Source organism: Arachis ipaensis, chromosome B4 (assembly GCF_059453495.1).
Source record: "Arachis ipaensis isolate K30076 ecotype BB chromosome B4, ASM5945349v1, whole genome shotgun sequence".
Taxonomy (NCBI): Eukaryota; Viridiplantae; Streptophyta; class Magnoliopsida; order Fabales; family Fabaceae; genus Arachis; species Arachis ipaensis.
Window position 1 is genome coordinate 116,224,846 of NC_142439.1, and position 59,257 is coordinate 116,284,102.

The 59,257-nt window shown below is 36.2% G+C and overlaps 1 protein-coding gene across 1 annotated transcript; it reads left to right on the forward strand.

Moving 5' to 3' along the window:
• Nucleotides 1-32,101: 32,101 nt before the first annotated feature.
• On the forward strand, nt 32,102-35,754 carry LOC107636938 (receptor-like protein 7). The gene has a single exon (XM_016340408.2). It carries the CDS (start codon nt 32,157-32,159, stop codon nt 35,496-35,498), a length of 3,342 nt encoding a protein of 1,113 aa, XP_016195894.1. The 5' UTR covers nt 32,102-32,156; the 3' UTR covers nt 35,499-35,754.
• The last annotated feature ends 23,503 nt before the right edge of the window (nt 35,755-59,257 follow it).

Here is a 59,257-nt window from a genome sequence, read left to right on the forward strand (position 1 = left end):
GCCTCTCAGGTATTTGCTTCCTCAACTGGCCTACCTGTACCTCCAAGTTTCTGAGGGAAGCTCTAGTTTCCTGCATAAAATAATTCATTACTGCTTCCATATCAGTGTTTTCCTGGGACTGAGAATTTGCCTACTGAGGTGGTGGTTGATGATGAGACTGAAACTAGCAGTTATTATGATTATTCTGCTGAAAACTGCCCTGAGAATTATTGTTAAAATTCTGTGATCCCTGAGGTTGCTCTCTCCACCCAAAATTTGGGTGATTTCTCCACCACTGATTATAGGTCTTAGAGTATGGGTCATTATTGGGGTTTTTAGGAGCATTCCCCATGTAATTGACCTGTTCAGAAGAAAATTGAGTATAATCATAATTCTCATTTTGCACAAAATTACCTGTCATGTCATAAGGGATCTCTTGAGGTGCATTCTGAGTGTTGACAGCTGAAACATGCATCCTACTCAATTATTGAGAAATTAAACTCATTTGCTGACTCAAAATTTTATTCTGAGCAAGGATAGCATCAAGAGCTGCTACTTCCATAACGCCTTTCTTTTTAGGGGTCTCAGAGTTCACAGGATTCCTGTTAGATGAATATAAATATTGGTTGCTAGCAACCAATTCAATAAGCTCAATAGTCTCCTCCGGTGTCTTTTTCTTGTGCAATGAATCACCTGCAGAATTATCTAAGCACATCTTGGACATTTCACCCAAGCCTTCATAAAATATATCTAGTTGGGTCCATTTGGAGAACATGTCCGGAGGGTATTGCCTAGTCAGTAGCTTGTATCTCTCCCAAGCTTCATAAAGAGTTTCACCATCCTTATGCCTGAAAGTTTGAACCTCCACCCTAAGCTTAGTCAGCTTCTTTGGTGGGAAAAATTTAGTAAGAAACTCAGTAACAACCTTGTCCCAAGTATCCAAACTCTCCTTGGATTGGGAATCTAGCCATAGCTTTGCTCTATCCCTCAGAGAAAACGGAAAGAGCATGAGTTTGTACACCTCAGGGTTCACTCCATTTGTCTTCACAGTATCACAAATCTGAAGAAAATTAGAAATAAATTGATTTGGGTCTTCTTGGGGAAGACCATGATACTGGCAGTTTTGTTGCACCAGGGTGACCAATTGTGGCTTCAACTCAAAGTTGTTTGCAGCTATAGGAGGTACCACAATGCTTTTTCCATAAAGATCTGCAGCGGGAGTAGAGTAAGAGCCAAGCACTCTTCTAGGTTGCTCATTCCCATTCGGATTTGCCATGTTGGCATCAACAGCATTATTATGATCCATAGCAGATTCTGCAGCCTTGTAAAGTCTTGCTTGTTGCAAACGCCGCCTGAAAGTCTTTTCAGGTTCAGGATCAAAGTCTAAAAGAGGTTCCTTGTCTCTGTTCATGCGCATAAATAGACATAAGATAAGAAAAGATGGAACTCTCTACGTCAGAGTACAGAGAATTCCCAGTGAAGTAACCTGTGTAAAGAGATAAAAATACTGAATAAAACAAATACTAAAATTCAAAAATTACTATTAAAATAAAGACTAAAAATTTCGAAATTATTAGGCAAATTAAATAAGAAAAATTAAAATAAGACTAACTAGGGAACACCAAACTTAATTTCAGAAATTAAGAAAAATATTAGTATTAAATTATTATTATTATTATTTTTTTGTTTACGAAAACCAAATAATAAAAGAAAAGAGAAATAAAATGAAACTGCAGGGGAGGGGGTACGAATGAAAGAAAGAAAGATAGAAGAAAAGAAAAAAATTACGGGAATAAAAATAAACAAAAAAAATAAAAATTAATAATACTAAAATAAAACTAATTAAAAGAAAAATTATCTAATCTAAGAAATCAAACAACGAGTAGTTGTCAATCACAATCAATCATCGGCAACGGCGCCAAAAATTTGGTGCGAAATTTATAACCCACAAATTAACCGGCAAGTGCACCGGGTCGTACCAAGTAATATCTTAGGTGAGTGAGGGTCAATCCTACGAGGATTGATGGATTAAGCAACAATGCTTAAGTGATTTGCTTAGTTAGACAAACAGTAAATAATATTTGAGAGTTCAAAAGCATTAAACAGTAAATCAGAAAATCAGAATAGCAAGCAGTAAATTGGTTGTGAAATATTATATGGAGAAACAGTTAAGGCTTCAGAGTTATCTATTTTCCAGATTGACTTTTCTTACTAACTATTTTAATCATGCAAGATTCAATTCATGGCAAACTATATGTGACTAAACCCTAATTCCTTAGATCTTTTTAGTCTCCTCTAACTCTCATCAACCGCCAATTCCTTGGTCAATTAATTCCAATTAGAGGGTGAAGTTTAATTCTAGTTATTATGTCACAAAAATCCTAATTATCCAAATATAAGAGGATTATATGCCACGTATCCCGTTAAGTCCAGATAATTAGAATTTAGGAGAAATTGTTTTCAAGCTGTTGTTCAAGTAAAGAGCTTTTCCAAGTTATATAAGAACTCAATTAGAAAGAGGGTCATACTTCCGCTCCACTCAAATTCATAAGATAACGAACGAAAACAATCGTTGAATTATAAATCAGTACATTAATTAAAATAGAAAAACAATAGAATCAATCCATACAATAGACAGAACTCCTAACCTTAACAGTGGAGGTTTAGTTGCTCATGGTTCAGAGTGAAAACTAAGATTTTCTTAGACTGTAAATTGGAATGAGGTGGAATAATCCCAAAAGAGAAGTTTCTTTTTTCCTTTTATATCTAATCCTAATTAATTTAAATTATAATTTTTAAAAACTAAATAATATCTTTTCCTATTTTTTAAAATAAAAATTAAAATTTAAATTAGAATTAATTAAATCTTCGAACAGCCTCAACTTGGACGCTGGGACCACTTGAATTGGAAGATCATGCGCCTAACTTGAGTTATCATGCGCCTTACTTGATCATGGCCGCATGGATTGGAGTTTGAGTGAGTGAGGTTGCGCCTAACTCAAGGGTTCCTGCGCCTTACTTGGAGTCTTGCTAATTGATGCGTGTTGTTGAGGTGTCTTGCGCCTAACTTGATAAATCTCAAGTTAGGCGCAGCCTTGGCCGAATTGGTGGGAGAGAAGTGTAGACTATTATATATCATTGGAAAGCTCTAGAAGTTAGCTTTCCAACGCCACTAGAATCACGTCCATTGGACTTCTATAGCTCGAGTTATTTAGGTTTGAGTGCAAAGAGGTCAGGGTTGACAGCATCATTCGCCTTCTTCTCTTTTTCTGCGGAAACTCCATCAAATTCGGCCAAATGCTACCTAAAATAAACAAAATTGTACACGACTCAAAGTAACATCCATAGTGGCTAAAATATAATTAATTCTTGATTAAACTCAACAAATTAAATGCAAATTCACTAAAAAAAGATAAAAAAGATGCTCACGCATCAAATGTATATGTTTTCAGCTCAATAGTTGTTGTGTTCTCTTCCTCACTAGGGTTACATAATTGGCTTAAAATTGTATTAGTTTTCTTAACCTGTTCTAACCCTGAGACAGTTCCATCCTTATTATCTCTTCCACCAACACCTTGATCATCATCAAACAACTCCGTGTAATATATATATATTTAAAGAACAGATGGACTATGCTCATAATATATATGAATGACATTGTTGTTTTTGTGACACATCTTGATCAAGTCCCTTAGATCCTGGTCCTCTTTCAACTTTCTAAAACCAAACTCCAATCCTTCTTTGGGGTACAAAAACCAGCATGCACCAACTTTATCATGGCCCAAATTTTGTAATAACCAGTGACATAAAAAAATATCAAGATAATTTTCATTAAATCTAAGTCATTCATTGATGAGATTGGATGTGTATACAACATTTTCATTAAGAGGTTGTGTTTCAAATCTTCTTCCATGGTAAAAAATGAATCTCAGTAAATACTCATCCTAAAAGGCACAACAAAACAAACTAGCATTTATCACTACAAAAACAAAACAGATTACAAAAAACCCTAAACAATCACTTGATAAAATAATGCATATCCACAACCATAAAAATACAGGGTAAACTTAACTAACACATGCATTTATCTTATCAAAACATATTTTCACCACAATAATGATCATAATTATCAGAGGGCTCAAAATGGAAACCTTAAACCCTTGAAGACAAAGACAAATAAAATGGATGAAAGTGAATATAAAAAAAAAGACAATGCAACCAATCTAACAAAAAAGCATTGAATCATCAAGATACTAGAAACATAGTTCGAAGATACAATTGACAAAAAACCTAAATCCTTACTTTTCACCTTTGAATGCAATATGGCTCACATAGACGAAGACCTTCAATATCCAAACAAGCGGGATGTCATGGACAAGCGCTGACCAGACACAATCACTGCGAGCTGAGGGAGACGAAGTTCCAAAAGAATACGAGAAGAACATCTTTTGAATTTTTGGTGGGAAACAAACTTTCATTAATGGGAGGATCATTTGAGAACTTTTTTTTTTATTTGGAGAAAAGAGAAAGCCAATTTAAAATGGCGTCATTTTATTGCAATCGGATATTAAATCCTAAACAACGTTGTTCAGCAAACTGCCAAGTTGGCATTTAACTGCACACATTAACAATGTTAAAATGACTTATGACATTTGGACGAATAGAGATCATATTTTTGAGAATAAAAGGTGTATTTGGTCAATTTATAAAATGAATGTATTAATTGAAGTGAGTTAGAAATTTCAGAAATCATTTGAAATCTCAATAAGAATGTATAATAGGACACCAGCCAAAAAAGAAAAATTATTAATGAGAAAAGTAAAAGTATGACATATTTTAAACTCTCCTTTTATTTTTCTTTGATTCTTAGCTTTTTCTCTTTATCTTTTCACTTCATCTAGCTAAACCCAAACTACTCAAGCGATTCCTGCAATATCTTGAATTTTGATTGTTACTATTCATTAACAAATTTAGATAAGGATTTCTTTATTCATTAGCGGAACCCAAACTACTCACAGTGATAATGACGACATCTCAGAGGGGGAAATAACATCAATTTGGTCGGCTAGGACTTTTAGCTTCTCGAGAGGCACAAAGCTCTACTAAGAAATGAAGATTTATGATTTTTCAATTTTAAATTCATTTCTTTTATTCCTTTTTTTGTGAGGAACAAAAGTGCAAAACAACGCAGTTTGAAGCATTTTTTAGAAGTCAGGTTGAATTTGATCCAATCTATCAGTTTTTTATTGGTTTTCTAGTTCTTTTTCATTTTTTGTGCTAGTCCCTTTTTTCTGTAATCCAAATTAGGGTCTGTTTAGATAGATTTATAAGTGACTTTTTTTAAGTTTTAACTTATGAAAAGATGTAGTATTAATGTCTGGTACAATTTTCAAAACAAAATTACAAATTTCTAAAAAGTTATTTTGGTACTTAAGGAAAAGTTAAAAAAAATGACTTCTCTAAAAATAAAAAATTTTTTATCACTTTTCTCTTAAAATAAATATTTTTAAAACTAAAAAACTAAACACAAAATAATTTATTTATAAATTATTTTTAATATAAATATTTATTATTTAAACTATTTTTTTAAAAATAACTTAATTAAATTGTTACCCAAATTGGACCTTATTCTCTTTACTAATTTTTGGTTCGACCAATTCAACTGATTGGGTCGAATCGATTTTCAAAACCATGAAAAGGGTCATGACAATCAAGTCAAGGTCAGAGGGTGAACTCTTTCTAATCAACAGATTTAGTAAGTTGCTGACAAAAGCCCACACACCAGTTTCCACATGGTGCTCCGAATGACCACAAATAATAAAAAAAAAAAGTATAAATTTGTATAACATGTATCGTTACCAAGGTTGTGAGAACCGGATCGGTCAATAAACCGGTGAGGTTATTGGTTCAATGGTTCATTGGTTCGACTGAAGTTCAACCGGGATTCAACCGGTTTAATTAAAAATTAAATAAAATTATTAAAAAATCTAAAAATAATTTTAAATATATAAATTCAATAATTTCTAACTTAATAAAATTTAAAATCTCACATAATAAATTATCCATAACTTAATATTAGAGGTCCACAAACAACTTCAAACATCAAAGTTTATAACTAAACAACTTCATAGATCATTAAAAAAGAGAAATATAGTGATACTAAGAAACCCAAAAAAATTTAAATTGGCATGACTTGTGTACATATCATCTAGCAACACTTAAATTGTGGCTGTACAGTATAAATAGATTGAATGATACTATTCAAAACAAAGGTATATTAGTACAGACAAGCATAGTTTGTTGATACATAACAACCAGTTTACCATATGCAGGACTTTGAAATACACTGATTCAGATATATAGAAGCACATTGACACTGTTTTTGAAAACATATCAGACTATGAATCCAAACTAATCTGAAAACATATCAGCAGCAAAAACTGAATTGAATCGAATTCCAAAGTCAGAATCCAAATTAAATTGAATTCATAATTACATCACCATTCAACAAATTGAATAAATAATGTCTTCTGCCTGTTGTTCCTGTTCCATCTTCAACACCCAGCAAAAATAAATTAACCTTCAACAAAAGTAACTCAAACAAATTAACCCAGCAAAGAAAATATTTAATCAAATCATTCAATCAATCATTATTTCAGAAAATCAGTAACTCGGATTAAGCAAAATTATCAAACTCAGAATAAAAAATCAAAGAACCCAAAACCCAGAATTGGTATTATTAACAAATGTACAGACCAAGCAATATTAATTAAAGCATCAGCGCTTACCGGCGGCGAAGGAGGAAGGAAAGTGAGGCGAGGGAGGAATAGGAAGCGACGGGCTGATGACAACGGAACAAGGGAAGTGAACTCGAACAGAGAGCGACAGAAAGCTCGAAGCTCAGACACAGAGAGAGTGAGTGAGAGAGAGAGAGCGCGCTTGAAGAGATGACGATCGACCGGGAAACCTTCGCGACGGTTATGCCACGGGGTCAACGCTTCCTTTGTGCGACAGTGACGAGAAGAGGAAAGATGAGAAGGGATTGGCGATGAGAAGAGTGCGACGGTACCCACGATTCCCGCCGGCGGCGAAAGCACCATCTAATGGAGAAGAAAAGTTCGGCTATGGAGGATTGTGATGGCGGGCTGGTGGCTGGGGTTAGGTTAGGGGTAAGGTTTCTGATTCTCAAAGATGAGATGAAGAGGTGGGGGTGGCGTGGGAATGACGTGTTGGAAAGGAAAAAGTGGAATTGATTGTGATTATTAGGATTACGCGTTTTGCTTTTGCCATTTTCTCTTTTTTTTTTTTTTAAATAGGGCAAAACGACGTCGTTTTGCATCTCTGATTTCAAACCAAAAAACTACCAAAAAACCGGACGGTTCTTCCGGTTCATCGGTTAACTGTCGGTTCGACAGATTTTTTTACCGGTTTTTTGCTAGACAGTTTTTAACATTACCCAGACCGACTAAATAACCGGTTCTCGATTTTTCTGGTTGAATCAGCCGGTCCGGTTCGGTTTTCAGAACCATGATCGTTACCGTAACACACTTAAAAATACAATAATTTTGTCCTTTTTAAAACTAATAACAAAATAAATAATAGAAAAGATAAGATGCTTCAAATTAGTTTTTCAAAAATATTATTGTTATTTAAATTAGTCTTTCGATCCACTATATATGTTGACGTATCATAAAATAATTGATACTATATATCATCATTTAATATTTAAGGATTAAATTTGACTCATAATTTATCTTTTAGAGACGCTTTGAAGCATCTAATTTTCAAAAACTAAAATAATGTATATGTATTTTTGAGAGACTATTTTAAATTTTTTGACAATGAATCCCAAATGGTAAATAGAACCTTATGTTATGTGTGTGTTTAGATTAACTTTTGTAAACAAATATAATTAGTATGAATGTATTTTTGTAAAATTAATTTTTATTAAAATTGGATTCAATGTCAATGTGGTTTATGTTTAGAAATTGTTTTTGTCAAACATGATTCTGAAAAAATAAATATTATTTAAATGATATTACTTAAAATTACATTGAAATGCAAAATTATTAAAAAAGAAGTGAAAGTTCAATACTAACGTACTACTCTTCAACATAAAAGGTTAAAATTAATATCTTATTACTATTTCAACGTAATTCTCAAGGATAGAAAAGCAAGAAATTGTTGCTTTCACAAAAAATATGTTTAGAGCAAAATTCAGTTCACATTGAATTAACCAAATATTATCGAAACACAGTTTTATTCATTCAAAATAACCTTAATGATATGTACATTAGGAGATGACCAACGACAAACTAAACACACGTATTATATTTGAATTTAAAAAGTGCTCTTTAAATTTACTATATTGATGTTTATCTTTTAATCACTTTAAGTTGTAGAAACAATTGTATACTATTGTTATAATTTGTGATTATGAAAAACAACTTTTGCTTTTGGTTTATTAAATATATCCGTTCAAACGTTTGGAAAGCAATATTAATAACAAAACCATTCTTAGACAGTTATTACGACGTAGACTTTAATATCTTAGACGTGTGAAAGAAAATAATAATCACAATAAAAGAATTCTAATATGAGTATATTATAGTGACTATATGATGGTTATATAAGTATTGTTAAAATTAAAATTATTTTTTTTTAGATTTTGATAACACTTTTTTTATATATTTTAAATTAAAAAATATTGTTAAATAATAAAATCGTTACTTTAATTTTTAACAATACTTTTAAAATTGTTGTAGCCACCCTAGTGTGATCATACTCAAATGCACCAACTATAATTCCCACAAAAAAATATAATTTGAAACCAAATAATTAAATTTGGAATAACAATTAAAACAAATTCAATAGTCAAACAACATAAATTTTTTATGCGTATTTTAAATTATATATATATTTTTTTATTTTTTAAAATAATTTTTTTTATTAATTATGTCTTTAGTTTATGTTATAAAAATTCGATTAAATTTTTATGTTGGTTGTCGCCTCCTCTTTTATCTAAATTTAAAATTAGTAATATAAAAATGATCAAAAGAGATCTACATATTAATAATTTTACTATATATACATAATGAGATATTATCTATATAATCAATTTTACCTAATGAGATAAAGTTTTGTTGTTGTTTCTATTTATTAATTGACTAATTGTTATTATCCTTTAAGATGTTTAAAAAACTATTGTGTCACATTATATTCCTTTGCACGTATATGGTATGACTCTTACGTGAGAAAATAATCAAATTATCTATATTATATTCCCTCTTTTCACATCATTTTATTTATGTATTATTAGATTTAATACTTAATTTGGCTTTTAAAATTTAAAGTTGGATTCAATTTGACTCTTAAAAGTTTAATGAATTCAAATTGGATTCCAACATTTATAACCGTAACTCACGTTAACCCTTGAACTAATTTTCGTAAATGACATGTTAATTTTATAAATTAATTTACTAAGATTTGAACTCCTCGTCAAGATTCCATATGACTGACACCTACTAGACCTCCTAGAAGTTTGATTGTCTCTCTAACATCCTCATGAATCCGACAATAATAAGTTTAATTTAAAAATTTTGCGACTCTAGAAGAGACAATCAAGCTTTTAGAGCTCTAATAAATCTTGATCATATAGAACCTAGACGAGAAATCCTAAACACAACAAGTTAATATATCAAATCAACACGTTGTTGATGAAAATTAGCTCAAGGATTAATGTGAGTTACGATTGTAAATTTCGGGGTCCAATTTGAGTCTATTGAAATTTTAAGGGTCAAATTGAATCCGACTTCGCTATCAATAGAATTGCCATGAAATTGACAAGGCCGACTTTATCTTGTTTGACTCAAAGAATAAAATCTTGAGTTAAATTTTAAAGTGGTTCCTAAACTTGCAATCGAGTCTTGAACTCATTCCTGAATTTAAAGTTGTCCCAAATTTGTCTTTGAACTTAACGACGATCGTCTCTGGGGTATTTTTCGGTGACGGATTGATAACGTGGTTGGATGGAGACCACGATGGACTTGTAAACGTCGTTGTTTCCTTTCTAGCCCCCCAAATACAACTGAAATGACGTCGTTTTGAGTATAGAGAGAGGTTTAATGTGTTGGTGTTACTGTGTCTCTGTCTCTCACGAAGTCTTTTCTTCTTCTGTTAATCCCTGCAACTGTAAGACCTCGAATTTTCAAAAACTAAATATTGTTATTTAATGATTTATTTTATTTATTCGATAACATTTTTTCAGAAATTTTTATATTAATTGAGTACTTTCTTATTATTGATTTTGAAAGCTTTAATAATCGAAAAAATAAAGACGATTTTATATTTTTTAATATAAATAATTAAAGTTTTAACTTTATTTTATAATTTTAAAAGAAATTAATTTGATTATCTCTAATTATTTATTGAATTAAAGTATTATTTGAAAATAAACTTATAAGTTAATAATTAAATAGTAGTATTTTTATAAATATTAGTGTTGGATTAAAATTAATTTTCAATTACTCTATTATCCTAATTTTATTAAAATTACTAAACAACCCAAAATTTCTAATTTTATATACAAAATCCTAATTCCCAAATCAAAACCCTAATTTTGCCCTAAATCTAACCTAACCTAACCGTCTCACCGCTACTCACCACTCACTGTCCCCAAGCCCCCACATACACACATACAGAAGAAATGAAGAAAGAAAGGGAAGAGAGAGAAGTGGGAAGAACCGATTGGGAAAGAGGGAAGGGAGAGCACGGAGAGCAAAAGAACGATAGAGGGAGGGGACGTGCTGCTGCCGTCGTCCAGCTGCCTCGCCACGGCCCCGGTTCATGCGCCGCCGTCGTTGACAAGGGGGAAGAGAGAGCTTGCAATGCAGGAGGAGAAAAGAAGCCACTGTCGCGCGTTGATTCCGGTTTCGCTGCGCCATCTTGCCGTTGGGACCGCAACCACTGTCGTCGTTGAAGTCGCGCGTTTGTCCCCATTTGTGCCGTTGCTGAAGCTTCTCTCACCGCTGTTGACGCCGATCCGACCAAAAGAGAAGAGGGAGAACAATGCGAGGAGAGAGAGAGAACCATGCGGAGAGAGAGAAGTCGTCGTGGGGTGGTTTTCGCCGCCGTTTCTGCCGCTGCTGCTCTTGTCGCCATTGCCGTCGGTAGAGCTCGCCGGCGCTGGGGATGAACTGGCATCGTATCCTTACTGCCCAGTGCCACTGCTAGTCTATTTCCATGTTTTCCCTTTCTTACAGTAAGTACCCCTGCTTATAAACCTTTACCGCTTGAGAATATGTGTTCTATTATAAGTTATTGAGTTTTACGTGACGTTAATGTCTTAGGGTTAAGCTATGGTTCTTGCGTGTTGTGCTTAAAGGATGTGACTGCTGTGGGGATGGTCGGATTTGACGCTTCCGCTTCGAATTTTAAGAGTTTGGTCGCGTAGTTAAATTACGAACAAGGTAGGGGTGTTTTCTTAAATTCACCTTACTTTCAAGGGTTGTTATAAGTTGATAATAATATGAAAAATGGATTTTATGATTACGTGAGTTTTATGGTTAAAGTGAACTATTTTAGATGGATGTGATTATTTATCTGACTGATTTATTGAATTATTAAGGATGCTGGTTTTCTGATTTGTTGATTTAGTTTTGTTGAGTTGGTTGTTGTTGGATTGGTTTCTTGACTTTGGTTTCTGAATTATAATAGAATGATTTGAGAAGATTGAAGTTGATTTTGGTTTATTTATCATAAATGATTATGAGAATTGGATATGATTTGAGATATGAAAATGATTTGATTTGGGCCAGGGGCCAGAATTGGTTAGTTCAGTGGTAAGTTTGTTTTAAATGCTTTCTTAGTAAGCGGTGAAATGTACGGAGTGCTGTTTTTATGCGAACTTTATTAGAAAAATATAAGTTTTTAAATTTGGATATTGAATTGACGTTGACCCTCATTGTGACTGAAAATAGTTTTATTTAAAATATCTTCTTATAACAATTCTTCAAAATCTGCTACTGAGAACCAGCGAGGATGATGTTCTCACCCCTACAGCTTTATCTTTTCAGAACAGACGAAGAAGCTTGCGGAGTTTTAGTTAAGTACTTAGATATGTTGTTTCTGTTTGTATAATATATATATGCTTATTCGTTTTCAAGATAAAGTATTTTTTCTGATTTTTAAAGAAATAAGCAATACAGTGTCGAGTCAAAGGCTCCTATTTTAATATTAAGTATATAAAGTCGTTGTAATACTTCTTGCTATCATAGTGGCATAGCTAGAAGCGTGACATTCTGATAGTAAGGTTGTAACAGCAACTACCTCGCAGCTGCTGGCGCTGCCACTGCAGCAGCAGTAGTAGCAATTTCTCAACATAGAATTCTTGGCTCGAATAGACACTACAACTCTCTCATAGTCGGATATCCATGCTTTGCCTTTCTCCTCCCTTTTTGCCATCGATCTCCATTCCATCCATTGCCACGTCGTCACTTCCAAAATCGACCCTCTTTTTTGAATTAATATTTTGTTGGAATGCTTTTGTTCATTGTGTCTTTAGAGATTTTGTTAATTTTTTAAGTGCATTTAAAGTAATTTACTATAATAAACTACATATCTTGAACCGGACCGACAGTTCGACTGAAAAATTGGTGAACCAGACCCTTAATTGGCCTGGTCAAGTGATATAACCGTTTAAGGATTAGAACCGATGAGAACTATTCAAAACCATTGGAAATCGGACTCCATGCCTTGTCTTTCTCCTCCCTTTATTTCTGTCTTCGATCTCCACTCCATCCGTTATGTAACACTCTACCACACAGAGTCTTATGCTTAAGTCATAAAACAGAGTTGGCGAGGCATTACGACCTCTAAAAATAAGATTTAGTAAATATAGTAGTGTGAAAAATGTTTGTAACTAGGAGCCTTTGAAGAAAAAGGGGTAAATCAAAACCGTTAAGTCGAAAAGTACAACACTCCGATCGATAGCATAAATGAAACAGACAAGAATAAGCTAACGTGAGAAGATATGCAAGAGAGTGCCAAAATACAGATATCAACACTCAGGACTCGGTTTGCGAAGATAACCGGTCCGAGCATAGAAGTATACATACATATATAAAGGAACTTCCCAAAATAAAACCCAAAAGACAATATACCGAACCTGTTTCTCCAAAATAACCTCTAAGAGGAGTTAATACAAAATATATATACAGTGGAGAATAGAAGTATCTAAGCAAGTATGTAAGATCAAAATAAAATCCCGAGAGCTAAGGATCTCCGCCAAAATAGAAAGCTCCAGCATACCTCAACGAGGAGCCTCACGTCCTGCATTTGAAAACCACAAAATCCGCATAGGTGAGAACCGGAGGTTCTCAGCATGTTAACAGTGCCCAAATATCTAACATGTAATGTCCTGGGAAAGCCGAAGGCAATCCTAGAACTTCCAATTGTAATCAAAGCATATAAATACAACTAAACCATGAGAAATGAAAACAAACGACTAACTAAGGATCTTTAGTCTAACTAATATATCCCCTTTCCAAATCCTGCAAACCTCCCAACCACCACCAATAATTTGATATGCAAACACAGTTATTTCATACAAGGAAATACACAAGAAGGAAGCAAGTATAACAATTAGGCAATTAGCAAGTAATAATGCAATCAATTAGGCATTCTAAACAAATCACATATAATGCATATGATGTATGCCTGTCCTAGTGGCTGATGAGTCTCATCTGTCGGTTATAAAGCCAATTCGACAAGTTCTGGTAGCTAACCATTGGACTGTCCCTCTGTCGTGCATCCCCAACTCGAGTTATCTCACAACATAAACATAATTCATATCCAACACCCTCACTGGTGTATATTCACGGGGGCGAGCTCATCCGGAACTTTCACAATGTCCGGCCACACTTACGACATAGGGTCAGCAGAGTACCGAGTCTCCACCTGGAGCACGTGGTGGCTAGCCACTGCTTTCACCCAAGGAAACTCGTATCTTAGATAGGTGGAGTGCAAAAATCATAATATCAATAATTTAATTCAGCATATATGCATTCAATCTCAGCCAAACATTAATATTCATCTCAGCCATCCGGCTTAAAAGTCATAATTCATTATCAGCCATAAACCATCATCACACATAGCCATTCGGCTCATATCATACTCAGCCATTTGGCCCATATCATACACAACACTCCACCACCCTCCTCAACAACTCATATCATCACCATTAATCATAACTCATCATAATATCCCCTTTCTTCATCCACAAGTTATCCCCTTCCCTAGCTTCCTCTCAAGCACTAAGCATTTTATGTTGATTTAAGATTTAAAGGATTAAATTGGGGGTTTATAAGCGTAAAACAACATCTTAGAAGGTTACAAGCTTGTTGGAAATGTGAAAGATTTGAAAACAAAAGCTTTAGAAAAGAACAGGGTCGTGTGTGTACGCACAGGGGTGTGCGTGTGCACGCCCAGAAGTGTTTTCAGAAAGTGTGCTTGTGCACAGGGTTGTGCGTACGCACAGAAGGCAAAATTTTCATTGTTGAGTGCGCGCACAAGGTGTGCTAGCACCATCAACCGAACGTCATTCCCAGCGTGTGCGTGCGCACAAGGCTGTGCGTACGCACAGCTTGCAAACCTTCGTTGGTTGTGTGTGCACACAGAGCGTGCTAGCGCTCCCATCAGTAGCCCTATCCCCATGTGTGCATACGCACAAAGCTGTGCGTGCGCACAGGTTTGAAAATCCCCGGGGTGTGCGTGCGCACACAAACCAGAAATCATAAATTCTACAGAATTTGCAGAATTCAGATTTTAGGCCCAAACTTTCAACGATCATATCTCCTTCCACAAAATTCAGATTTCCACCAAATTTAAACCATTTTAAAGCGTGCGAAATTATCTTTCTTTTGATATAAAAATTATCAAATTCCAAAAGTAATGGCTCAAGATATGATCCGTTGAAGTTCACCAAAATTTCATTTTTACCAAAACTCACAAACTTCCAATTTCTAAAACATACACTTCCAAACTCATTCAAAACCAACCAAAACTCATCCTTCCAACATCGATCATTACCAAACCCTCTTTCAAACATCAACCCACCAATTCTTCCATATTTATCCGAATCTCAATTCAATGATTCAATCCATAATCAATATTCCATATCACAATTTCCAAACAACATTCAAATTCATCAATCACCATATTTATACACATATCAATATCACACTCCAAATCATGCTCATCGACAAGAGCCTCAACCCTATCATCAATCAAACATATTAATCCATATCACATACAACATTACATGCTTTACCAACCATTATAACCACTCACAATCATTTCCACTATCATTCATACATATTTAACTCAATCCAAATTACCCAACAACTACATCAACATTCCAAAATCCTATCCTAGGGTCACTAGCCTACGTTTTCACAACCACATTACATTTTAGATACAAGAAACCGAAACCATACCTTGCCTGATTCCCGTCCCACATGGAACACTTCAAATTTCACTTTTTCTTCAACTTCCAATGTCCCAAAGCTCCCAAAATTAGATTTCCAAGCACAAAAGCTCCTTTCCAAGCTTTCCAAGTTATCAATTAAGCCTCAATAAGCACATACACACTTCCTAAACTACAATTATCATACCCAAACACAATAACTCAATGCCCAAATGCTTTAATTTAGAACTTTTACTAGAGTTTGAGATCTCTTACCTTACTCAAGGACCAAGGAGGCAAGAACAAGCCTTCCCTTCAAGTTAATTAGATCCTATAACACAAAGGAGCTCACAATTTCAACATTTTTGCCCAAGAAATTCGAAATCAAGGGCTGTAAATTCGAAGAGCAAACTGTGACTTATCTCAAGAATATTTGTGTGGTTTTTTAGAGCTCGATGCCGCGGTTGTGTGGCTGCAAACGGTGCGTCAATCGGAGCTCCGGATCAAAAGTTATGATCAATTGAAGTTGGAACAAGGGTTTATGTTTTTCCCCCTTCTCCCTTTCTAATTTTCAGCGTGTGTGGTGTTTTGGTGGGGGAGTGATGAGCGGATAATTTATACGCTTTTTGGCATTGTTTTTAGTATGTTTTTAGTAGAATCTAGTTACTTTTAGGGATGTTTTCATTAGTTTTTATGTTAAATTCACATTTCTGGACTTTACTATGAGTTTGTGTATTTTTCTGTGATTTCAGGTATTTTCTGGCTGAAATTGAGGGACTTGAGCAAAAATCAGATTCAGAGGTTGAAGAAGGACTGCTGATGCTGTTGGATTCTGACCTCCCTACACTCAAAATAGATTTTCTGGAGCTACAGAACTCAAAATGGCACGCTTCCAATTGCGTTGGAAAGTATACATCCAGGGCTTTCCAGCAATATATAATAGTCCATACTTTGCCTAAGTTTAGACGACGCAAACTGGCGTTCAACGCCAGCTCTCTGCCCAATTCTGGCGTCCAGCGCCAGAAACAAGTTGCAAAGTGGAGTTCAGCGCCCAAAATGGCACAAAAGCTGGCGTTCAACTCCAAGAATGACCTCTCCACGTGTAACATTCAGGCTCATCCCAAGCACACACCAAGTGGACCCCGGAAGTGGATTTATGCATCAATTACTTACTTCTGTAAACCCTAGTGACTAGTTTATTATAAATAGAACTTTTTATCAGTGTATTCGCAGTCTTGGTTACTCTGGTTCTCCTCTGGGGCCGAGACCAATGAACTCCATTATCACTTATGTATTTTTAACGGTAGAGGTTCTACACTCCATAGATTAAGGTGTGAAGCTCTGCTGTTCCTCAAAGATTAATGCAAAAGTACTACTGTTTTCTATTCAATTCAACTTATTCCGCTTCTAAGATATTCATTCGCACTTCAACCTGAATGTGATGAACGTGACAATCATCATCATTCCCTATGAACGCGTGCCTGACAACCACTTCCGTTCTACATTAGATTGAATGAGTATCTCTTAGATCTCTTAATCAGAATCTTCGTGGTGTAAGCTAGAATGATGGCGGTATTCAAGAGAATCCGGAAAGTCTAAACCTTGTCTGTGATATTCCGAGTAGGATTCAATGATTGAATGACTGTGACGAGCTTCAAACTCGCGAGTGCTGGGTGTAGTGACAGACGCAAAAGGAGGGTGAATCCTATTCCAGCATGATCGGGAACCTCAGATGATTAGCCGTGCCGTGACAGGGCATCTTGGACCATTTTCACAAGAGGAGGGGATGTAGCCACTGACAACGGTGATGCCCTTGCATAAAGCCAGCCATGGAAAGGAGTAAGACTGATTGGATGAAGACAGCAGGAAAGCAGAGGTTCAGAGGAACGAATGCATCTCTATACGCTTATCTGAAATTCTCACCAATGTTTTACATAAGTATCTCTATCCTTATTTTATTATTAATTTTGAAAACTCCATAACCATTTTATATCTGCCTGACTGAGATTTACAAGGTGACCATAGCTTGCTTCATACCAACAATCTCCGTGGGATTCGACCCTTACTCACGTAAGGTATTACTTGGACGACCTAGTGCACTTGCTGGTTAGTTATGCGAAGTTGTGAAGATATGTTTAGACCATGGTTCTGTGCATCCGTTTTTGGTGCCATTGCCAGGAAATCTATTTCGAACAACAATTCACAACCTGAGTAACAATTTCGCATACTAGGGAGGAAGGGCTGTGCCCTTCATTTAGTTGGGCATTGGGCTGAACCATGGGCCCAATACAAGTCTGGTTGGCCCGGTTTGTTCCGTTCGGCCCAATCTTGGGCCGATTTCTTTATAATTGGTGTCAAAATTATCGTTTTAATTTTCCTTATCATATTAAACCATAAAATTTACAATTCTAATTTTCTAGAATATATTTTAATTTATGGGTTAATTAGTCATTAATTAATCAAATTTTACATTCTACCCACCTAATTGGGAATTTTCCCCACAAAATTTGATTTCAGTTACCTAAGAATAGGTGTGGGTAGTCCGTTCGCATTTCTGACTCAAGTTCCCAAGTGTGATCCTCAACACCGGCTCGACTCCATGCCACTTTCACTAATGAAACCTCCTTTCCGTGTAACTTCTTAATACTCGTGTCATCAATCCTAACCGGAGTCACCGGTAGAGTCAAATCTTCCTTTAACTGAACCGACTCAGGTTCTAACACATGGCTAGCATCAGGGGTATACTTTCGAAGCTGCGACACGTGAAATACATCGTGCAGGTTCAAAAGGTGATGCGGTAGAGCCATCCGATATGCCACTGGTCTAACCCTCTCAAGAATCTGGAATGGACCGATGTAGTGAGGATTCAGCTTCTTCGTCTTAATCGCTCTACCTACTCCTGTTGTTGGAGTAACCTTGAGAAAAGCATGGTCTCCTTCCTCAAACTCTAAGGGCTTCCGCCTCTGATCGGCGTAACTCTTCTGACGGCTCTGAGCAGTGAGCATCCTATCTCTGATTTTCTTAACTTGTTCAGTGGTTTCTATTATCATCTCCGGCCCCAACAAACTTTTCTCCCCAGGTTCATACCAGCATAGCGGAGATTGGCATTTTCTTCCATACAAAGCCTCATACGGAGCCATCCCGATGCTCGCATGGTAGCTATTGTTGTATGCAAACTCCACTAGCGGCATATACCGATCCCAGCTCGCCGGCTGATCTAAACCACAAGCCCTCAACATGTCCTCTAGGGTTTGGATTGTCCTCTCAGATTGACCATCTGTTTGAGGATGGTAAGCTGTACTTAAGCTCAAATAGGTTCCAAAAGCTCTCTAAAATGCACCCCAGAACCTCGAAGTGAAACGGGAATCTCTATCAGAAATTATGGTAGTAGGCACACCATGAAGTCTCACAATCTCCTTGATATACAGGCGCGCTAACTCCTCAAGAGTATAGTTCATCCGAATGGATAAAAAGTGAGCCGACTTCGTCAGCCAGTCCACAATTACCCAGACAGCATCAAAACCGGTTCTAGTCCTCGGCAATTTCGACACAAAATCCATTGCAATGCTCTCCCACTTCCATTGCGGAACCTCCAAGGGTTGCAATGTCCCGGAAGGTCTTTGATGTTCAATCTTCATCTTTTGACAAGTTAAGCACTTTGAGACATATTCCGTCACATCATTCTTCATACCAGGCCACTAGAACATAGCCTTCAGATCGTTGTACATCTTAGTACTCCCAGGGTGAATAGAAAATCCGCTTTTGTGTCCTTTCTTCAAGATATCTTGTCGCAAAGTCCCAACATCCGGCACAATAATCCTACCCTTGAATCTCCATAACCCATCTTGATCCCATGACACTCTCTACTGCTTCCCTTGCTCAATAGATGGCAACACCTTAGGTAACACGTCATCGTTTTGATGAGTCTTTAGGAGTTCGGATTTAAAATCACTTGAGATTTGTAACCGACTCAAACATAGAGTTCCAGCCACTTCTTGAACACCGATCTTCAGACTCTCGATTACCTTGAGCAACTCCTCTTCTCGAAGCATCATCCAAGCAGCATACAACGACTTCCGACTTAATGCATCTGCCACAACATTTGCTTTTTCCGGATGGTAATTCAACTCAAAGTCGTAGTCTTTCAGTAACACCATCCACCTCCTTTGTTGCATATTAAGCTCTTTCTGATCAAAGAGGTATTTCAGGCTCTTGTGATCAGAGAAAACTCAGAACTTAATCCCATAGAGGTAATGCTTCCACACCTTTAGTGCAAACACAACCGTAGCGAGTTTCAAGTCATGCGTTGGGTAATTAACTTTGTGAGGTCTCAACTGTCGTGAGGCATACGCCACCATATTCCGGTGCTGCATCAGCACGCACCCCAGACCCTTTAGTGAGGCATCACAATATACCTCAAATGGTTCATTCAGCTCGAGTAACACCAACACAGTCGCGGTAGTCAGCTTTTGCTTCAACGCTTGAAAGCCCTCTTCACACTCAGAAGTCCAAACAAATGGCGCACCTTTGCGGGTTAACTTGGTCAATGGTAACGCCATTTGCGAAATGTCTTTGATGAATCTCCAACAGTAGCCAGTTAAGCATAGAAAACTCCTTATCTCAGTAACTGAGGTCGGTCGCCCCCACTTAATCACTGCTTCTACCTTAGAAGGATGTAATGCTATCCCCTGTTTACTTATCACATGGCCAAGAAATTTCACCTCATCTTTCCAGAATTCACATTTAGATAACTTGGCATACAATTTTCTCTCCTTTAGAATTTGTAACACGGTTCGAAAGTGCTCGGCATGCTCTTCTTCGGTCTTAGAATAAATTAGTATGTCATCAATGAAGACGACAACAAACTTATCCAAGAATGGGTGGAAGATTCTGCTCGTATAGTCCATAAACACTCCAAGAGCATTTGTTAACCCAGAAGACATTACAGTGTACTCGTAATGACCATAACGAGTCCTGAAAGTGGTCTTAGGGATGTCCTCATCTCTCACCCTTATCTGGTAATATCTGATAAACTCCAATTTTGTGGTTTATCTTGTGTTGAATTTAGGAGATTTTATCATCTTTTCTCACATTTATTCAATGAAATAGCATGGTTTTGTGAATTTCTCCTAATTTGTGCTTAAGAGTAAAAACATGCTTTTTAGGCCTTAAAATTGCTAATTTTAATTCACTTTAATTCCATTCGATGTCTTGATATGTTTGTTAAGTGATTTCATGATTAGAAGGCAATGATTGGATTGAAGGAATGAAGAAAAATCATGCAAAAATGGAGAATTCATGAAGAAATGAGGATTTGCTGAACTGAATGCCACGCGCACGCATCACCCACGCGTACGCGTGAGATAGAAATTCACAAGCGACACGGGCATGTCACCCCACGCGCACGCGTGACCAAGAAAAGTGCCAAATGACGCGTACGCGTGACCCATGCGTACGCGTGACAAGCAGCACGTGACTCACTTAAAGGCAAAATGCTGGGACGATTTCTAGGCTCAAGGAGGCCCAAATCTAACTCATTTATGATGCTTTTGAACCCAAGGATGGCAAGGGTTTGGGGGGGAGAAGTCATAGACTAGTTTTCACCATGTTGTAGTTAGAATTCTAGAGAGAGAAGCTCTCCCTTCTCTCTAGAATTTAGGGTAGTTTAGGTTAAATTCTCATAGATCCAACTTTTAGTTGTTGTTTTGATTTAGTTTTTACTTTTAATTTCTTGTTGTTACATATTTATTCTTCTAGTTTTTTTTCTTGTTAATTTTCTTTTCATGTCATTTTTATGTTGATGCACTCTTGTTGATTTCAATTTCCTTTTAATGCAATTTTATATTTCCATGTCTTTTTATGTTTATCATAGTTGCTATTATTGATTTCTTGCTTATGTTAGTTATGGGTTTCATTAATTCTTGCATTTTGTGATGTTTATTTTTATTGCACTCTAGGTGTTTGTTAAAATATTTTCTCTAGTTTTTGAGTAGTTTTCTTTACTCTTGGCCTAGGCTAAGGGAATTGGGTGACCTTGAGTCATTGGATCTCATTGAATTGGTGATTTGAGAACCCTATGTGGTCAATTTGAACCATTGACTCTAGCCTACTACTAAGTTAATTGGTAGCTAGGTTAGGACTTATGGATTGATGTTGATCAAACCTATTTGACGTACTTAATGCTTTGAGGTAGACATTATACTTACGTCAAGCATAGAGGTAGACTTAATGGGTTGGTCCCTCATAATTGTCAATATATGGTTTGTTGACAAGGATGGTGATCTCAATTACCTATGTCTAGCCAAGAGTTCTTCCTTTCTTTTATTAATTCTTGTTATTTATATTTCTTGTTCCTTATTACAAAAACCCCAAAACATCCCTTCATAGCCAATAATAAAGCACTTCATTGTAATTTCTTATGAGACGACCCCAGGTTTAAATACTTCGGTTATTTTTATTGGGGTTTGTACTTGTGATAACCAAAATCTTTTTAAATTTGATTTGAGTATTGTTAGTTGGTTGGGAACTATACTATCAACGGGAATTTTTTTTGTGTGAAATTCCTAACCATACGAAAATACTCTATCAATATCCAGATCGCAAATCAATCTTGGAGAAAACCCCAGCTCCTTGTAACTGATCCATGAGATCGTCAATCCTCGGCAGTGGGTACTTATTCTTTATTGTGACCTTGTTCAGCTGCCTATAATCCATACAAAGCCGCATACTCCCGTCCTTCTTCTTCACCAATAACACCAGCGCTCCCCACGGAGAAACACTAGGGCGGATAAAGCGCTTGTTCATTAAGTCTTCCAACTGAGTCTTGAGCTCAGCCATTTCCAAAGGTGACATTCTATAAGGGACAATCGAAATTTGCCCTGTAGCCAGTACTAACTCAATTGCAAATTCAACCTCTCGGCTAGGAGAAAATTCCTCAATGTCATTGGGAAACACCTCAGGAAACTCACAAACAACTGGGATTTGCTCTAAGTTTTGTTCCTCACCCGACACACTCATAGCTAACAGCATAACACCTTGACATTCCTGCCTTGAACAATTTACTACCACATAGTTCAAGTAACAACCATTCACCACAACCGGCCCTTTCGACGCTTTTGGCATGAAATGAAACGATTTCTCAAAACAGTTCAACAAGACATGATTCTTAGACAACCAATCCAATCCCAAGATAAGGTCATGACCGGTCATCGGCAAACAAATCAAATCGTGTACAAAATCACGCTGCTTGACCCTAAATGAAACTTGCAGACATCCTAGCCTAGTTACCATGGCTTCATGGGTGGCATTATACACCTTCAGGTCGTAACCTAAAACCACAATCTTCAATCCTAACTCACTAGCCTTTTCAAATGCAATGAATGAATGTGATGCTCCAGAATCAAATAAGGCATTAAGAATTTGACCAGCCATTTCACATTTACCTTGGATAAGTGTCTCGGACCCCTCGGCACCCACGGCTGATGTAGTAAACACCCGACCAGGCTACTGTGCTCTCCCAGCACCCTGTTTCTACTTCTCCGGACAGTTTGAGGCTTTATGCCCCGGCTTACCACATGAGTAACACAATCCCCATCCAGCTTTGCACGGAACACCAGGATGGTAACTCCCACATCTAGCACAAGTTTGCTCATTCAGAGGCTGCTTCCCAAATCTTCTTCCAGGACATTGTTGTTATTAGGCCTCCTGAAGTTATTCTGACCCCGAGTCCTCTGTGGTGCAAAGCCTCCCCGCTTGAAAGGCGGACCTCTAGGAGCAAAACTCTTTTCTCGGTTCGGTGGGAATGGTCCCCTGTGGCTTCCTCTCTCTGCAGCTGCCTTCTTCACGCATTCTTCAGTAATCCTGCTCTTATTTATCAACTCAGAGAAAGTCATGATCTCCATAGGCCCCACTGAATTGTAGATGTCACTTCGGAGCCCTCCTTCATACTTGATGCATTTCCACTCCTCGAAGTCTCCCGGAGCTCCGTGACACATACGGGAAAACCTGAACAACTCCTCAAACTTGTTTGTATACTCAGATACAGACATAGCACCCTACATCAGCTGCAGTAACTCCAGTTCTTTGGCCGTCCTAGCAGAATTCAGAAAGTATTTCTTATAGAATTCCACCTAGAAGGCATCCCAAGTGATAGGGTCATCACTCTGCTGCAGGAGATGTCGGGATCCCTGCCACCAATGCGATGCTTTCCCAGTGAGCAGGTAAGTAGCAAACTCGACACACTGCTCTTCAAGCACCAACTGCGCTTGCAGTGCTCACTCCATAGCCTGAAACCAAGTGTCGGCTTCAGTCGGATTGGTGGCTCCCTTGAACTTTGGCGGATTGACCTTTAAGAAGGTCGCCAACGTCATCGGACCTTGAGTCCCGTTTCTACCGTTTCCCTCATTATCATGGTTGTTCATTTGCTGTCCGAGTGCCTCAGCAATGGCCTGCATAGCAGCAGCCATATTCTGCAATGCAGCCATGAAATTTATCGGGTCATTTGGATTGGTTTCCGGCCCATGAGTACCGGCACGTCCTCTTCCACGGCCTCGACCGCGTCCACGAGGCGCCATCTGGTTCCTATACACACCAAACAATCGATATCAAGTTGATCAATCTCAATATCGAGAGTCTAGTGCTCAAAGTCCCAAATACATGCTCATGAACGTTTATGCCAGTTATATCAATCAGATATCTTAATAGCACATAAACACAAACACAGAAAATGCACAGAAGCATAGTCAGTCCGTCCCTCAGGCTCTATAGGAACAAACTGCTCTGATACCATAATGTAACACCCTACCACACAGAGTCTTATGCTTAAGTCATAAAACAGAGGTGGCGAAGTATTACGACCTCTAAAAATAAAATTTAGTAAATATAGTAGTGTGAAAAATATTTGTAATTAGGAGCCTTTGAAGAAAAATGGGTAAATCAAAACCGTTAAGTCGAAAAGCACAACACTCCGATCGATAGCAAAAACGAAACATACAAAAATAAGCTAACGTGAGAAGATATGCAAGAGAGTGCCAAAATACAGATATCAACACTCAGGACTCGGTTTGCGAAGATAACCAGTCCGAGCATAGAAGTATACATACATATATAAAAGAATTTCCCAAAGTAAAACCCAAAAGACAATATACCGAACCTGTTTCTCCAAAATAACCTCTAAGATGAGTTAATACAAAATATATATACAGTGGAGAATATAAGTATCTAAGCAAGTATGTAAGATCAAAATAAAATCTCGAGAGCTAAGGATCTCCGCCAAAATAGAAAGCTCCAGCATGCCTCAGCGAGGAGCCTCACGTCCTGCATCTAAAAATCACAAAATCTGTATGGGTGAGAACCGGAGGTTCTCAGCATGGTAACAGTGCCTAAATATCTAACATGTAATGTCCTGGGAAAGCCGAAGGCAATCTTAGAACTTTCAATTATAATCAAAGCGTATAAATACAACTAAACCATGAAAAATGAAAACAGGCAACTAACTAAGGATCTTCAGTCTAACTAATATATCCCCTTTCCAAATCCTGCAAACCTCTCAACCGCCACCAACAATTTGATATGCAAACACAGTTATTTCATACAAGGAAATGCACAAGTAGGAAGCAAGTATAACAATTAGGTAATTAGCAAGTAATAATGCAATCAATTAGGCATTCCAACCAAATCACATATAATGCATATGATGTATGCCTGTCCTAGTGGCTGATGAGTCTCATCTGTCGGTTATAAAACTAACCCAACAAGTCCTTGTAGCTAACCATTAGACTGTCCCTCTGTCGTGCATCCCCAACTCGAGTTATCTCACAACATAAACATAATTCATATCCAACACCCTCACTAGTGTATATTCACGAGGGCGAGCTCGTCTGGAACTTTCATAGTGTCCGGCCACACTTACGACATATGGTCAGTAGGGTATCGAGTCTCCACCTGGAGCACGTGGTGGCTAGCCACTGCTTTCACCCAAAGAAACTCGTATCCCAGATAGGTGGAGTGCAACAATCATAATATCAATAATTCAATTCAGCATATATGCATTCAATCTCAGCCAAACATTAATATTCATCTCAGCCATCTGGCTCAAAAGTCATAACTCATTATCAGTCAGAAACCATCATCACACACAGCCATTCGGCTCATATCATACTTAGCCATTCGGCCCATATCATACACAACACTCCACCACCCTCCTCAATAACTCATATCATCACCATTAATCATAACTCATCATAATATCCCCTTTCTTCATCCACAAGTTACCCCCTTCCCTAGCTTCATCTCAAGCACTAAGCATTTTATGTTGATTTAAGATTTAAAGGATGAAATTGGGGGTTTATAAGCGTGAAACAACATCTTAGAAGGTTACAAGCTTGTTGGAAATGTGAATGACTTGAAAACAAAAGCTTTAGAAAAGAATAGGGTCGTGTGCATACGCATAGGGGTGTGCGTGCGCACGCCCAGAAGTGTTTTCAGAAAGTGTGCGTGTGCACAGGGTTGTGCGTACGCAAAGAAGGAAAAATTTTCATTGTTGAGTGTGCGCACAAGGTGTGCTAGCGCCATCAACCGAACGTCATTCCCAGCGTGTGCGTGCGCACAAGGCTGTGCGTACGCACAGCTTGCAAACCTTCGTTGGTTGTGTGTGCGCACAGAGCATGCTAGCGCTCCCATCAGTAGCCCTGTCCCCGTGTGTGCGTACGCACAAGGCTGTGCGTGTGCATAGGTTCGAAAATCCCGGGGTGTGCGTGCGTACACAAACCAGGAATCACAAATTCTGCAGAATTTGCAGGATTCAGATTTCAGGCCCAAACTTTCAACGATCATATCTCCTTCCACAAAATTTAGATTTCCACCAAATTTAAACCATTTTAAAGGTTGCGAAATTATCTTTCTTTTGATATAAAAATCATTAAATTCCAAAAATAATGGCTCAAGATATGATCCGTTGAAGTTCACCAAAATTTCATTTTTACCAAAACTCACAAACTTCCAATTTCTAAAACATACACTTCCAAACTCATTCAAAACCAACCAAAACTCATCCTTCCAACATTGATCATTACCAAACCCTCTTTCAAACATCAACCCACCAATTCTTCCATATTTATCCGAATATCAATTCAATGATTCAATCCATAATCAATATTCCATATCACAATTTCCAAACAACATTCATGTTCATCAATCACCATATTTATACACATATCAATATCACACTCCAAATCATGCTCATCAACAAGTGCCTCAACCCTGTCATCAATCAAACATATTAATTCATATCACATACGACATTACATGCTTTACCAACCATTATAACCACTCACAATCATTTCCACCATCATTCATACATATTTAACTCAATCCAAATTTCCCAACAACTACATCAACATTCCAAAATTCTATCCTAGGGTCACTAGCCTACGTTTTCACAACCACAATACATTTTAGATACAGAAAATCGAAACCATACTTTGGCCGATTTCCGCTCCATCCGGAACACTTCAAATTTCACTTTTTCCTCAACTTCCAATGTCCCAAAGCTCCCAAAATCAGATTTCCAAGAACAAAAGCTCATTTCCAAGCTTTCCAAGATATCAATTAAGCCTCAATATGCACATACACACTTTCTAAACCACAATTTTTATACCCAAACACAATAACTCAATACCCAAATGCTTTAATTTAAAATTTTCACTAGGTTTGAGATCTCTTACCTTATCCAAGGATCAAGGAGGCAAGAACAAGCCTTCCCTTCAAGTTAATTAGATCCTATAACACAAAGGAGCTCACAATTTTAACATTTTTGCCTAAGAAATTCGAAATCAAGGGCTGTAAATTCAAAGAGAAAACCGTGGCTTACCTCAAGAATATTTGTATGGGTTTTGTAGAGCTCGATGCCGCAGTCGCGTGGCCGCAAACGGTGTGTCAATAAGAGCTCCGGATCAAAAGTTATGATCAATTGAAGTTGGACACAAGGGTTTATGTTGTTCCCCCTTCTCCCTTTCTAATTTTCAGCGTGTGTGGTGTTTTAGTGGGGGAGGAAGGGCTGTGCCCTTCATTTAGTTGGGTATTGGGTTGAACCAAGGGCCCATACGGGTCCGGTTGGCCCGTTTGGCCCAATCTTGGGCCGATTTTTTTAAAATTGGTGTCAAAATTCTCGTTTTAATTTTCTCTATCAAATTAAACCATAAAATTCACAATTCTAATTTTCTAGAATATATTTTAATTTATGGGTTAATTAGTCATTTATTAACTGGGTTTTACAGTTACCACGTGATCGGACTGACCGAAAAATTGATGAACCAGATTCTTAACCGGTCTGGTCTAGTGATATAACCGTTTAAGAATTAGAACCGATGAGAATCGCTCAAAATTGGTGGAAACCGGTTCAACCGAACTGCTCCAGAAAAAATTCCAAATTGTTGAAGATGTGACTTAAACCTAGATCCTCCTTGTTATTACATACTCTCCTTGCCACTAAGTTATGTTATTCCTTATTACTTCATATGCTAATTATTAATTATATAGTAAAAATATACAATAATTTTGTTAATATTATTTTAATTTTATACTCACTTATATTTAAATTAATTATATTTTTTATTATTCATAATTATTAATATAAATATTATTAAACATATATAAATCAAAATATCAAATATTTTTATTAATTACAATATCATTATTCTTTTTATGATTATATGATATTTATTAAATATTATTTTTCAAATTCTATAAACTAATTATTTGGTTATTGAAATAAAAAATAGTTACTTTAGTATGAAAAAAATAAAAAAATCTTTATTATGAAAAAATATTAGAATTTTATATACTTATTTAATGATAACTGAATTATAACTTGTTGATTATAATTTGTTGAAACTTGATTGTTTTTAAAATATTGCTGAAGACATCTATTTTAAATTTTAATTATAGACTTTTGACTATTTTATATTTTTTATTTATGTAGGATTAGTTCTATCGGTTCAACCAGTAATTTATGGGTTGAATCAATAAACTAGTGAACCAGTAGCTTGACCAGTTCGATCATCGGTTCAGTTCTTACAACTATGAGCATTACTGCTATAAACACGGAGCCAATCAATAGAATATACTTTATAAGAACCGGCCCGGATCGGCCGATTCGACCCAAAAACCAATGAACCGGACCCTTAACTGTCCAGTCCAATGATATAACTGTTTAAGAATTAGAATCGATAAGAACCACTCTAAATCAGTGAAAATCGGTCCAACCAAACTGTACCAGAGAAAATTTCAAAATATTTGAAAATGTGGCTTGAACCTAGGTCCTCCTTATTATTGCGTACTGATAAACCACTATTCTATGGTTTATCTTGTGCTAATTTAAGTGGTTTGTATCAACTCTTTACTCACTTATTCATATAAATTGCATGATTTTACATTTTCCTTCCTAATATTATTCTATAATTGGAAACTTGCTTCCCAAGCCCTTAAATTACCAAAAATTAATTTCCCTTTATACCATTCGATGCCGTGATATGTGTGTTAACTGATTTCAGAGATTACAGGGCAGGAATGGCTCAGAGGATAGAAAGGAAGCATGCAAAAGTGGAAGGAATACAAGAAACTGAAGGAATTGCAAAGCTGTCCAGCCTGACCTCTTCGCATTCAATCAATCATAACTTGAGCTACAGAGGTCCAAATGATGCGGTTTTAGTTGCGTTAGAAAGCTAACATCCGGGGCTTCAAAATGATATATAATTATTTATAGTGGCCGTACAGAAAAATGACGCACACACGTGAATCATGCGGACACGTCGTTCTGCAGAAAAACCAGCGTGGCAGATTTCATCCCCAGCGGTTTCTGGGCTGTTTCTGACCCAGTTTTCAGCCCATAAAACATAGATTAGAGGCTATAAAGTGGGAGAACCCATTCATTCATGAAGACAACTTTCATATACATAATTTTAGGTTTTTTAGATGTAGCTTTTAGAGAGAGAGGCTCTCTCCTCTCTCTTAGGATTTAGGATTAGGATTTCTCTTAATTTTAGGATTGCTTCTTCATTCCAGGTTCAATGTTCTTTTAATTTATTTTCTCTTCTACTTTTATTTACTTTATCACTTAATTTATTTATTTTCCCAATATTAGTTTATGAACTAGGATTGATTTTTTTAATTAATACACATTGAGGTATTTCAGATTTATGATTGCTTTCTTTTATTTATGATATAAATAATTTGGATTTTCTCCTTTTGGCTTTGGTTAAGTAATTGGTGACACTTGAGTTGTCAAACTCAGCTGTTGATTGAAAATTGGAGTTTGCTGATTGATTTGGATCCCTCTAAAGCTAGTCTTTCCATAGGAGTTGACTAGGACTTGAGGAATCAAGTTGATTGGTCCACTTGACTTTCCTTTATTTAGTAAGGGTTAACTAAGTGGGAGCAATAAACAATTCTCACCATACCTGATAAGGATAACTGGGATGGGATTTTCAGTTCTCATACCTTGCCAAGAGATTTTCTAATTATTAATTTATTTTTCTCGTCATTTAAATTACTTGTTCCTTATTTCAAAAAAAAAAAAAAAACCCAAAACAAAGATACTTTTCTGTAACCAATAATAAATCATACTTCCCTGCAATTCCTTGAGAGACGACCCGAGGTTTAAATACTTCGGTTATAAATTTTATTGGGTTTTGTTACTTGTGACAACCAAACTTTTGTACGAAAGAATTCTCTGTTGGTTTAGAAACTATACTTACAACGAGAACTTATTTGTGAAATTCTTTACTAGCAGAAATCCGATCGTCACGTACTCTCCTTACCACTAAACTATGCTATTCCTTATTACTTTATATGCTAATTATTAATTATATAGTAAAAACGTACAATAATTTTGTTAATATTATTTTATACTCACTTATATTTAAATTAGTTATATTTTTTATTATCCATAATTATTAATATAAATATTATTAAACATATATAAATAAAATATCAAATATTTTTATTAATTACAATATCATTATTCTTTTTATGATTTATATGATATTTATTAAATATTATTTTTCAGTAAAAATAATATAATAAATATAAACTAATGAGTTAGTTATTAAAATAAAAAATAGTTGCTTTAGTATGAAAATAAAATTAAAAAATATTTATTATGAAAAAATATTAGAATTTTATATACTTATTTAATGATAACTGAATTATAACTTGTTGATTATAATTTGTTGAAACTTGATTGTTTTAAAAATATTACTGAAGATATCTATTTTAAATTTTAATTTTAGACTTTTGACTATTTTATATTTTTTATTTACGTAAGACCGGTTTTATCGGTTCAACTAGTAACTTATTGGTTAAACCAATAAATCAGTAAACCAGTAATTTGATCAGTTCGATCATCGATTCGATTCTTACAATTATGCTACTAGAGACACAAAGAGTTAATCAATAAAATATAATTTTAGTACATTTCTTAATAATTTACTCAAGAATAAAATACATGTCTCACCACATGAATTCTCATTCTATTAGCGTTATTATTAGGGACACAAAATTAATCAGTAGAATATAATTTGAATAAATTTTAAAAATATTTTATCATCAAATCGAATTTGTCATAAATTTTTTACGAAAAATTGTACTATTATTTTTTAATGAATAATGTTTTGAATATAATTTTGAGCTTAGACTTTCCTGCACAATATTTCATAAGATTTATTTTATTAAAAAAAACAGTATTTATCACTTTAGCATACAAACTCGCTCCCCATCTTTGGAAGTCAAGCCTCCACCAATACGCAAAAGACCTCAATAGTTCACTGAAATACAAACTCGCTCCCCATCTTTTGAGAGTCATTGTTGTCTTGTGTAATGATATTTTGTAATCTTTTAAGTTTGAACTTATCAATTGAATACTCATTATTCACTCGTTTACTTGGTCAAGACAGGGTATTAGGCAGAAATTTTTTACACGGTCTTAAACAATCTTTCTATATGTAACCGTGTAAACAAAAAAAAAATTAGCTATAATTTATTCATTGCATATACGAATAGTCGAATATATATATTTGGCACCTCAAAAAAAGTTTTATTATACTATTATAAATAAGTTTAATTATTCATCTATTATATATTTAATTATTCTACTATCGTAAGTTTCATTATTTTAATTGCTGATTATTTAAATTAAAATATATAAATTAATATGTATAAATACATAAAGTATTTTTTGTTTTTAAAATATATTTAAAGTGTATTTTAAAATAATTATATTTCTAAATACTAATTTTTATTAATAATATAATTATATTAAAAGAGTAATTTATTAAAGTTTTTAAAGTAAGTATACATTAATAAATATGTTGTAAGATATTCAAATAACTAACGAATTATAATAGAGTTATGCTACGTATACATCGAAATTAGCCACTAAAGTCAGTCACCAATATAAAATATATGGTGGAATACAAATATACATTGAAAATAAATTAAACTATACAGGTATTTATACACAAATACATTAGTGGCTGATTTTAGTAGTTAATTTTAGTGTACAAAATTACAAATAATATTTTTGATAATGATAATACTCGACAACTATAAAAAGAGTTTTAGATTATCTATAAATAGATCATGCTCCAAATGTTACATACACCATCCTCAAATTTCTTAATATATCAACCTTAGTTCCAGTAGCAAAAATCCGATCCCAATGAGAATCCATCAAATCTTCTTGGCTTTCTTTATACCCTTTTGGTTGATAAACCTTAGTATCAGCATTGATGCTGCAAGAAATCACTACTGCTTTGGCCATCAACAGCTTTTGTTGCTCCAATTAAAGAATAGCCTTCTATTCAACACTGTTACATCCAAAAAATTGGTTCAGTGGAACAAAACTGATGATGATTGTTGTCAGTGGAATGGAGTAACATGCAACAAAGGCCAAGTAGTTGGTCTTGATTTGAGTGATGAACTTATCTCTGGAGGACTACACAACTCATCAAGCCTCTTCAATCTGCAATATTTGCAGAATTTGAATTTGGCTCACAATGAATTTGGTTCTTCCATTCCTTCCACATTTGGAAAGCTAAAGAATCTGAGGCGTTTAAATCTATCAAATGCCGGCTTTGTGGGACAGATTCCAGCCGAGATATCTCAATTAACAAAGTTAGTTGCTCTTGATTTGTCTTTATCATTCTCAACACAACATACTCTCAAACTTGTGAAGCCAAATATTGCCATGCTGGTGCAGAACCTTACAGAGGTCAGGGAGTTGTTCTTGGATGGAGTGAAGATATCAGATGAAGGAAAGGAATGGAGCCAAGCTTTATCATCGCTGCGAAAACTGCAAGTTCTTAGCATGTCATATTGCAATCTCACAGGATCAATTGATTCTTCAATATCAATGCTAGAGGCGCTCGAAGTGATTCGACTAAACTTGAATAATATTTCAGGTCTAGTGCCAGAATCCTTCTCGAGTTTCTCCAATTTGAAAGTCTTGGAGCTTAGGGATTCCAGGTTGAGTGGCTATTTTCCAAATGGTGTCTTCCAAATTCAATCACTCAATGTTCTTGATGTGTCAAATAATCATGATCTTCATGGTAACTTACCAAACTTTTTGCAGAATTTGTCTCTTCACACCTTGAAACTTGACAACACAAAATTTTCTGGACAAATTCCAAGTTCCATTTCCAATCTGAAGCACTTGTCTACATTAAATCTTTCCAATTGCCAATTCAATGGAACCTTGCCTATCTCAATGTCAAAACTCACCCAAATTGTTGAACTAGACTTATCATTTAATGAGTTTAGTGGTCCAATTCCATCTCTTAATATATCTAAGAATCTTAGATATTTCTCTGTCTTGCACAATAATTTGACTGGATCCATTCAATCATCTCATTTTGAGGGCCTTCTACATCTCCTCAACATTAATTTAGGTGATAACTCTCTCTTTGGGAAAGTTCCTTCATCTCTTTTTACCCTTCCATCTTTGCAAGAGCTCACACTTTCTAATAATGGATTTCAAGGTCCATTGGATGAGTTTTCAAATGCTTCTTCCTTCCAACTACACTTGGTTGATTTGAGCCATAATAGACTAGAAGGACAGATCCCTCTTTCGTTCTTTCAACTTAAAGGACTTCAATTCCTCCAACTTTCTGAAAATGAATTCAATGGCACTATACATCTTGATGTGATTCATAATCTACCAAGCCTGCATACATTAGGCCTCTCAAACAACAATTTATCAGTTTATATACCACCTTTCAATGATGATCATAGCCTTTCATCCTTTCCTATTATGAAGTATCTGTTGTTGGCTTCTTGCAAGTTAGGGGAATTTCCTGGTTTCTTAAGAAACCAATCCCAACTTCATGCACTAGACCTATCCAACAACCAGATTCATGGAACAATACCCAATTGGATTTGGAGGTCTGAGTCTTTGGTCTATTTGAATCTTTCCAACAATTTTCTCACGAGTTTGGAAGGCCCTTTGGAAAATCTCAATTCTAATCTATATATCCTTGATCTTCATTCCAATCAACTTCCTGGGTTAATTCCCACTTTCACAAAATATGCTGTCCATTTGGACTACTCAAGCAACAGATTCAGCTATGTCCCATCCACTTTGGACAAGTATATTCCTTTCTTATATTTTTTCTCCCTTTCAAATAATAGCTTACGAGGAAAAATTGATGATTCATTTTGCAAATTTTCGTCCCTTAGGTTGCTTGATCTTTCATACAATAGCTTCAAGGGCTCTATTCCCAAGTGTCTGACTAGAAAGAATAGCACACTTAGGGTCTTAAATCTTGCCAAAAACAAACTCACAGGTTATGTTTCTGATCGAATCTCGAGTTCTTGTAACTTGAGGTTTCTTGATCTCAATTCAAACACTTTGGTTGGTCCAATTCCAAAATCTTTGTCCAACTGTCAGAAACTGCAAGTTTTGAACCTTGGAAACAATCACTTCTCAAATGAATTTCCATGCTTTTTAGGCAACATTGCCACACTGAGAGTGTTGATTTTAAGGTCAAATAGACTCCATGGTCCAGTTAAATGCCAACATAGCAATAGAAATTGGGAGATGCTTCATATTGTTGATCTTGCCTCCAATAATTTTAGTGGTATGGTATCTGGATCTCTCTTGCAAAGATGGTCAAAAATGATGAGCAAGGACAATGAAGCCCATCAAAAATTTGGAAATTTATTTTTTGACATGTTTGATAACCATGATCCCATACGTTTTAAGGATCTTTTCACTGTCATTGATAAAGATCTTGTGATAAAGCTAAACAAATTGTTGGGAGGAGAACCTTACTCTGTGATAGATCACATATTTGCTTATTATGTGACTGCCAATGAACTTGGATGTAGAATCTTGGATTCAGTTACAATTGTCGGCAAAAATTTACACTTGAATTTGACCCGAATTCCTTCTATCTATACTTCTTTGGATTTCTCTTCTAACCATCTTGAAGGTCCAATACCTGAAGAGCTTGTGAATTTGAGGGCACTCCATATTCTTAACATGTCACATAATGCATTTTCTGGTCATATTCCATCTTCTATAGGAAACTTGATGAATCTTGAATCCATGGACCTATCATATAACAATTTGAGTGGAAGGATCCCTACTGGGATTTCAAGTCTATATTTTCTTTCAGTGTTGAATCTCTCCTTCAATCATTTGGTGGGGGAAATTCCAACAGGTTCTCAAATTCAGACTTTTGATGCATACTCCTTTGAAGGTAATGATGGGTTATGTGGCCTTCCATTAACCAAGAATTGTGGTGACAATGGAATGAAAGAACCATTGTTACCATCTTCTGAAAAGAAAACTTCAATTAACTGGAGTTTGTTAAGCATTGAGTTGGGGTTCACATTTGGGTTTGGACTTATTGTCCTTCCCCTTCTTTTATGGAAGAGATGGAGACTATGGTATTCCAAGAATATGGATCATTTGCTTGCTAAAATCTTTCCTCAACTCGAGTTTGTTTATGAGCAACATGGAGAGCAAAGGTACAGATATCTGAGGTGGAATCGAAGCTGATTACTCAAAGAGTAATACTTTCAAGATTCTAAAACTAACACGTTTATACGTGTTCCACAAATATATACAATTAACATAATTATGTGACATTAAAATAAATGGTCATGCATAATTATGGTGGAACACGTTAAATGCAGTTTTAGTTCTAGAACTTGCAAGTATATCTCTCTTTAGATAGCTAATATATCATGTTATTTCTGGCATCTTTTGAATTTTGTAATTTTTTTTCTAATTTTAGAAAAGAAAAATTGAAGCATCTGTGTAACTTTTTTATAGAGACGACCCTCTTTAAAAGTATACCTTTTCCTTCTGCCCCTTTGGAATTATCGTGCAACTAGCCACAGTCCCACCGATTAGCTTGCTCTCCAGCCCTTGCAATTTGCAACAGCAACACTACTTTGTAGTAAGTTGCAACTGCTCTCACGCATATTCTCCTATGATCATTAGTTTCATTGCTCCAAAATGCTCATAATTGAACACAAATACTATAGAAAAAATGTCGGTTATTGTCAGATTTACCGGAAAAAAAATGAAATTAATCCGCCGGTAATAAATTTATCGTTGGATTTTGTATCAATTTCAATCCGATGGTATCAACTTCACCGGTAACTTGCGATGGATTTAGCGGCAGATTTAGTTTTTAAGCTACGAATATCTGGTGTCAGTTATTGGTAGATTTTTTCTGATGGTAAATTTGATGCCAAACTATTTTGTTCCCACATTTTTATCGTCGGATATTTCCAACAGAGAATTCGACGGTAAGTTTATTTTTTTTAATATTTTTGTTATGAAATTAGTGATGAAATTATAAATTTTTTATTTAAATTTATTTTTTGCACAATTAATAGTCAAATTCAAAATAATAGAACTCAAATACGTTAACTTATCAAATGCACGAATAAAATGAAAAGTCAACTAACAGAGGACATGATACAATCAAACAGTGTATAAACAAACCCTAGTCACTAAAAGTCGTCGTCATCGTCGTCGTCTCGCTGGTTCTGCTACTGAGGCGGCGGCTTAGGCAGTGATGTATGTACCCCTCCAACAGTGCCGCTTCAACCAGGAGCAGCACCGTTACCACCAGAAGTAGCCGCTACCACCAGCGCCTATTTGATTCTTGTATGGCACCATGTTCTGCTCCATCCGCTGAAGCTGCTCCAACTCCCGCCTCCACTCCAACCTGAGGTCATCTGTGTCAGTCATGCGTGAGATGATCGCTTGATACCTCTCCTCAGACTCCCGCATGCAGCTGCTGAGCTTGTTGGTGAAGGCTTCGGGTGAGGAGTAGAACCTGCTCCTGTAAATCGACGCCGTCCTCAGGATCGACGGGCCTACTGGTGTCTCAACGTGGATGTGTGGAGGTTGTTGGGCAATTTCTGTACGGTTCGGATGTGGTCTCGCGCAAAACCCTATCAGGAGTGACAGTTGGTGCGGTGGAATTGCTGCCATCGTCTCCAATACGTTGAGATTGTTGGGTTGCGACCTCCAATCTTTGCGTGTAGGAGTCCTGTGTAATACATTTTATGATTAGGGTTGCAGTTAATTTAAAAATGGTATATCACATGATGTTTACTTATATAATGATCCGCAGACCGTTGATCAGTAAATCTCTCCTTGTTGTCATTCAACGTGTGGGTATATTTGAAGGTCTCCGCCATTGTCGCCTCATGATCAATGACTTGGACTACACATTTTGAAACCACATGTTAAGTCAAGTAATAATGACATTACACCAATACTAAACGAATTTAATAACAAAATGAAAGAAGTTACTTATCAGCCTGGCCTTAGTCTTCATGAAAATCACTGATCCACTGGTATATATACTTCGACGATTTGGCCGATGCCTGTTAGCTATGTTGGTAAGACGGCAACGCTTGAACCCCTCGTTAGACTCTCAATGGACGTATAGTAACTTGTTAATGTCTGGGCGGAGCCAAATGGTGAGGTGGTCACAATGCTCTCGCACGTCCTCCAACATCTGCTAAAGCCGCCTAGTCATCCGATGGTCGAAGATCATAATAACAAATCAGTACCAAAATTATAATAACTTATAATAACAAATCAGAATAAAATAACAAACACAAAATTATAATAACAGATTAGACCTTATTCTTATTTTAAAAAAAGGGAAGTTCATAAGCATTACTTGAGCACCAACGCTGAGAAGAAGAGGGTGGCAGAAGCGGCAGCAGTAGCAGTGGTAGAATCCGACAGCAGCAATGGTGACGAACAGCACCGACGAAAAGGAGGTTGTCGGCGTCAGAGGGGACTTCCAAAGAGATGAAAGGGGTAGAGAGAGAGAGAGTGGGAGGTGAGAAGGTTAGAGAGAGAGAGAGAGAGAGAGAGAAATTCAAATGAGGGAAAACAGGGTTTACGGTTCGAATTTAAGGCACAATTACCGTTGAATTTACCGGCAGATAAAGCCAGTAAATCCGACGGTAACATGTTGCGGGTTATCAAAACACAGTATTCCACTAAGTGGGTTTACTGTCAGAATTTTCCAACGGTAAATCCGACCTTAAATGTCGAGCCCATTTCTTCCGTTTTTCCTCCAATTATTACTTTGACAAATTTACCGTTGGAAACAAAAATCCGCCGGTAATATTTTGTCACTATGAATTTCATGCCTAAATCGCTGGTAAATCGCTGGTAAAGACGCCATTATTCTGTGACGCTAAATTTAACGGTACTCAACATTTTTTTTGTAATGAAAATGGTTGATACAATTTTTTTGGATCAAAGGATTAAATGCCATTAACTAATTAAAATATGTACATCATAAGCAAGTATAACAGTATAATAAGCTAAACATACTCTTGTTCTGCTAATGTTACATTTGATTACGAAAACAAGTTAGGACAATACAAAACATTGACAATAAAATATAAATAACATAGACACAAAAATTAGTATTTTTATATTTTATTTAGTGATAAATTAAAATAAATTATAAAAGTTTATTTTATTATTTTTTTCGATACAACAAATTTAGAAAAAATATATATAATGATAAAAACATCATTATGAGAATTTGATAAAAATAATAAAAAATAATAAATTGTGTCTCTTATTAGTATTTTTGTCAAAAAAAAAATACATACTATTTTAAAATACAATATATATATATATATTTTATCTGTCAAACATAATTTTATATATCTATATTTTTATTATAGTATTCTGTGCATATAAATAAACGCACTCTTTGGGCAAAGATGATGGCTAGAGTTCACGGAGCAGTCACACGTATACAAACAATTTCAATATTTTGAAACCCAACCCCTTTCAATTGAGACGCCACCAAGTCATTCTTCACAATCTTTGCAGAATTTTCTTGTACACTCTAGCTTTTTATTCATGCTTTGGCTTTTCCTTGAAGTACCCAATGAAGATGGTGAGAGCCATTATGATATCGGTGATACATATTAGGTCAAATATAATCTGAGGAATCCCATGATGGCAAGAAAGGAAGCTCCTACATCAAGGGTGATGGTTATCAGTGGCTAAGAGAAGAGGGTTGAATCTTAGCCTCTTTTTTTGCTTATAAACACTTGCTGGCCTTTGAAATAGCTTCTGGAGATTTTTTTGCTTTTTGTCTCGTACTTAGCCACGAGAATTTTTCTTTTTATCTCGTAACCAGGCAAGAGATATTTTTCAATTTTATCTCCTATGCAGCAGAAACAGAAATGGAGTAGAAGAGAGAGAGAATCACACCACGAAGTATCTTGGTTCAGCCACCAAGTGCAATGCAGCCTACATCCAGTCTCCATCACAACAATGATGGAATTTCACTATAATCATCATGATTACATATACCAATTCTCCCTAGAAACTACCCTTCCTATCCGGGATAAGTCTAGAATCTAACCCCAATCCTGAACTTGACTTGGTCACCAACCAAGCTTTCAACTGCTAAGTGCTAACCCAACTTGCAAAGGGATTCCCACAGAATCATGAAACACAACACAGATGTACAAAGGACCTCTAGGACATCTATGACTTTTTCTTTTAATTTTGTATACTCTGCCTTTTTCCGCTCTATGGCTTTTTCATACAAACCTCACTCTTTGCCTTTTTTCATGAGACTCAAGACAGACAAAACTAAACAGAAAAATATAACATGAAACACATTGAAGGAGAAGAACTTCTGTTAGCTTGGGTAGCTATGAGAACTCTGTGCTTTACACCCTTTTCTCCTTGCTTCAAGCCATGGCTGTTCTCCCTTATTTATAGAAGGGGAAGCCTCCAAGGTTGAAACTGTTGAACCGAGCCAACTTCTTCTTCTTCATGCAAAAACTGATTCGGCCAAAGAGAGGAGAGAGGAAACCGAATGCTATAACCAACATGCAATTACCTCTGTGTCATCCCTTCTCACCAAGCTTCATCAATCCGGGCCTTCCATCTTGACTTGCTCCTCAAGAAGGATTCTTAGCCCTTGATGAGTCATTGATTGCTTGATAGCTCCTTCTGCTCTTATCCTCTGCCTCATCCTCTATGTAGCTACAGTAGCTACCTTTTGTAGTGGTTGAGCAAAAGTAGAGATGAGTCATGCTTTCAAGGGATCGTCTTCCTCTGATCGAGTTGGATCTTCTCCATTTTTGGGTATGGAGAGCTTGAGACTTCCTCACCACTTCTTACCATAAGTGGCAAAGATCTCAGCCACACCATACTGTAGATTTTCTTTTTCTTACCGCCATCATCACAATAGCTTCATGCTTGAGCCTAGCTTCATCTACTTGCTTCTGATGGCTTGTGTTTTCTTCCATTTTTTCTGTAAAGTGACTGAAACTGATGAGAGAAGAGAGAGAATGCTTTCAAAGAAAATAAAGAAGGAAATAAAATCAATTTTATTCCATTAAAACCCACTTCCTTCTTCCATAGTAACGTGTGAAGCAATAATAGCAATTACATCAATTTCAAACTTTCTCTCTCATATTACCAATGTCTGCATTTACTTCATTTAATTAAATTTTGAATTCCATAAGATAAAGGGTGTGGTAACTGTGGAAACATGTAACCAATTAATAAAAAATTGGATTCCATCATGTTAAATGGGTAGCTTAAACATGGGCCCCCAATTCCTTTTTAATTTCAGACCAAACATCTTGTTGGGCTTAAAAATTGTTTTTCTGGCCCAACAAGCATCACAATTCAGCCACAATTCATATATCAATTTTGCACAAGGCTGAATGTATTCATCATATTGGGCTTGCTATTTTTCGGCCCAAAACAAAAATCTGCACAACAAAATTATTAATTAACAAATGTTAATTAAAGATCAAATTAATAATTTTACAATTAATTATTTTAATAATGTTTGATCATCATCAATTTAAGTTGGAGTTTTCCAAACTCATCAATCTCCCCTTTGATGACAAACATTATTAAAAATTGAAATGAAAAGGTTTAGAGTTTAGAGTACTCCCTTTGAAGATTTGGAATCCTCCCCCCTTTTCAATTGTTACTTAGCTCCCCCTAAATATATGCCATTTTACTAAGGGAAGTAATACCTGTAACATTTAAAATCAAGCTGATAGCCACCATGTATTCAGCATATGGAATATAAGTTATGTTGAACAGCTTGATTTATGAGCAGAAGTAAAGTGATAAACAAAACTAATTTGTTATCATATAAATAATTTTTTGCTCAATACAAACAAAATGCTTGAGTACAGAGTACATAGCTATCAAAAAACACATTAGATAATTCTCAAAAATTTTCTGCCAAATCATTTGATCAAATAAACAAAATTTTTAGCAATCATATTAGAGCAACACTCATTCAATATAGCAAAAAATTGTTTAATCAAACAGAATTATCATTCAATATATCAGAGCAAAAATTGTTTAATCAAACAGAATTATCCAGCATCATTCAATATATCAGAGCACAAGGGAATTATCCAACATTTATCCAATAATGATAATGCAACAATCATTTCAATATAACAGATCATAAATCATAAGGCATGACCATTAGAACATGGAACTTATGTACACAGGGGTGATCATGAATCAAAATTATTTCAGCCCCTGTTCTTTCAATTTTTCCAACTTTTTCTCCCCCTTTTGTCATCAATGGGGAACCTGCAAAACAGACAAGAATATACCAAAATGCATAATATTTGTTTAATCTAAACATAAAGTCCAAAGTATCCAAGAGCATACAAAATACCAAAATGTCAGAACAGTAACAGAGTTCAAAATGACAAATAGATCAATCATCAGAAAGGTTAAACTCAGAGCCGTATTCATCATCTTCTTCTGCAGCCCCCATTTCTTTTTCAAAACTCTAAAGCATCAGATTCACTCTTTCCTAGCACTTAATCCACGCTTTCTCATTCTCATATGCTTGCTTGCGAGTTGTTTTATAGGATTTCACCATCAGATTTGACATATTTGAGAACTCAGTGAGTACATCCTTGATTGAATCCGTAACTTTTGTTGGCTCATGTGGACGGCTCTCAAGATCACTTTCAGATGGTTCAGAGGGCATGGAGCGTTTCCCTTTGGTGCCTTTCATAGAACCCGAGACTCCTCCTCCCTTGATTGTGGAAACTTTATTTTCTACATCCTCATTAATTAAATCATATTAAAATATTCAAAGATGCATATAAGAAAGATTTCATAAGGAAGATTAGCCTTTTTGTCACTTTTAACATACTCCCACATGTGTCTCACCATGAGATATGCAAAAGAGATAGGAGAGGAAGTAATAATTGCTAAGAGTACTAAAGTATCAGAAACAGTTACTCTGTGGTAAGAACCACTCTGAGGCATTAGAATGTGATTGATGATTCTGTGCAGAAGTGCTCTTTCAGCACCAAGAGCTTTGTGGGTTAGAACCGTGCCATCCAAAGCAGAGAAATTTATGCAAGTCTGATTCAAAGCAATCTAGTATGAGATCCCAACCTGCAAATCCTATTTTTTCGTCATATAAGTAGCTGCTCCTTCATCAACATATCCCAAGGTAGCACTGATTATTTCTCTGTTCAGGGACATATGAACCCGCTTGACATATGAAGGGATTGCACCATCATAAACCTCATCTTCGCATAGAACTCGTGAACCAAGGCTGGATACACAGATTTTTGAATACTGAACAAAGGGGTCCATTTCAGATTATCAAAGAGAGTGACAAAGTTAATCCCTTTTGCAGTGAGAGATTCCAAGTTCACTATGTGGGATGTACATAAGTGACGCTTCTTCAGAACTTCATTGTGAAACTCATATGAAGAACATGAGTTAAATCTGCTTGGATCAAAGTGTGAGTGACCTTTGTTATACTTATTTTTGAAATCAAGTGATTCCAAATTTGGTGGTTCTTTGGTGTTACGTAGAACGTAACCTTTTGCACGCTGAGAACTACAGCCAGCAGAGGGGTGAGGAGTTGATTTCCTTGGTGGTGAATGGGGTAGAGAAGATTGAGACTCCTCTTCCTCTTCTACAACTGGTTCTTTATCCTTTCCTATCTTTTTTCTAGATGAAGTTTTCTGAGCAATGACCTTTCTTCTCATGGTTTCGGTTTGCTTGGAGGAGGGTGAAGGGGATGAGGAGGATGTAGAGTGTATGTGAATGTGAGGATGTGTTTGAGGAGTTGAAGAAAATGGATAATTTTTGGGTAGAGGGGTTCGGCTACTTCTCTTGGGTGCTACCTTCTTTTTCATGTTATAAGAGTGAAGAATGGAGAGGGAAGGTGAAAGAGTGGCCGAAGAGGTTGGAGAGATGTGGGAGGTTATGGTAGCATTATGCTGAGTGGAGAGAGAGGGTTATGTGGTTAATGACCATTAAGTGGTGCGGTTATCAACAAGGAAGGAAGTTTAAAATTAAAAAGAGAGGTTAGCTCCTAGAATCAAGGGAATAGGTGAAGGAAAAGATTAAGATTTGACAACAACTGTTTCCTACAAGATATTATATGATAACTTCTCAAAAGAATTATTGTTTAAAAATGAGGCACTCAAAAGGGCCAGAGTCTTGGATCAGGTCAAAGGTGATTTGGTTGGGCCCATGATCATTTAAAATAAGAATCAGTCTCCCCTTGTATTAATGCCAGTTTATCACGTCCTTAAATTTATCTCCTGCTTACCTACGAGACAAAACTAACAAATTCATCAAAATTCACAAATTATCAACAGAATTCAAATTCACCATACCCAAGCTATTCCTTAACGAACAGAATCTATCCACACACAAAGGTTTAGTGAATATATCAGCAAGTTGTTCTTCAGATTTCACAAATTGAATATCAATAGTACCTTTTTGCACATGTTCTCTAATAAAATGATATCTAATTTCAGTGTGCTTAGTTCTAGAGTGCAACACAGGATTTTTAGAGATGTTTATAGCACTTATATTATCACAAAACAAAGGAATACTATTGATTTTCAATTTATAATCCTCCAATTGAGTTTTTAACCAAATTAATTGAGAACAACAAGCAGAGGCAGCTATATATTCAGCTTCGGCTGTAGATAGATCTACTATGGCTTGTTTCTTGCTTGACCACATATTAAGTGAGCTTCCAAGGAAGCAACACATTCCGGATGTGCTCCTTCTATCCACCCGATCTCCCGCATAATCTGCATCACAGAAACCTACTGGACAAAAGTCATCAGATTTTGGATACCATAAGCCATAATCACATGTTCCCTTAATATATCTAATGATTCTTTTGATGGCTGAAAGGTGGGATTCTTTTGGGTGAGATTGAAATCTTGAACATACACCCACACTTTGAACAATGTCCGGTCTAGAGGAGATAAGATACATGAGTAAACCTATCATTTCTCTATACCGTGTTTCATCCACATCTTTGCCATCATCATCCTTTTTAAGCTTAGTGTTTGGATGCATTGGTGTTCCCATAGGTTTGGAATTTTCTAGGCCAAATTTCTTGATTAATTCTTTAGCATATTTTCCTTGGTGAATAAAAGTGCCACTAGGAGTTTGTTTAATTTAGAGACCAAGAAAGAACGTTAGTTCTCCCATTAAACTCATTTCAAACTCACTAGTCACGAGTTTTCCAAACTCTTCACACAAGGATTCATTGGCTGATCCAAACACTATATCATCCACATAAACTTGAACAAGAAGAATATCCTCATTAGATACTTTAATAAATAAAGTAGTATCGATCGTACCCCTTTGAAAGTGATTTTCCAATAAGAAGGCACTAAGCCTTTCATACTAAGCTCTTGGAGCTTGCCTAAGACCATAAAGAGCCTTTGAAAGCTTGAAAACATGATTTGGAAATTCTTTATTTTCAAAACCGGGGGGTTGTGCCACAAACACTTCTCTATCTATAAAGCCATTAAGGAAAGCACATTTGACGTCCATTTGGAACATTTTAAAACTTTTATGGGCAGCATAGGTGGTGCGTTATTTCTAACCACAAACTAACCGGCAAGTGCACCGGGTCGTACCAAGTAATACCTCAGGTGAGTAAGGGTCGATCCCACGAGGATTGATGGACTAAGCAACAATGGTTAAATGATTTACTTAGTTAGGCAAGCAGAAAATGGTTTTGAGATGTTCAAAAGGTTTTAAAAGTGACATCAAAATATCAGAAGGCAGGCATGCAAGTAAATAAGTTGAAAATAAAATATGGGGAAACAGTTAAGGCTTTAGAGTTATCTATTTTCCGGATTGACTTTTCATATTACCTATTTTAATCATGTAAGATTTAATTCATGGTAAACTATTTGTGACTAGACCCTAATTCCTTAGACCTTCCTAGTCTCCTCTAAAATTCATCAACTGCCAATTTCTTGGTCAATTAATTCCAATTAGAGGGTGATGATCAAATTCCAGTTTATATGCCACAAGAATCCTAATTATCCAAAAATAAGGGGATTATATGTCACGTATCCCGTTAAATACAAACAATTAGAAATTCAGGATAATATGTTTTCAAGCTGTTGTTCAAGTAAAGAGCTTTTCCAAGTTATACAAGAACTCAATTAGAACATGGGTCATACTTCCGTTCCACCCAAATTCATAAAATAAAGAATGAAAACAATTATTGAAATATAAATCAAAACATGAATTAAAATAAAGATATAATAGTATCAATCCATACAATAGACAGAGCTCCTAACCTTAACAGTGGAGGTTTAGTTGCTCATGACTCAGAGAAGAAAACTAGGATTCCGGAATGTAAATTTGTATAGAATTGGGATCCTCTGGGACCTCTCCCAAAAGAGAGGTTTCTTCTCCCTTTTATATCTAATCCTAATAAATTTAAAATCTAATTTCTAAAACTAAAATTCATATCTTTTCCTAAAAATAATATTTGAATTTAAATTAGAATTAATTAACAAGTCTTCAGTTGATGGGTGGGGACCACTTGTTTTGTCCATTCTGCAGCTTCTAATATGTGCTTTATGGGCTGGAAATTGGGTCAAAACAGCCCAGAAATCGCCCTAGCATTTTTCTGCGTTTTCTGCACGTGGTGCATGTCACGCGTACGCATCAGTCACGCGCACACGTCGATGGTCTTTTCTGCGGGCCATGCGAACGCGTCGGTCACGCGCACGCGTCGCTGTGCAAATCTTCAAATCACGCGTACGCATCAGTCACGCGCACGCGTCGCCTTTGAAAGCACCAAATCACGCGTACGCGTCAGTCATGCGCACGCGTCGCTCCTCGCTGCCATCTCCTTTGATTCTTGTGCTGTAGAAACTCCATCAAATCCAGCCGAATGCTACCTAAAATAAACAAAATTGCAAAAGACTCAAAGTAGCATCCATATTGGCTAAAAGATAATTAATTCTTTATTAAACTCAACAATTTAGATGCAAATTCACTAGGAAAAGATAGGAAAGATGCTCACGCATCACAACACCAAACTTGAACTGTTGCTTGTCCTCAAGCAACCAAAACTAATATAAGCTTAGGATGTGAATTTGCATGAGAATGAGAGTTCGATTAAGCTCATGTCTCTTCTTATAGTGGGGTTTACAACTGCAATCCTGAATAGTTTTGGCATCTCACTTTATCCTTTGAAGTTCAAAATGATTGGCATCCATAGGAACTCAGAATTCAGATAGTGTTATTGATTCTCCTAGTTCAGTATGTTGATTCTTGAACACAGCTACTTTATGAGTCTTGGCCGTGACCCTAAGCATTTTGTTTTCCAGTATTACCACCGGATACATAAATGCCACAGACACATAACTGGGTGAACCTTTTCAGATTGTGACTCAGCTTTGCTAGAGTCCCCAGTTAGAGGTGCCCAGAGTTCTTAAGCATACTCTTTTTGATTTGGATCACGACTTTAACCGCTCAGTTTCAAGCTCTTCACTTGACACCTTCACGCCACAAGCACATGGTTACGGACAGCTTGATTTAGCCGCTTAGGCCATGATTTTATTCCTTTAGGCCCTCCTATCCATTAATGCTCAAAGCCTTGGATCCTTTTTACCATTTGTCTTTTAGTTTAAAGGGTTATTGGCTTTTTTCTGCTTGCTTTTTTTTTTCCGCAAGCTTTGTGTTTTTCACTCCTTTTTCTTGCTTCAAGAATCAATTTTATGATTTTTCAGATTATCAATAACATTTTTCTTTTTTCATCATTCTTTCAAGAGCCAACAATTTTAACATTTATAAACTGCACTATAAAAAATATGCACTGTTCAAGCATTCATTCAGAAAACAAAAAGTATTGCCACCACATCTAAGTAAATAAGACTACTCTTAAAATTAACTCAATTTCTCATGCAATACATCACTTCTGTATTTTTAGTTTGGATTCAAGCTCAATGAGTAATACATGAGACATCTTTTCAGAATTAAAGCAATTAAGAGAAAACTAAACTAGACCTAGGATTCTAACTAATAAAGGATCATGCAACAAACAAAGCAAAATAGCAGAAAACCGGAACATAACATAGAAAAGGAGGAATAAAAAATGAAAGGAACTCAACCACCTTAGTTATCCTAGCGGTCGTTTTGTTCTTCAGGTTGTGCTCCTCAGTGAAGATGATTCGCCTCCTTTTTGGTGCCATAAAAATAAACAGAAAACCCTCAAGCGAAGCGTCAACACCAAACTTAAAGGTTTGCTTGTCCTCAAGCAAAGAAGAATTGAAAATAGAAAGAGACAAATATTATGAGGAAAGAAAAATAAAAGGATAAAAGAATAAGAGAGAATTAGGATTGGGAGAGAGAGAGAGAAAGAAGACTGGGCGGCGAACTAGTGTAGTTGTGCGGCGCAAGCGACGCGTACGCGTACAGCACGCGTACGCGTGGGTCGCAGAATTTTCTTAATGACGCGTAAGTGTCAGGCACGCGTCCGCGTGCCCTGGGTTTTGTGCGATTCGTGCAAAGCTAGCCGCGTGCACGCGTAACTCTCTGTTCGCGTTGCTTTGGGACCCAGATTTTCATACGACGCGTGCGCGTCATGCTCGCGCACGCGTGGATAAACAATTGTGCAAATGACGCGCACGCGTCAGGGACGCGTACGCGTGAACAAGTTTTTATGCTTCTAGCACACTTCCAGCTCCAAGCCAGCACAACTCTCTGCCCAAACACTTATTAATGCCGATTTTCCAGGTCACGCGTACGCGTCGATGACGTGCACGCGTGGAAGGCTAAAATCACAAACGACGCGCACGCCTGGGGTACGCGTACGTGTGGGCTTGTTTGTGCGAAAGGCATCGTTCCAGCACCACTCCTTTTCAACTCTCTGTTCACTTTTATTTTTGACTCACACACATATGACGCGTACGCGTCAGCGACGCTTGCGCGTCGTGTGCTCTTTTTTTTTCTTTCATATCGCCTGAGGTGTTCGGTTCCTGTAATAAAATAGCTGCATGATCAGAGAGACAGTAAAAACTCAATAAAAAATCAAACAAGTAAGAAAACTACTACTACGAAAAGTACTAAGGATACGAAATTATCGGGTTGCCTACCGACAAGCGCTTCTTTATCGTCACTAGCTTGACACTTGACTATTGAAGTTTCTTCCTCTTCTTCTAGTTGGTTAAAAGAAATGTCTCCAAAGGGGGAGATGTGAAGATTAGTGCCCCCTGATATAAATTCCTCCTAACAAGCTTTCTTTTATTGTGATTAGCTTGATTCAACTTGCTTGTTGGGGTAGAGGTTGGATTTTTTTTTTTTTTGCCTTCTCTTTTTCCTGGATATTTTCTTCGGTTTCTTGGTCACAATCCCCTTTTCAGTGCTTTCCTTGGTTGCCTTCACTTCTTTGATTTCAAAATTTGGGCGTTGTGTGATGGCTAGAATGTACCCTTCATCAAGAACTTCTTGAATTGGTGGTTCAATAAACTCATCCTCTATGCCACTCTCTGCTTCATTGGAGTGTAGATTCCCATAATTGTTTTCATCCCTTACAACCTCCTTTGTTTGTGCATCTTCCTTTTTTGTTGGTGCATCTTTCTCCTTTATTTTTGCATCTTCCTCTTCTTCCATGTGTGAGGGTGGAAAGTTCTCTAATTCACTGGAGTATAAACTCCTTTGATTGATTTCCTCACTTTTTTCCATAGGATTTTGCATTATATCTCCTGGGAAGGAATTTGCTTGTTCCTCTTCCTGAGACTTGATAATCGACTGCACATGTTTCTCGACATTTTTGACACTTGTCTTTATATCATGTATGAATTCTTTCATGAGAAGCTCAAGATCTGATGGTATTTGAGATGAATAAGAAGGAGGTGATGGTTCTTGATAAGAATAAGAAAGAGATAATGATTCTTGATAAGAGTAAAAGGATGATGGTTCTTGGTATGAATAGGGACATGGTGGCTCTTGATATGGGTAGAAAGATGATGGTTCTTGATATAGATAGAGAGGTGGTGGTTCTTGGTATGGATATGGAGAAGGTGGTTCTTGATAGTTGGAACATGGAGCATTGAAGTTTCTTTGGTTTTGACTTTTTCAACCAAAATTCGGGTAGTTCCTCCATCCACAATCATATGAATCACTATTTGGGTGGGAGTAGTAACCCATGTGATCTCTCTCCATTATTTTTCCTTAGCACAAAATACCAAAAAGGATTAAACGCACCATGTGGTAAACAGAAAAGCAAAGAAGAAAGAACAGAATTTTAAGAATTAAAATAAGAAAAATTAAAATAAAACTAACCAGGAAACACCAAACTTAATTTCAGAAATTAAGAAAAATATTAGTGTTATTTATTTATAATTTTTTTTTGTTTTTTTTTTGAAAATAGTAAAATAAAATTTAAATAAAATTAAAATTAAAACGCCTAATCTAAGCAATCAAACAACTGATAGTTGTTAATCACTATCAATCTCCGGCAACGGCGCCAAAAACTTGGTGCATTATTTCTAACAACAACCTAACCGGCAAGTGCACCGGGTCGTACCAAGTAATACCTCAGGTGAGTGAGGGTCGATCCCATGAGGATTGATGGACTAAGCAACAACGGTTAAATGATTTACTTAGTTAGGCAAGCAGAAAATGGTTTTGAGATGTTCAAAAGGTTTTAAAAGTGACTTTAAAATATCAGAAGGCAGGCATGCAAGTAAATAAGTTGAAAATAAAATATGGAAAAACAGTTAAGGCTTTAGAGTTATCTATTTTCCGGATTGACTTTTCTTATTACCTATTTTAATCATGTAACATTTAATTCATGGCAAACTATTTGTGACTAGACCCTAATTTCTTAGACCCTCATAGTCTCCTCTAAAATTCATCAACTGCCAATTCCTTGGTCAATTAATTCCAATTAGAGGGTGATGATCAAATTCCAGTTTATATGCCACAAGAATCTTAATTATCCAAAAATAAGGGGATTATATGTCACGTATCCTGTTAAATACAAACAATTAGAAATTCAGGATAATATGTTTTCAAGTTGTTGTTCAAGTAAAGAGCTTTTCCAAGTTATACAAGAACTCAATTAGAACATGGGTCATACTTCCGTTCCATCCAAATTCATAAAATAAAGAACGAAAATAATTATTGAAATATAAATCAAAACATGAATTAAAATAGAGAAATAATAGTATCAATCCATATAATAGACAGAGCTCCTAACCTTAACAATGGAGGTTTAGTTGCTCATGACTCAGACAAGAAAACTAGGATTCCAGAATGTAAATTTGTATAGAATTGGGATCCTCCGGGACCTCTCCCAAAAGAGAGGTTTCTTCTCTCTTTTATATCTAATCCTAATAAATTTAAAATCTAATTTCTAAAGCTAAAATTCATATCTTTTCCTAAACATAATATTTGAATTTAAATTAGAATTAATTAACAAGTCTTCAGTTGATGGGTGGGGACCACTTGTATTGTCCATTCTGCAGCTTTTAATCTGTACTTTCTGGGCTGGAAACTGGGTCAAAATAGCCCAGAAATTGCTCCCAGCATTTTTCTGCATTTTCTGCACGTGGTGCATGTCACGCGTACGCGTCAGTCACGCGCACACGTCGATGGTCTTTTCCGCGAGTCACGCGAACGCGTCGGTCATGCGCACGCGTCGCTGTGCAAATCTTCAAATCACGCGTATGCGTCAGTCACACGCACGCGTCGCCTTGGAAAGCTCCAAATCATGAGTACGCATCAGTCACGCGCACGCGTTGCTCCTCGCTGCCATCTCCTTTGATTCTTGTGCTGCAGAAACTCCATCAAATCCAGCCGAATGCTACCTAAAATAAACAAAATTGTAAAAGACTCAAAGTAGCATCCATATTGGCTAAAAGATAATTAATTCTTTATTAAACTCAACAATTTAGATGCAAATTCACTAGAAAAAGATAGGAAGGATGCTCACGCATCAATAGGCAAGAAGCAACCTAATTGCTTCCATTCTTGCTACCGGAGCAAAAGACTCATCAAAATCAATACCCTCTTCTTGATCGTAACTTTGGGCCACTAATCTAGCCTTGTTACGAACAACCTTACCATCTTCACCCAATTTATTTTTGAAAACCCACTTAGTACTAGTTACCTTCTTACCATTCAAATGAGGTACTAGTGTCCAAACCTCATTCTTGTCAAATTGAGCTAGCTCTTCTTGCATGGCTTTGACCCAAGAGGGGTCTTCAAGAACTTGCTTCACATTATTAGGCTCCATTTGTGACAAGAAAGCAACATTACTTGGCTCGGCTTGCTTCTTGGATGAGGATCTTGTGGTTACTCCTTGGGAAGGGTCACCTATGATAAAATCATGGGGATTACCCCTCATGGACTTCCATTCTCTTGGTTTTCAGAGTAAATTTGAGCTTTGATGAGCTTCAGCAGGTTGTTCTGTTCCAGATTCTCTTACTGGCTCAGGAGACAAAACAGAAATGTCTCCTCCATCCTGATGAGACAAAATTGGACGGACAGGTTCTTCACTTGGGACAGCATTGGGACTATCTTGACTTGGTTGATGGCTTGTTTCTACTTCACTACTTGTATCATCATCTAAAGGGGCACTGGGAATTGAATTAGTATCACAAAAAAGACACATGTATGGATTCCTCTATGGTCTTATGTTCTTTGAGGTAAATTCTAAATGCTTTGCTAGTGGTAGAGTATCCAACAAACATTCTTTCATAGGATTTTGGATCAAATTTACCAAGATTCTCTTTATTGTTAAGTACAAAGTATTTGCATCCAAAAATGTGGAAATACTTAAGATTTGGTGGGGTTCCCTTCCATAACTCATAAGGTGTTTTCTTTAAACCCTTTCTAATGATGGTCCTATTCAAAATATGTCGCTGTATTTACAGCTTCAACCCACAAAAATTTTGGAACATCATTTTCACAAAGCATAGCCCTAGTCATCTCTTGAAGGCTTCTGTTCCTTCTTTCAACTACCCCATTTTGTTGAGGAGTTATAGGGCATGAAAAGATATGTGCAATTCCAAAATCATCACAAAATTTTTCAAAGTCTTGATTTTCAAATTCTTTTCCATGATCACTTCTTAAGTGGGCAATTTTCAAATCTTTTTCATTTTGAATTCTTTTACAAAGGGTTGAAAAAGCATGGAAAGCATAATTCTTATGAGCAAGGAAGAGTACCCAACCGAATCTAGAGTAATCATCTACTACTACCAAACCATAGTGTTTACCTCCTAAACTTTGAGTTCTTGTGGGACCAAAAAGATCAATATGTAACATTTCTAATGGCCTTTTAGTAGAAATTCCATCTTTTGGTTTAAAAGAGGATTTTACTTATTTACCTAATTGACAAGCATCACAAGTAATATCCTTATCAAATTTAATGTTTGGAATTCCTCTTACCAAGTTTTTCTTAACAAGTTTAGAAATTTGGTACATGCTTGCATGACCCATATTCTTATGCCAAAGCCATTTTTCAGATTCAAGAGATATAAAGCATGTTACTTTTTGATCTTTCAAATCCTTAAGAGTAAATCCATACACATTGTTACACCTTTTAGCTTCAAACAAAATATCCCTAGTTTTCTCACAAATAACTAAACAAACCAATTTCCTAAAAATAACTTCATATCCAAGATCACATAATTGGTTAATGCTTGGTAAATTGTGTTTCAGCCCATCAACAAGTAGAACATCATTTATGAAAGAAGAAAAACTTTTACCAACTTTGCCTATTGCCACTATCTTTCCTTTGCCATTATCACCGAAAGTGACAAACCCTCCATCATATTCATCAAGCTTAATGAAGAAGGTTGCCTTTCCGGTCATATGCCTAGAGCATCCACTATCCATGTACCACATATTGTCCTTCTGCTTGGATGCTAGGCACACCTACAAAATGAGCTCAAGTGACCTTAGGTATCCAAATCTTTTTGGATCCTTTAACGTTAAACCATCTCCTTTGTCCCAAGCCATTGTAATCACAAACAACTTTATAAACTTTGTTTCCAATCATTCTTTCAATAAAAAAGCATTGAAGGGGAAAAATGACCACTCCTATTGCACAATCTACAAAACCTTGGAGTTGCTATTTTGCTAAAACTTGTTAGGTTTTGAAACCTTGTATCATTTGAAGATGAAGCCATGTTAGCAAAAGAAGGTTTCTCAACAAAATTTTCAGTTTTATAAAATTCCAACCCAGCTTTATCATAAAGAGGTTTTTGACTAGCCAAGAGTTTATTTAAATTTTCAGAACTTTGAGTAAACTTGGCTAAGTCTTCTTTAAGCCTTCTTATCTCTTTATGTAGCCAGTCATTTTCTTCAAAGTAATTCAGATTGGCAGTTATAGAATGGTGGAATTCACAACTCTTAAGTTGGGCTTTTAACTGCTTGTTTTCTTCAACAAGTTCAACAGCAGTTTCAGCCTCCCTTAATTTATCCTTGAGAAAACCATTTTCAGCTTTAAGGATAGTAATTTGTGATTCAAGATCTTGGTTTTCATTTAGGAAGCATCTAATCTTTTCAGAAAGGAGGTCTATCATGAGATGAAGATCTTCAGTGTCAGGGTTATGAAATACTACCTGTTCAACATGATCTGCCATGAGACATGGTTGGGACTTGGTTTCTGATTCTTCATCATCTTCTGAGTCATTTTTCAAGTCCTCCCAAGAAGCCATCCGTCCTTTCTTCTTTCTCTTCTTTGGCTTCTATTCCTTCTTCAACTTAGGACAATCAGATTTGAAATGGCCAGTCTCTTTGTAGTTGTAACAGATCACCTTGCTGAAATCTTTCTTTTGTTTCCTAGAGCTGCTTCCCTTGCTTCTTTCTTTGAGTTTTACCATTTTCCTGATTTTTTTGGCAAACAAAACAAATTCATTTTCAGAGGAGTTATCACTGAAATCATCATCTAGAGGGTTAGAAACAGATGTGAGAGCTATTCCTTTTCTTTTTTAATCTTTTTTCAAATAAGTGTTTTCAAAAGCAAGTAAATTTCCTCTCAAGTCATCGTATGTCATAGAATCAAGACCACTACTCTCAGATATTATCAATGCCTTTGTTTTTCACTCTTTTGTGAGACATCTCAAAACTCTCCTCACAAGCACAAATTCAGGATACTTAATCCCCATAGCATCCAAGCCAATAATGATGGTGTTGAATCTTTCAAACATTTCATCTATTGATTCTCCTTCCTTCATCGAGAACATTTCATACTCTCTGTTCAGCATATCTATCCTGGTCTTCTTCACTATGTTGGTTCCTTCATGAGTGACTTGAAGTTTGTCCCAGATTTTCTTTGCCGTTGTGCATCGTGATACCCGTCGGTATTCTTCGAAGCTGATTGCACAGTTGAGCAGGTTGATAGCCTTGGCATTGAGCTCCACCTTCTTTCTGTCTTCTTCGGTCCAACTGGCTTCGGTTTTAAGAGAGACTACTCCTACAGCACTTTTGGTGGTTGGAAATTGAGGACCCTTCAGGATGATCTTCCACAGTCTGTAATCTACTGCTTGCACAAAAATCTTCATTCTTTCCTTTCAATAGGTGTAGTTCTTTCCATTCAAAAGAGGAGGTCTGTTGCTTGACTGTCCCTTTGTCAGATTGTAGGACACCAGGTTTGAGCCACTGTTCTCTGCCATCTGGATCTTTTCTCCAAGCTGCAAAGCTTGATCTCTTTGAGACCAAGCTCTGATACCAATTGATGGTTATCAGTGGCTAAGAGATGGGGGGTTGAATCTTAGCCCCCTTTTTTGCTTATAAACACTTGCTGGCCTTTGAAATAGCTTCTAGATATTTTTTTGCTTTTTGTGTCTTACATAGCCACGAGACTTTTTCTTTTTATCTCGTAACCAGGCAAGAGATATTTTTCAGTTTTATCTCCTATGCAGTAGAAACAGAAATGGAGTAGAAGAGAGAGAGAATCACACCACGAAGTATCCTGATTCAGCCGCCAAGTGCAATGCAGCCTACATCCAGTCTCCATCACAACAATGATGGAATTTCACTATAATCATCATGATTACATACACCAATTCTTCCTAGGAACTACCCTTCCTATCCGGGACAAGTCCAGAATCTAACCCCAATCCTGAATTTGACTTGATCACCAACCAAGCTTTCAACTGCTAAGTGCTAACCCAACTTGCAAGGGGATTCCCACAGAATCATGAAACACAACACAGATGTACAAAGGACCTCTAGGACATCTATGCCTTTTTCTTTTAATTTTGTATACTCTGTCTTTTTCCGCTCTATGGCTTTTTCATACAAACCTCACTGTTTGTCTTTTTCCATGAGACTCAAGACAGACAAAACTAAACAGAAAAATATAACATGAAATACATTGAAAGAGAAGAACTTCTGTTAGCTTGGGTAGCTATGAGAACTCTGTGCTTTACACCCTTTTCTCCTTGCTTCAAGCCCTGGCTGTTCTCCCTTATTTATAGAAGGGGAAGCCTCCAAGGTTGAAACTGCTGAACCGAGCCAACTTCTTCTTCTTCATGCAAAAACCAGTTCGGCCAGAGAGAGGAGAGAGGAAACCGAATGCTATAACCAACATGCAATTACCTCTGTGTCATCCCTTCTCACCAAGCTTCATCAATCCGGGCCTTCCATCTTGACTTGCTCCTCAAGAAGGATTCATAGCCCTTGATGAGTCCTTGATTGCTTGATAGCTCCTCCTGCTCTTATCCTCTGCCTCATCCTCCACGTAGCTACAGTAGCTACCTTCTGTAGTGGTTGAGCAAAAGTAGAGACGAACCATGCTTCCAAGAGATCTCCTTCCTCTGACCGAGTTGGATCTTCTCCATTTTTGGGTATGGAGAGCTTGAGACTTCCTCATCACTTCTTACCATAAGTGGCAAAGATCTCAGCCACACCATACTGTAGATTTTCTTTTTCTTAACGCCATCATCACAATAGCTTCATGCTTGAGCCTAGCTTCATCTACTTGCTTCTGATGGCTTGTGTTTTCTTCTATTTTTTCTGTGAAGTGACCGAAACTGATGAGAGAAGAGAGAGAAGAGAGAGAATGCTTTCAAAGAAAATAAAGAAGGAAATAAAATCAATTTCATTCAATTAAAACCCACTTCCTTCTTCCATAGTAACGTGTTAAGCAATAATAGCAATCACATCAATTTTAAACTTTCTCTCTCATGTTACCAATGTTTGCATTAACTTCATTTAATTAAATTTTGAATTTCATAAAATAAAGGGTGTGCTAACCGTGGAAACATGTAACCAATTAATAAAAAATTGGATTCCATCATGTTAAATGGGTAGCTTAAACATTGGCCCCCAATTCCTTTTTAATTTCGGACCAAACATCTTGTTGGGCTTAAAAATTGTTTTCTTGGCCCAACAAGCATAACAATTCAGCCACAATTCATATATCAATTTTGCACAAGGCTAAATGTATTCATTATATTGGGCTTGCTATTTTTCGGCCCAAAACAAAAATCTGCACAACAAAATTATTAATTAACAAATATTAATTAAAGATCAAATTAATAATTTTATAATTAATTATTTTAATAATGTTTGATCATCATCAATTTAATTTGGAGTTTTTCAAACTCATCAAAGGGTCTCATGACTTCCTACAGCAGTTCTTACAATTAGCGGGGAGCACTACAGTACAAATGAAGGTTTATACAGAGGTACTGGAATTCGTGCAAAAGACTGCAATGACAACATGTGGGTGTGATGGCGTCAGCATAGCCAGCAAGTTGTTAGGTAAGAGAAAGAGTGTGATGGTTGGCTTGGCTAATGGGGAGTGCCAGTTTTAAATGGAGTTAATATTTAAAATGATCCTCAAAATTTGATCACCGACTCAATTTGACCCTCCAATTTTCAATTGATCCAATTATACCTTGAAATTTTAAGGCGTGGCTCAAATTAGCCTTTTTGTCTAGCTCCGTCAACGGAGTCATGATGTGGCACCCAAACCTCCCCGCACGCCTCTCCTTCTTCCGCTTACCATCACCCTCACTACCTCCCCTCTACCAAGACTCTCCCTCCCCTAACAAACAACAACATTCACAACCCACCAACATCCACACATTTCCACCGCCATAGCTTTGAAGATCATAATACCTACACTCACCATTCTTTCATGACTGCAAGCAGACAACAATCCAATAGATATGATATCGTCAGGGGCACATCATGAACCACCATCTGTGAAAAGAGCTGCAATGCTTGCTTATTGTGACTATTCATTGCCATGTCGCAAGTAACGACACCCCAAGAAATAACATCCTTATGCACAATCATGTTAAAATCCTTAAACCCCATTTTTATGTAACCACACTTAGCATACATGTTGAGCAACGCATTCCCAGTGTTATCATCAATCACAAGGTCACACCTTGAATTAGTGTAGGAGTGCACCCATTGTCCCAAATTCGAAGCACCCTCAGAAGCACATGCAGATAACATTGTGATCATAGTTGCTTCATTAGGCTTAGCTTCTCCTTTATCCACCATCCTCTTAAATACATCTACAGCTTCCTAACAACGCCTTCCTTGTACATAAGCCATCACCAAACTCGTCCAAGAATCATATCCCTCTTACGCATTTTTACAAACAGTTTTTCTGCACCCACAAAAAATTTGTATTTTGCGTACAATTTCAACATTGCATTACACAAAGTCAAGTTTCCATTGCAGTTTCTCAACAAATTTAGTTTAGCATAACCATCTTTGTGTGCCTGTTAAGAGGGATCTAAAGTGTGTTGTTGTATTTTTTTTTTCTCTTTTTCTATTTCTTTTCAGTTTGTTAATGTTAGTGATTGTTAATGTTGTTTGTTGGGAAGGGAGTGCGTTGATAGAGAGAAGAAGGTGATGGTGATAATGAGAAAGAGAAGAATTAGATAATGAAAAGGCCCTTCATAAGTGACGGTGAGAATGTGTGGATGTCGGTGGGCTGTGAAATGTGAATATTGTTGTTTGTTAGGGGGAGGGAGGGTGTTGATAGAGAGGAAGTGGGGATGGTGATGACGATAAGAGAAAGAAAAAGAGACATGTAATGAGGTTTGAGTGTCACGTCATTATTCTGGTGATAGAATTGGACGAAAGGACTAATTTGAATCACGTTTTAGAATTTTAAAGTATAAATTAAATAAATTAAAAATTAGAGGATCAAATTGAATCGAGTCAAATTTTAGAAACTATTTTGAGAATGAATTCGTTTTCAACCTAACGCTGATGCCACAGTGTGACCGTTACATGAGTTCGGACTCGAAAGGGATAGAGTTATTGAATGGTGAAAATGGAAAAAAAGAAAAAAGCATGGCCAAATATGTTAGGTGGAATAGCAAAAGAATGGCAAAATGTAAAGGACGACATTGACAAAAACAAAAGAGAAGCAATAATATTAGGTTGTTCCTTATAATTTGATAATAGTGTCAAGATATTGTATTTAAGTTCTTTCTAGTATTGTATTAAGTAAAAGTTATTATTAAAGTATCGTATATAGTATTTTCATAACAAAAAAAATTTACATATAAATTAAGAATAATATTTTTAAACAATAGTTAAGACACTGTTTTTAAATTTTTTCAAACAACTTAAAAAGAATAATAATTGTCAAATATAATACTACTATTTTAATGTTAACTGAATTTAATTTATTTTATTTTAACTAGCAAATAAACATGCACAAATAATATTTTAGATTATTTTTAATAATTTTATTTCAAACAGATTAATACTTAACAAATAAATATTGAAATATTAATTCATGAAATTTTATTAAATAAATTAATTTTAGATAATATAAAAAAACAAATTAAAACATACTACATGCTCACTTTTTGAATAGAGGCCAATATATTTAATAGTCTAAAATATTAAATGCTAATTTGATATTTTTAAAAATTAATTTTTCCAAAACAAATACCAGAAAACAATTTGAGATATTACTTTTTTATTCTCCTACATAAATGAAATACACA

Bases quoted from the DNA above. Each gene is read 5' to 3' on its own strand.
- LOC107636938 (XM_016340408.2), top strand. From the start codon at position 32,157: ATGAGAATCCATCAAATCTTCTTGGCTTTCTTTATACCCTTTTGGTTG.